Source organism: Tamandua tetradactyla, chromosome 12 (assembly GCF_023851605.1).
Source record: "Tamandua tetradactyla isolate mTamTet1 chromosome 12, mTamTet1.pri, whole genome shotgun sequence".
NCBI lineage: Eukaryota > Metazoa > Chordata > Mammalia > Pilosa > Myrmecophagidae > Tamandua > Tamandua tetradactyla.
In genome coordinates this window covers 55,680,018-55,751,168 of record NC_135338.1, presented here as the reverse complement: position 1 = coordinate 55,751,168, position 71,151 = coordinate 55,680,018, and the positions used below count along the sequence as shown (strand labels likewise).

At 44.4% G+C, this 71,151-nt stretch overlaps 2 protein-coding genes and 2 pseudogenes across 5 annotated transcripts; all 4 read right to left on the bottom strand.

Moving 5' to 3' along the window:
* Positions 1-4,216: 4,216 nt before the first annotated feature.
* Positions 4,217-6,864, bottom strand: LOC143651522 (bifunctional phosphoribosylaminoimidazole carboxylase/phosphoribosylaminoimidazole succinocarboxamide synthetase-like; annotated as a pseudogene).
* Positions 6,865-23,522: 16,658 nt separating this feature from the next.
* On the bottom strand, positions 23,523-24,157 carry LOC143651422 (josephin-1-like; annotated as a pseudogene).
* A 6,537-nt stretch (positions 24,158-30,694) lies between these two features.
* On the bottom strand, positions 30,695-44,003 carry SERPINA3 (serpin family A member 3). Of its 4 annotated transcripts, none has more exons than XM_077123453.1 (5): positions 43,872-44,003; positions 41,087-41,740; positions 35,480-35,753; positions 34,329-34,479; positions 30,695-33,201 (listed from the first exon to the last, which is right to left on the bottom strand). In XM_077123453.1, exons 2-5 carry the CDS (start codon positions 41,721-41,723, stop codon positions 32,998-33,000), a joined length of 1,266 nt encoding a protein of 421 aa, XP_076979568.1. In that variant the 5' UTR covers positions 41,724-41,740; positions 43,872-44,003; the 3' UTR covers positions 30,695-32,997. The 4 variants fall into 4 exon arrangements, with proteins under 4 accessions (XP_076979568.1, XP_076979569.1, XP_076979571.1 ...); XM_077123454.1 differs by having other exon boundaries at positions 43,876-43,974; XM_077123456.1 differs by having other exon boundaries at positions 43,822-43,948.
* Positions 44,004-56,665: 12,662 nt separating this feature from the next.
* SERPINA5 (serpin family A member 5) lies at positions 56,666-69,400 on the bottom strand. The gene is made up of 5 exons (XM_077123452.1): positions 69,268-69,400; positions 60,859-61,491; positions 58,829-59,099; positions 58,283-58,430; positions 56,666-57,729 (listed from the first exon to the last, which is right to left on the bottom strand). Exons 2-5 carry the CDS (start codon positions 61,472-61,474, stop codon positions 57,544-57,546), a joined length of 1,221 nt encoding a protein of 406 aa, XP_076979567.1. The 5' UTR covers positions 61,475-61,491; positions 69,268-69,400; the 3' UTR covers positions 56,666-57,543.
* Between the last annotated feature and the right edge of the window lie 1,751 nt (positions 69,401-71,151).

The following is a 71,151-nucleotide window of genomic DNA, read 5'->3' as shown; positions in this document are numbered from 1 at the left end:
AAAGCAAGTCTATAAAAACGTCCAATCTAAGGCATCAGGGAAAGATACTTTCAAGAAGGCTGATGAAGTTCAGGGTTTCTCTCTCAACTGGAAAGGCACATGGTGAACATGGCGGCATCTTCTTGCTTTCTCTCTAGGTTTCTTGTTTCATGAAGCTCTCCAGGGGGCATATTCCTTCTTCATCTCCAAAGGTCTTTGGTTGCATGGGCTCTGACTCTCATCATTCTTGTCACACTGTCGTGGCTCTGTTCTCGGAATCTCGTCATTCTGAAGCTTTCTCCAAAATGCTTCCTCTTTTAAAGAATTCTGGTAAACTAATCAAGACCCATGTAGAATGGGCGGGGTCACATCTCCATAGAGATAACCTAATCAAGTTTCCAACATACAGTACTGAATAGGTTTAAAAAAAAGTGGTTGCTCCTACAAGATCGATTAGGATTAAAACATGGCTTTTCTAGGGTACATAAATTCTTTCAAACCAGCACAGGAGTATTGCCATGTGGTAGACCACATATGCTCCCTGACCTGAGAAGAACCCCAAATGACCAAAATGGACTCGCCACTCTATAGGATAGCACCAGAAAAGATTACATTTCCCCCATGAAATCAAGGGACTTGGCATTCTTGGCTCCCAGAGGTAGGAGCAAGTCATGCCTGCTATGTGTGTGTAGCCCCACTTGGGTATTTGTTCAATAAGCATGTATCTAACACCTTCTATGAGTCAAAGTGGGCACTGAAGATACAACACGGAGAAAACACATGAAGGCTCTATTCCTCAGGGTTTACCTTTTACCAGCTGTGAAGTAGAATTCCACTGCATCAAATAGAACTTGGTCAGTACCGTCTTTTAGTAAGAATCAGTTCATTCTTGGGAAAGCGCACATGGGAGTAAGCAAGTGGACAGCTGATATTGTAGGTAAGGCTCTGCATTGTTTTGTGATTTTTCTTTTTTTTTAACTGGGCAGGGGCCAAGAATCAAACCCAGGTCTCCAGCATGGCAGACAAGAACCCTGCCACTGAGCCACTGTGGCCCTCCCTGCATTGGATTTTATGTAATACCAATGATCCTACTACAAATTATGAGCTATTTGCTTGATAGTGGTAGTGTACTGGTCTCCTAGGACTGTGGTAACAAATGACCACAAACTGGGAGAAATGAAATGACAGAAATTTATTCCCTCACAGCTCTGAAGGCAAGAAATCCAAAATCAAGGTGTTGGCAGGCCATGCTACCTCTGTAGGCTCTAGGGGAGGATCCATCCTTGGCTCTTTCAACTTCTGGTGGTGGCCTGCAGTCCTTGGCATTCCTTGGCTTGTAGCTGCACCACTCCAATCTCTGCTTCTGCCATCACGTGGCCTTCTCCCTGTGGGTCTGGGTGTCCTCTCCTCCTCTTTTAATGATACCTGTCATATTGGGTTTAGGGCCCAACCTAATCCAGTCTGACCTCATGTTAACTAATCCATCTGGGATGACCATATTTCCAAATATAGTTGTGTTCTGAGGTTCTGGGTAGACATGAATTTGGGGGGCAAACTATTCAACCCAGTATATCTCTCATTGTAGGTCTCTGGTATTCCCATTTTCTTTAGAGATGTTGGACCTCTGGGTTACCTCCAACTAGTTAGGATGACAAAAGTGCTTAGGCATGGCCTGCTGGAGTGGAGGCTGAGCTTCCTTGCCAGTTGCCCTTCTTTAGAAGATTGAACTTCCCGGGAGGATGAGGTCAAGGCTGGTGGTCACAGATTCTGATTGTCACCCACAATACCCCACAGTCTGACCCAGTAATTTTTTTCTTTCTAAAACAGAAAAGCAACTGCCTCCCCCACAACCTTTCCTGTTACATCCCCAGAAACTCTGCTCAAAGAACTCCAGCCCTCCCTAATGCCCACCCAGAGCTGGGAGAGCTCTTCTTTACTGGGATTTCTGGCATGGAGCGCACATCTTTTTTCCACAAGTGTCCTGCAGGATGGTTTCCTGCACCTTCTTCACTTCCACCATGAAGGTCCATGAGCCTCGTATACAGTGGGCACTCAGTAAATGATCGTAGAATGAATGGTAGAATGGCCATTCAGCTGGGCTGGCCCATCCCTGTTCTCTGACCTCCCCTTGCCTCCAAGCCTCAGTCTCTGGTCCAGTCAGAGGAGCCCTGTTCTTGATACTTCTGCAGCTTGATGTCTGCTTCCTGAGGTCACACATCTGGCGTACCACACCCACAGGGGACAGATGGGAGATCCCAGCTGCCTTCAGTCAAGCCTCGCCAAGGGCAAAAACACAAAAGAAGGCCCACTTTCTATGTATCCAAAAATTGAAGAGCTAGTAATCAGGCTGAAACAAACTGTTGAATAAAAGATGTTCTGTTCTTATACTTTGAAAATGATACCTTCAAAACAATGAAATTAAAAAATTATGTACACAGTTATGGTTTTTATATGACTAAAAGTCAGCAAAATATCAAAGATGACTGGATTTAATTATTATTTAACAATTTGAATGTTTGCTAATGGGCCAATAGTATTTTGATGAGAAGTAAAATACATAGATAATTTGCAAATCTTTTTATATTTTCCATAACATTTATTTTATTCTTGTTTTCATTTCAACAAAATTGTTGATTTTGTTATAATAATGATTTTCACATAAATTAGCCCTATTGCCTGAAAGATTTAAAGGATGAAAAAATAAAATATAATTGTACTCAAAGTGTGCACAATGGAATATATTTTCACTAAATTTTTAAAGTAAATACAAAAATTTAAAAATAATGTTAATTTATGTTTTCAAATGATAATCTTATTTCAGGAACATTCAAAATGGTCTATTAGAATTAAAAAGTGAGATGCAAATATTCATAAATGCTAACATTTTAAGTCAGAATTATTTGAAAAAACCCAAATTTTTAATTTTATTTTTTAGAATTAAATTTAAAATATTTCATAAAATTTATTTGTAATTAAAAAATTAAATTTTATTTAGATAATTTTGATTTAAATGCTATTTTATTCATTTTTCCATTTAATTGTCAATGCAAACAACTGGAATGATAATTTACACATGCTATATCTAGATTTAAACATACACACATGAAAGAGTAATCTGAATTAATACCGCCAAATGTTTTTCAACTATTGCAAAAAAATGTACAAACTACAGGTACCTCTGAAACCATGAATAGAAAAACAAGAAAAGTAGTGTGCAATAGTACTTGAGAACAATACTTCGTTTTGCAAGCCTTTACTGCATTTAAGATAATTGTAAGGAAGGATCTGACATATTTAAATTGGTCTTTCCTTTTATCTTGATCAAATTCTCCCCTTGCTCCTGGGCAGTGTCTGTCTTTGAATTCAGCAGGGCAAAATCTACAAACCTTCACATCTTTTGTCTTATCACATTCTCCCCACCCCTAACATTTTTTTAATTGAAGTGTGGTATACCCACAGAAGTATGCAGCTCGATACACTGCAACAGATTGAATACACCTGTGTCAAACAGTTTTGTAGAAATTGACAGCAGTTTTCCAAACTAGTTGTGCCAGTTTATCTTACAAGCTATCTGGGAAAGTTCTGGATGCTCCATATTCTTGTCAGCACTCGATATTTTCTTTTTTTGCCTAGCCATTCTGGTATTGTTTAGTAGTAGCTCACCATGGTTTTAATTCACATTTCTCAATACAACTATTGAAATAGAGCATCTTTCCACATTTCTTTCCATTTATATTAACTCTATGAAATGACTGTTCAAATATACACGTACAAAGATAAAGCAAAAGATAAAAAAACAAAAAAAGAGAAAAAACAAGAAAGCAAATACACACGTACATAATACATACACAATATATATGCATATAAGCATATATGTATGTGTATATGTAGATGTAGATATAGAAATATTTACCCAATCTTCTTTTGGGTTGTCTGCCTCTTTACTATCAGTCTGAAAGTCTTCTTCATATATCCTGAATGAGAGGTATTAGAGATATGTATTATGAGTATCTTCTCCCACTCTGAAATTTCCTTTTCAATTTCTTAATGGTGTATTTTGATTTATGGAAGTTGTTCATTTTAATTTGATATAAATTATTAAAGTATCTGTTTTATGTTAGTCCTTTGTTAGTCTTAAATTTTATTTGTTTTCTTTTTTTATTTAGAATCATCTTGCTTTTTTCTGCAACTAAATTTAGAAATTCGTAGTTTTTCCCTAAAAGATGCAACAATGCTCTTATAAACTGCAATCTCTGATTTTCTTGTCAGCATGCTTCAAGGAAATCCACGTGTTTAATATGTTTGCTTGCAGTTTAGCCCACAAATTGTTATTTAATCCAAATATCTGAGCAGCAAACTGAGCTGAACCTTCTGGAGAAAATATGGTCGAACAGCCAAGACCACTGGCTAGTCGAAGAGAAGACCACACACCAAGAGCCCCCTCGTCTAGTGTGAGGGGAGGACAGCTAATAACTGGAGATGCAGTGTTACCAGACATCAGTGGTCCTAAATTGTTGCTTCTGCCTGCTACTGCCACAAATACAGTAGGAATATTCCCTTCCTACTCAGCTTTAATCCTCAGAATTTTATCTGGTCCTTTATGGGCAGAGGTTACCCAAAGTTCGCATGGACTGCCAAAACTTCCACACAGCTTCTTGATTTTTTATTGTGACCAAGATCAGAAGTTGAGCCTATCAATACTACAACCCTGCACTGACTTTCTTATTTCAGAAGCAACTCTACTCTCTCTGCAACCCACTCAAAATTCTTCTTTACTGTCTGGAGTCCTTCAGGAGTTACTTCTTTGAGGTCACGATATGACTGTCTTTCTGTTGGCTTTGATCTCCCAATGGCCCGAGTCTCCAGGAAACATTATCAATAACATCAGCAAGAACAGTTCCTTTGGTGGTTATATCATCAAATCCAATCTTCATATGAATCAGTGTACTGTTCTGAGGCATGCAGGATTTTTCCAATATTTCAAAAATTGCCTGTAGCATGACTCATGATATCGACTTCAGTTTGACCTTTATCAAGTCCAGCAAAGCAAAATTTTGCAGCAATTGGCTGTTCTCAGACCACTGTGGATAATTTTTGGCAGCATCCTTGAAAAACATCTCCACTTTAGGTGGGTAAAATTTTATATACTTAAGGCCAAGTTTTCTCTTGAGAAAAGAACCAGTTATTCTTCTTCTATTCAATTGGAATCATTTCACATTAGGGTGCAATAAAAGCTGTCTCCCCACATTTTCTAGTGAAAGCCATTTTGATACCTGTTTCCTGTAATAGCTGAAAAATACAGCTGATAATTTTATTTGAGATTGCAACTTTTCCTTCCAGGTGATTCTTTCTAGGTGCATTTCCTGCCATAATGTGGTCCTTGGAGTGCAGGAGGACTTTTTCCACACTATCTAATAATTCATAGGCTTCTTTTGTTTTACCCTCATAGAGTTTTTTCACCAATGTTCAGTAAGTCAGCTGTCGCCACTATCCTGAGTGGGCTGTGGGCAGCAACCACACTCAGGACAGAGGCAGGGATTTAGAACACTAGAGCAGCAGTCAAACTCTCAGGGTATCTGTAGCCCGAGATGCAGCTCAACTTCCTGTTAATGTCTATTTTAAAGAAAGCTTTGCTTACTCCAAGATCCTGGAGATGTTTTGATCTTAAGCATTAGTGTCTTATCTTTCACATTTGGATCGTAATCTCTCTGGGGTTGATTTTTGCATGGGGTGTGAGGGAGGGGTCAAGGTACAATTGTTTCCATGTGGATTCCCAGCTGACCCAGCACCGCTTATTGAAGACTGTCCTTCCCCATGAGTTGAAATATGGCTTTTATCATAAATCTGATCACTGAATGTACCTGTGTTGGTATATTCCTGGGTATTTCCTGGATTACTCACTCAGATTGTCTATCTTTGTGCAAATATCACAGTCTTCATTGCTGTCTTTACAATAATAAGCTTTTTTAGTTTTGTTGTTCTTCTTAAAAGTGCCTTTGTGCCCACCCAGGCAAAAAAAAAAAAAAATTGCCTTTGCTATTTTGAGCCATTTACATTTCTGTACGAATTTTAGAATCAGCTTATCAATTTCTATTCTGGAAATCCCAGCAACAATAGGGGTTTTTGGTTGGGACACATTGAATCTATAGATCAATTTTTGAAGAACTGGCATGCTTACAACATTATATCTTTCTGTCCATAAACATTGTTGTGGTGGTTTGCTAAAGCTGACAAAATGCAATATACCAGAAATGAATTGGCTTTTATAATGGGAATTTTTGAAATGTTTTATAATGGGGATTTATTAACTACAAATTTATAGTTCTAAGGCCATGAAAATGTCCCAATTAAGGCATCAACAGAAATATTCCTTTTCTGAAGACAGGCTGCTAGCATCCAGGGCACCTCTGTCACAAGGCAAGACACATGGCTGATGTCTGCTGGCCCTTCTCTCCTGGATTTCATTGCTTCCTGCCTCTGGCTTCATGGCTTCTTCTCAGCTTCTCTGGAGCTTTTTCTGTGAGTTTTTCTTAATTTCATCTCTTAGTTTCTGTATGTATTTTATCCTCTTACAAAGGACTCTAGTAAAAGGATTAAGATCTACCTTGAACAGAGTGAGTCACATCTCAATCAAAATAACCTAATCAAAAGGCCCAGCCACAATCCACAATAGTTCTATACACACAGCAATGGATTAAAAGAACATGATCGTTTCTGGGGTGCATACTAGCTGCAAACTACCATAATTTTATACTCTTTAGATACTTAGGTCTTTTATTTTATTTTTAAAGTTTTCAGCATCCAGGTCATGCACATCTTTTGTAAAATGTGGTCAAACATTTTCAAGCTACAAACTTAGAATTTAAGCTGCTTCAAAGCTGCCATTTTCCCACTCTGTGGGCAGTCTCTTGTTTCCCTGGGGATTTCAATGCAGGTCGCACCCCAAGGATGTGTCTTAACTGAAGCTCCTGGCAACAGTGCCTTGTCCTAAGACCAGCCACAAGGATCCTGGAAATTTCACTCTGTCCAGCTGCTTTCTGGACCTGCCCTGGGTTTCTTTTTGCCCACTGTTAGTTTCAGTATTTTTTTTTAAATAGAACTAGTTGACAATATTTAAAAATGGAAACATTTTCATATAAAATATCTTTTTAGTTTTTCTATAAAAATTGAAAAGTTGGCCAGCCTGGTCACGTTCCTGCAAGGCAATCCAACTGATGCTGGCTTGAGTTTAAGCAGAAGCTATGGGGTGTTCCCAATACCAGTTCTCCCTTCTTTTAAAGGAAGAGAACTTCCACTTTTGAGCTGGGCACATGGCCACACAAGATAGAAACTTTTTCCTGCCTCTTTTGCAGCCAGGTGTATCATGTGACTAGGTTCTAGTCAATAGCAAACGTGCTGAAGAGATATACACAACTTGTGGATTATACTGTTACAGGGAATGAATTTGCCCTCCATTTCTCCTCCCCCCCATCCCTACTGGTTGGAAAGAAGAGGCACTGGTGAATCATCCTCAAGCATACCATCGAGGATACCACACTAGATTACAGAGACCCAATTTAGTAGAAAACTGGGTGCCCTATGACTGGGTGAAGCAGAACTACCATGCCAGCTTACACTTTTGTGTGAGGATGAAACTGAAACTTTTATTTCTTATAAGCTTCTGTCACAGGCAGTCCCCTTTAGATGAGGACCATACTCTCCAGCTTACCATAGTCCCCCTTCCTTGTCCCTCACCAACACCAATTTCATTTAACATCTGCTACTGAACCCGCCCACTGCCCCCTTGTCCCAATAGGCATTTGAGTTTGAGACCCTGTTGTAAACCCTCAAAAACAAAAAGCAAAATACCTGTTTTCCCATACTTTGGGGTTCCGTCTCAAGGACTCAGTGACTCCAGGGCTCCCCCTTCTGAGGGAAGTTGATTTTGTGCTTGATGGGCATCTTCTCATCAGAGAAGAGGGGGGAAAAAAACAACAGATGTTATCCCTGGCAATACGTGTGAAATACACAGGGAATTTTATGGGGTCTCATGTACAGCCCTGTGACCATACATGGGTTTGTTGCTCACATTGTGTTCCAGAACAGGCACTGGGTGAGTCAGGCATGGGATTTGGTCTTAGGTGTAGCTGGCCCCAAAGCCCACGTGGGTTCCCATCTTCTATGTAGTTGGAGACCCAGGAACCTGGAGCAGCTGACAGCCAAAGCCATAGTTGACAGTGGCTGACATGGAGGACAAACCACAGACATTTACAAGTACCCAGACCACAATAAGAATGGGCAACAAGTCTTTATTTGTTTACTCCAATATGCTCATAAATAGGTCGCCCCAAAGCAGGCTTTGTCTGCAGTCTCCTAAGCAAGCAGTCTTATCAAAATTCTGCTCAGCTCCACAAATGTATTGACAGGCTAGTACCACTCCTCTGCCCTCCTGATGTACCAGTTTAACCCTTCTTGCCATTTAGCAGTCATTTATCACCTGCTGCTCACAGTGTGGCTACCCAACCAGCTGCATCAGCATGACCTGGGAGCTTGTGAGACATACAATATCTAGACCATAGTCCAGACCTACTAAATTAGAATATGCTTTTTAACAAGATCCCTGGGGGGTCTAGGCTTTGAAATAAAACACAATTACTAGCTGAGTGACCTTGGGCGTGTCTCTTAAGCTCTCTGAGCCTGAACTATAAAAAGAGAGCTACATTAGGTTGAACTATATAAAGTCACCTTAGGTAAAAAAAAAAAAAGACCTAATATAATCAACCGTATATGGTTCAATGTAATACTTATCTTGTAGGGTTATTGGGGAAATTTAATTTAAAAATGAGAAAATATATAAAGCACCTGGTACAGAGAACGGCACATAGTAGGTGTTCACTCAATGGTAGTTATTGTCTCTCTGTAGTAGGCACAACCCTGCTCTTCCAAACGATCCTCACACCCATGGGTTCCCATGCAAACTAAGCAAAAGAACCAGAGTCTATCTAATATCTCATAAAATCTCATTCAGTAACAGCAGCTCCCTGGCATGTGGGCCAGTGACTATTTTCATGACTGCATCAAGGTTGTACGAAGATACCTCCATCATCAGTAGTTGAAGATATTTTTGCTTTGACTTCTAGAAGAAGAGGAATTCCAGATAGTCTGATGATGTCACCAACACCAAAGATCTTGGATACCAATTCAGGATAACTCTCCCCCAGTCAGGGTCTCCTGTTCTGTTCTCTTAGTCATCCACCCCATCCAAGGGAGCATTATCCCAATGGGTTTACAATCTTCCCCAGAAAAAGCATCTTCTTGTTTCTGTGTGAAAGGTCATTACCAGGAAAGGTCGACTGAACTTAATTCTTGAAGGAAGTGGTAGATCAAGATCTGGGTGAGGCTTGGCAATAAGCTGGATGCTTGTGGCAGCAGTGGCCTCCAAGCCCCCCTCCTTCACAGTCAGTACTGCCCTGTGAGTGAACTGCAAGGAAAAATCTGGAATTATCAATCTACCCTATAGGAGAAATCTACCAAATCTTTATTTTTGTACCAATTCCTATTCTCTCTCTCTCTTTCTTAAATTTATTTATTTATTAATTTAAAAAATTTAACAACAAACGAACAAAAACATTAACATGTGATCATTCTGTTCTACATATATAATCAGTAATTCACAATATTGTCACATGGTTGCATATTCATCATTTCTTAGAACATTTGCATCAATTCAGAAAAAGAAATAAAAAGACAACAGAAAAAGAAATAAAATGAAAACAGAAAAAAAAAGATTATACATACCATACCCCTTCCCCCTTGCTTTCATTGATCACTAGCATTTCAAACTAAATTCATTTTAACATTTGTTCCCCCTATTATTTATTTTTATTCCACATGTTCTACTCGTCTGTTGATGGGGTAGATAAAAGGAGCATCAGACACAAGGTTTTCACAATCACACAGTCACACTGTGAAAGCTACATCATTATACAACCATCATCAAGAAACATGGCTACTGGAACACAGTTTTACATTTTCAGGCAGTTCCCTCCAGCCTCTCCATTACATCTTGGATAATAAGGTGATATCTACTTAATGCATAAGAATAACCTCCAGCATAACCTCTTGACTCTGTTTGGAATCTCTCAGCCATAGACACTTTGTCTCATTTCACTCTTCTCCCTTTTGGTTGAGAAGGTTTGTTCAATCCCTTGATGCTGGGTCTCAGCTCATTCTAGAGTTTTTCTCAATCCCTTGATGCTGAGTCTCAGCTCATTCCAGGATTTCTGTCCTACGTTTCCAGGAAGGTCCACACCCTTGGGAGTCATGTCCCATGTAGATAGGGGGAGGGTGGTGAGTTTGTTTGTTGTGTTGGCTGGAGAGAGAGGCCACATCTGAGCAACAAAAGAGGTTCTCTTGGGGGTGACTCTTAGGCCTAATTTTAAGTATTTCAAGTTTATTTACTAATGTCAGTTCTTATCAGTGAGACCATACAATATTTGTCCTTTTGTTTTTGGCTAATCTCACTCAGTATAATGTCCTTAAGTTCCATCGATGTTGTTACATACTTCATAATGTTATTCTGTCTTACAGCTGCATAATATTCCATCGTATGTATATGCCACAGTTTGTTTATCTCCCTTTAGTATTTCTTGCAGAGTTGGCCTCTTGGTCACAAATTCTCTCAGTGATTTTTTTGTCTGAAAATGTTTTAATTTCTCCCTCATTTTTGAAGGACAATTTTGCTGGATATAGAATTCTTGGTTGGCAGTTTTTCTCTTTTAATAATTTAAATATATCATCCCATTGTCTTCTCGCCTCCATGGTTTCTGCTGAGAAATCTATGAATAGTCTTATTGGGCTTCACTTGTATGTGATGCATTGCTTTTCTCTTGCTGCTTTCAAGATCCTCTCTTTCTCTTTGACCTCTGACATTCTGATTAGTAAATGTCTTAGAGTATGTCTATTTGGATCTATTCTCTTTGGGGTACAGTGCACTTCTTGGATCTGTAATTTTAAGTCTTTCATAAGAGTTGGGAATTCTTCAGTGATAATTTCCTCCATTAGTTTTTCTCCTCCTTTTCCATTCTCTTCTCCTTTTGGGACACCTACAACATGTATATTCGTGCGCTTCATATTGTCATCCAATTCCCTGAGTCCCTACTCATATTTTTCCATTTTTTCCCGATATTTTCTTTTTCTTGTTGGATTTCAGATGTTCCATCCTCCAGTTTACTAATCCTATGTTCTGCCTCTTGAAATCTACCATTGTGGTTTCCATTGTTTTTTTCATCTCTTCTACCATGCCTTTCATTCCCATAAGTTCTGTGATTTGTTTTTTCAGACTTTCAGTTTCTTCTTTTTGTTCATTCTTTGCCTTCTTTATATCCTCCCTCAATTCATTGATTTGGTTTTTGATGAGGTTTTCCATGTCTGTTCGTATATTCTGAATTAATTGTTTCAGCTCCTGTATCTCATTTGAATTGTTGGTTTTTTCCTTTGACTGGGCCATATCTTCAATTTTCTTAGTGGGATTTGTTACTTTTTGCTGTTGTCTAGGCATTTAATTACCTTAATTAGTTTATTCTTGAGATTGCTTTCACTTCTTTTACCTAGGGTTTTCTTGCTGGATGAATTTGTTGTCTATCTGTTCTTTGACATTCAGTTCAGCTTTTTCTGGACCTATAGCTTAGGTTTTGTTTAACAGAGGAGAATTTTTCAGTTCTTATTTTCTTGTTTCTTGCCCTGCTTGTATGGTACCTTCCCCACCCACCACCCTTAGGAGGGTCTACTTAGGTATTATAGACCCCAGGCGGATTTTCCCAGACCAAACTGGCCTCCTATCAGGAGGAAAGAGTCACCTGTGTAAGTTTTCCCTGAGGGTGAGACCCAGCAGGTTGAAAGACTTTCCTGTGAAGTCTCTGGACTCTGTTTTTCTTATCCTGCCCAGTATGTGGCACTTGTCTGCCTGCAGGTCCCAGCAGCATAAGATGATGTGGTACCTTTAACTTTGGCAGACTCTCACTGCTGGGGACATGGTGGAGACAGAGGAGAGGTTGTAGGCTGGTTTTAATGGCTTCAAATTACCAAGGCCTGGTGTCTGAATTCCTTGAGGGAGGAATTCCACCTGAGTTGGGCTTCACCCCTCCCTTGGGGAAGGCACAGTCTCCAGACAAGCCCTCAAATGAGCTTGTTTCTGCCTATACCTGGGGAAGTTGCAGCCTGAGAAGTACTGCCACTGTATCCAAAACACAGCCACAAAATCCTCTGTTTGCTTTTTTTTTTTTCTTTTTCCATCAGCCCTGCCCCCTTGGCGCTGGGGCAAAAGTGAGCGATCCCTGCTTTGACCAGGTTCGCCTGAACTGGGGGCCTATTTTTAGTAGTCAGAATTCGCTAATTAATTCCACAATTGGTATTTGGTTGGGCTCAGCCCCTGCTGCTGGTAAAGTCCCTTTCCTTTACCCTCTGGGTATCAGCCTGTGGGGGAGGGGCGATGGCTGCCACGGCTTGGGGAATTCACAGTTCTGGGGGGGCTCACAGCCAGTGCAGTTGGTCCAGACTGAGGTATGCTGTGTGTCCGGTCAATGACATGGCCCCAGGAGCTGTTCTGTATTGTTTCTGGTTATTTAGTAGTTGTTCTGGAGGACGAACTAAAACGTGCACATTGCTAAGCCACTATCTTGGCCCGGCTATTCTCTCTTTTAATCCCACATTTATTTCATCCATCCACCTACCTAGTCACCTATCCTTCCATCTACCCGATTAGCAATCCACTCATCTATCTTCTCTTTAATGCACACATTAATCTACACATCTGCCCATACATTCATCAACCAATCCATCAACCTACCATCATCCATCCACCTACACTGTCAGCCATCTACCTATTCATATGTGCATCCATCCAATACTCACAAGTTCATATACCCACCCATCTATCCACCCACTCACTTCCTTAGCCATCTATCATCCATCCACTCATTGTCCATGTACTCACCCACTCATTCATCTTCCTATCCATGATTCCATCTGTTTACTACTCACCTCTCCATTCACTGATCCACCCATCTACCCATCTATTGAAGTTCTTATGACTGGTGGTAAAGTATTTTGACTATCACCCCAGCATCCTTCCATCTATCTCCCCATTTCTCCATCCACACATCTATGCATTCATCCAAACCCTCTTTCATCTGATCATTTATTTACTTATTTTTTCATTCACTTTATTTAGTTAGTCCATCTTCATTCATCCCATCATCCACTCATTCATGAATTTATTCAGTAAACATTTATTGAGCACCCATCATATGCAACCCACTGTGCCAGGCACTATGTGTACAGGGTTCCCTGTGTAGTTTAGCAAGGAAAGTGCACAAAGGGTAGCAGAAGATATAGGCTAGTCGGGTAGGTTAGAACTGGATCACAGAGAACTTAGAATGCCATGAAGAGGAGGTGGCCTTTCATCGTATAGTCAGCAGGAAGCTTTTGAAAAATATGCTGTAATGGAAACCAAGGGATAGATTGTTTTGAGAAAGAAAGAGTCAAGGGTGATGAGCAAGACATTGGGAGGTCAAATAGATAAGTGGTTTCCCTGGAAACAATCCTGCTTGTCCCCCTTGTCCAGACTGGGTTTGGTTAATTACTGATAGAAATCATCACTACCCCACCCATCCTACCTCTGATTTTCCGTGTTAGCTTGGGCAGCCCTGGACCTTCTTGAGCTGGAGTTCTACCATATAAAGTGAAGAAGTGACCAAAACTTAGCCTCTGGGAATGATTCACACGCAAATGTTTGTTCCAGATCAGTCATCTGTCTTAAAAGAACTAACAAGTCTCCATTCATCCATTTCCTAGAAATCATGGCTTTGTTGAAAAGTCCATGACCTCATTCCTTTATTATATTTAACATTCATTCATTTGGTCACTCAATAAATACGGGCTGAATGTCAACCATGTGTTGGATCTTGAGCTATAAGCTGGGGAAACAAGGTGGGTCAAACACAGCCACTCCCTCAGGGTCTTGTCTCTTGGGGGACAGACACACAGAGAGTCCTGTGGAACAGTACCAGCCATGAGGCCAGGCTGGTGACGAGTCTATCTCACTTTCAGTGCCTTGTCCAGCTCCTGCATTCTCTGGTTGGGGTCCTAAATGTTTTGATGGCTGAGGGTCAAGAGGCCCTGGCCTCTGCCCTGGAGGTTGTACATGAGATCAGCAAATGTTATACACCATACAATTTCCTCCAGACTTTGTATTCTTTTAAGCTTCCCCAGTTAGGAATGGCCTTCTCCAAAGTCTCAAAAACCATAGCGCTTTTGAGCTGAGAGTATATCATGGCCCAATCTGAGCATTGTACATATGGGAAAAGTGAGGCCCAGAGAGGTTTGTTCATTCATTCATTGACTTGCTCATTCAAAAAATATTCAGCAGACAGGTCATGAAGGATGGGCAGCCTGGGCCCACCTGGAAGGAGCTCACCAGTAATTGCAGGAGATGGACATACAAAGAGATGATTAGAGCTCAGAGAGGAAAGGGCAATGACAGAGACAGCCAGCAAAGGGTGAAATGGGAGCACAAAGGAGGGATGGAAAGGAGAGAGTCCCTGGAAGCCTTCCTGGAGGAAGTGGCCCCTAGCTGAGATTGGAGCATGGATCAAGAGAGAGCCAGGAAAGGGGTGTGAGGGTGTCAGCATAGGGAATTGCATGATGAAAGTCACAGAGTCAGGGCAAGCCAGCACCACTCCAGACTTCATCTACATGTGCAGCTCTTGGAGGCTAAATGATGTGTGTGTGTGTGTATGTGAACTGATGCGATACCTTGTGGTGAGTTCACAAAGCTGACAGCAGTGTTAGGACTCCAGCCCCATGCTTAGTCCCATGCCTAGTCCCACATTCATTCCCTGAGCCTTTGAAGGCACTGGGAGAGTCAGCAGGTCCGCATGACCTGTGACACAGAGGTTTGTCCCGGCAGGAAGGTTTCTGATGGTGCTGACTCCTGGGTTTAACACAGATCACACCATGGCTGCTCTTGGTTCAATACTCACCCTCAGCAAAACCAATAAAGATGAAAACAACCTGCTTCTCATTTAGGGTTGTGTGGAAATGCACCTGTGGAGTAAAAAGAGCAAAGACACATGGTTGGAGCTTGGAAATTGGGGACAATATCCTGGAAGTGAGATGGTCCATCTCTTACTTGCTGCCTGAACTTGGGACACTTCCCTTTACCTCCTCTGCTCTCTTGAAGGCCCAGAGTTGCCATGAAGACTGACTCTAGTAAGGTATACAGGAGTTCTTTAAAGCTAATAAAGGACTGAATAAATTGGGCCCATTCTCATTCTCTCCTGGTTTCACTCTTCCATACAGCGCATATCTGCAGACACCTCCTGCACTTGTCACAGGGCAGAGAAATGCCCAGGTCAGAGTTGTGTCTCCAAAGAGCTTGGGTTATGATTTCTTTTAAATGTCATATTGCTTGTTCATCTTGTCAACATTGTTTTTTAGAGAATAATAACTAATTCTTCAGAAAAGTTAATAGAACGTTCCACTTGAGTATAGCATGAACAGAAAAGATAATATTTATTCAACAGAAAGAATGTTTACAAAACCTCTGCAACTTAAACACCTTACCCTTTCAGAGCTGGCTTCATGACAGTGAAGGTACAAAGGTGACCTACCCATGTAGGACAGAGGCTAATTTTCTCCAGGCTTTGTTTATTATTATTTTAATTTTGCTCTGTTTAATTTTGCCTTGACATGAACCCCTGCACATTCACTTGTTATTGACATTCCAACTTTTTCAATGGTTTCTATTTGTTAACTCAGGGGAGGTTTTTAATTCGCTAAACTTGCTGAAATGCAATACACGAGAAATGGGCCTGCTTTTCACAATGGGGAGTTATTAAATTACAAGCTTACAGTTCTGAGACCATGAAAATGCCCAGATCAAGGCACCATCAAGATGACACCTGGACTCCTCTCTGTTACGTCAAGGCATATGATGGCATCCGCTGGTCTCTCCCTCCTTTTCTAAGTTTTATTGCTTCCAGCTTCTGGCTTCAGTGGTTTCCTCTCTATTTCTATGACTTTTGCTCTCAATTTCTGTGTCTTTCTCTCAGTTCCTCTCTATGAATTTCATCTTCTTATAAAGGACTCCTGTAAGAGGATTAAAAACCCACTTGGGGGGCACACATCAACTGAAATAGCCTAATCAAACGTTCCCACCCGCAAAAGATCTTCACCCACTGGAATGGACTAGCTTTAAGAACCTGATCTTCTGGACTACATAACAGTTTCCAGCCTTCACAGGATGTGTCTTAGTAACACACAATGGGTTGATTTGAACAATGGGAATTTATTGGCTCACAGTTTTGAGGTGAACACAAGTATAAACTCAAGACATCAGCCAGGCAATGCTTTCTCTCCAAAGACTGAGGAGTTCTGGAGCTGGCTGCTGGTGCTCCGTCATCTTTTTCTTTGACTGTCAGAGTCCATGTCTTCTCCTTTCTCCTCAGCATTTTGTTGACTTCGAGCAACAGAATTTTCATTCTGCTTTAAAGGACTCCAGTAATCCAGATTAAAGCCCATCCTAATTCAGGAGGCCACAACTTAACTAGAAATAACATCTTCAAAAGGTCCCATTTACAGTCAGTTAACACTCACAGGAATGAATTAAGAACATGTTCCCTGCCTGCCCTGAGGTACATAATTCAACCTGCCACAGGAGAGCACAGCAAAGATGTATTATGAGTTTCATTGTGCCCATCCCTTCCTTCCTTCCTTCATTCCTTCCTTCGTTTCTTTGTTCATTTGTTAGTTCTTTCCTCCCTCCCTAACCTCCATCCCTTCCTTCCTCTCTCCTTTCTTGTGAGTGCCTACTCCATGCTGAGGATAAGACACAATCCTGTCCTCAAGGATTTTTTTTTTTAACTCTTTATTTATGGGACATTTCAGAAACATACAACAAAATAGTGGTAGAATGAACTTCCATATGCCTGCCCATCATCAGCTTCAGTTGTTATCAGCACAAAGCCAATATCATTTTATTCCTATACTCCCAATTCTCTCCCCCCTTTGGATTATTTGAAGCAGAACTTGGATGTCATTTCATTGTATCCATTATAATTAAAAAAAAAATCACTATCACAATAACACATCCCACCTATAAAAATAATAATTCCTTAATAATTTCAAATAATGAGCCATTATTGAAGCAGCTGCTTCAACCCCTCAGAGTAGTTGGCATAGGTTTTGGAGCCTGCGTGTGTGTATGGGAAGGTCCAGGGGGCCCCATGTGCATGGAGAGAAGGTCCCAGGCACATAGTGACAGGAGGCCTGTAGAGAATGGCATCCATATCTACTCTGTCCTTTAGGCCGTTAGGAGACCAGAGGTCCTCAGATTAATCAACCCAATGGCCTCCTATATTTTTACAGTCACGCGCACACACACACACACACACACACACACACACCCCTTCTGTTTTCCACTTTTCAGATGAAGAAACTGGAATTGACTTCCGGAGAAGATGGCGGCTTAGTAAGACGCGCAGGTCTTAGTTCCTCCTCCAGAAAAGCAACTAAAGAAATAGAAACAATACGAAACAGCTCCCGGAGTCACGACAGAGACCAAAAAGACAGTGTACCCCATTCTGGAACGGTTGAACGGGCAGGGAGAATCCGCTGCAGTGAGATACCCGAGGGGCGCGTGTTTTCCCGGCCGGGGCAGCTGGCGACTGGGGTCCCCTCCACGCACGTGGCTCCCCGGTTTGACTGGGAACGTTGGATAGCGGGGCCCTCCCGTCACGCTTGGCGTCTAAGGCCAGCTGGGCAATTTGGACCGGCACTCCCGCAAGCCGCGGCGGCCTGCGACACCCCCCCCCACGCGCAGTTTCCCGGGCCGACTGCCCCGCAGACAGACGACCGCCACAAGCGCCACCTACTGGGCAGGAAAAGAAAAACAGAGCCCAGAGATTCCACAGAAAAACCTTTCAACCAGCTGGGTCCCACACCCAGGGAAATCTGATCAAATGCCCAGACACCAGCAGAAAATAATGGATGATGCTCGGAAAATTGAAGCTATGGCCCAGTCAAAGGAACAAACCAATAGTTCAAATGAGATACAGGAGCTGAGACAACTAATGCTGAATATACGAACAGAAATGGAAAAACTCTTCAAAAACCAAATCAATAGATTGAGGGAGGACATGAAGAAGACATGGGCTGAACAAAAAGAAGAAATAGAAAATCTGAAAAAACAAATCACAGAACTTATGGGAGTGAAGGACAAAGAAGAAAAAATGGAAAAAACAATGGATACCTACAATGGTAGATCTAAAGAGACAGAAGCTACAATTAGTGAACTGGAGGATGGGACATCTGAATTCCAAAAAGAAACAGAAACTATAGGGAAAAGAATGGAAAAACTTGAGCAGGGGATCAGGGAACTGAATGACAATATGAAGCGCACAAATATACGTGTTGTGGGTGTCCCAGAAGGAGAAGAGAAGGGAAAAGGAGGAGAAAAACTAATGGAAGAAATTATCACTGAAAATTTCCCAAATCTTATGAAAGACCTAAATATACAGATCCAAGAAGTGCAGTGCACCCCAAAGAGAATAGACCCAAATAGGCGTTCTCCAAGACATTTACTAGTTAGAATGTCAGAGGTCAAAGAGAAAGAGAGGATCTTGAAAGCAGCAAGAGAAAAACAATCTGTCACATACAAGGGAAACCCAATAAGACTATGTGTAGATTTCTCAGCAGAAACCATGGAAGCTAGAAGACAGTGGGATGATATATTTAAATTACTAAAAGAGAAAAACTGCCAACCAAGACTCCTATATCCAGCAAAATTGTCCTTCAAAAATGAAGGAGAAATTAAAACATTTATAGACAAAAAGTCACTGAGAGAATTTGTGACCAAGAGACCAGCTCTGCAAGAAATACTAAAGGGAGCACTAGAGTCAGATATGAAAAGACAGAAGAGAGAGGTATGGAGTAAAGTGTAGAAAGAAGGAAAATCAGATATGATATATATAATACAAAAGCCAAAATGGTAGAGGAAAATATTATCCAAACAGTAATAACACTAAAAGTTAATGGACTGAATTTCCTAATCAAAAGACATAGAATGGCAGAATGGATTACGACCCAGCAATACCACTGCTAGGTATCTACTCAAAGGACTTAAGGGCAAAGACACAGACGGACATTTGCACACCAGTGTTTATAGCAGCATTATCTACAATTGCAAAGAGATGGAAACAGCCAAAATGTCCATCAACAGACGAGTGGCTAAACAAACTGTGGCGTATACCTATGATGGAATATTATGCAGCTTTAAGACAGACTAAACTTATGAAGCATGTAATAACATGGATGGACCTAGAGAACATTATGCTGAGTGAGGCTAGCCCAAAACTAAAGGACAAATACTGTATGGTCCCACTGATGTGAACCGACATTCGAGAATCAGCTTGGAATATATCATTGGTAACAGAGACCAGCAGGAGTTAGAAACAGGGTAAGATAATGGGTAATTGGAGCTGAAGGGATACAGACTGTGCAACAGGACTAGATACAAAACTCAAAAATGGACAGCACAATAATACCTAAGTGTAATGTAACTAGGTTGGAACACTGAATGAAGCTGCACCTGAAATATGGTTTTTTGTTTGTTTGTTTGTGTGTTTGTATCTTTTGTTTTTGTTTTTTTCTTTTTCCTTTTTATATATATATATTTTATTAGTATTATTATCTTAATTCTCTTCTCTATATTAACATTCTATATCTTTTTCTGCTGTTTTGCTAGTTCTTTTCCTAAATCGATGCAAATGTACTAAGAAATGATGATCATACATCTATGTAATGATACTAAGAATTACTGAGTGCATGTGTAGAATGGAATGATTTCTAAATGTTGTGTTAATTTCTTTTCTTTTTTTTGATTAATAAAAAAAATTAAAAAAAAAAAAAAAGAAACTGGAATTGAGGGGGAGCAGCACTGAGTAACTCAGCCCACCATCAGCCTGGGCATAGGGTCCCCAGCTCTCTGGGTCTTAGATGAGAGCCTCATCATTTGGCAAGGAGCTCTAGGAACCTTGCAGTTGACAGCTTCTCCCAGAAAGAGGATGTTCTGGGCATTTCTGATGCTGACCACCAGGAAAGGCCTGACAAACCACACCATAGTAAATTGTCCTATGGGGAAGGAGGTCAATTTCAATGACTGTTGCAGTGCCCCCACCCCTCAGAAACCTAAAGTGTGGCCTGTGAACTAGATCTGGGACAGCACAGCTTTAACCCTGAGAACCAGAGGTAGAGGAGAGGCCTGATAAACTCACCAACACCTCCCAGGTGCTCAGAGCATCTCAGATGTGATACCATTTTACAGGTAAGGTGGGACAAAGGAACAAATAGGTCTGCACCCACAGACCTATTTTAATCCACAGGAATGGATTAAAAGAACAAGGCCTTTTCTGGGGGCACATAACAACTCCAAACTACCACCCATGTCTCTCACTTCTCTGCCTTCTCTCTCCTGGGCAACTCTTGGTATGGTCTGTGCTTCAGCCAATTTCTTCCCAGCATAGGCAAAGACACAATTCTTATGGAACCCCATACTCTGCCTACCCTAAGCCTTCACCACAACTGCTGAGGGCTCCTGGAAAAGTTTACTCAATTCTACGGGTGGGTGCTACTTAACTCACGGGGTCTAGCCTCAACTGAGCCTTAATCAAACATCTGGAGAATATCTTTCTCATCTGCATTTTCTGTTTCCCCAGAGTTTAAGTCCTTTCTGCCTTCAGACACGACTCAGCCACTTATTCTGCCTGGGATCGCTTTGTGAGTTTACCACCCACGTCCTCTGAGGAGGCTAGTTGTAGCTGTCTAGGTCCTTTGTTTACCAACCCCACTTCTTCCCAACCAAATCCAAATCCAAATTTGTGCTCTAGCCATATTGAAAATCCAGATGCTGGAAAACGATACAATCTCTCACACATTTTAAACTTCCCCTGCCCCCTGCCTGTATATCCTAACATGAACTTGCACTCACATACTTGGATAATTCCTGTCTTTTTACCCTTAGGATAGAAATAAATTCTTTCAAGAAGTCTTTGTGACCCATCATATTACCAAAGAATGTGTTACACTTATTTTGATAGCAAGTTTACTGATTTGTACCCATTACTGTGCTTGACATTCCTTAGGGGCTGGGACACCACCTCTTTTGTCCACCATTGTATCCTCGATAAGACTGCAGTGCTTAGCACATAGTAGGTAACCAACAAAAGTTTAGGGAATGAATAAATGAATTGCTATAATTTGTATTACGGAATGCAATTAATGACACCGTTGGGCTGAGATCTTCTGCCTGCTATTTGTTTTCTATTTGTCATCTGGTCTTTGTCTTTTTAAATCTTTTCCTGCCCTCTTTTTGGATTATCTCAGTATTCTTTATGTTTCCTTTTTTTTAAAATTTGTGTATGGAGTTTTCCATTTTTCAATATTTGTTTAAACAAAATACAACTTTTGTAAACAAACCCGGCACAAGACCAACAAAAAGAAGAAACAGAAGCCAGGGAAACAGCCTAGGCTTGCCTCTCACTAGGCCTCAGGGTTGGGCCTGCTCCTTTCCTTAAAGGTGGGGCTTTTAGCCCTTGAGCGCTGGGGCGGGTCTCTGTTCCAAAGCACCAATTGGATACGAACAGAGAAACCAGCCCCCAAGATTTAAATGTCTTTGCATATCCCATTGGCTCCTGGACTCCACGTGCACGGGAGCTCTTTTGAAGCGCCGTTCGCACAGGCCAAACAGATGTGGATTGGGGTTTCCTCTTCCCGAGAAATGGCTTACTATTGTTAACAATGCCAGTGGACCCAAGGTCCTGCTTGTGACAGTCAGCAAGTTTGGCGGCATCTTCTGGCTGGTGGTGGTTGGAATGTCATCGTGCAGGGGTAAGGAGCTCCCTGTGGTGCCAAGCAGTTCTGGTGTAGAAAATAGTGCAGAAGAGATTGCGGCCAGTTGTTGGGAGGGTATAATGCGGTAGCCACTTGGTGGCCTCGTAACTCAGAATAAAAAAAAAACAAACAAAAAACAGTCTTGTTGGGTTGAAGATACGTGTGCAAAAAGTGCTGGCATAAACATGTAAACTCCAGTCACAGTGGGAAGAAAGTCTCAGCTTCATGCCATTTAAGTTCTCAGGCTTGCCTTACATACCCTGGCCCGGCTTTGCTGCTCGAGAGAAGTCTGGCCAATGGGGCAGCTCTCTGACCTGCTAAGACCATTTATCTGTAAGGGTTATCCAGGTCATCCCTGCCACCCACCAGCCTTGAGACAGCCACAGCCACTTGGGTGACGTAGTGTGGTATGATACCTACTTTCCCTCTTTTTTTCCCCCCAAAGTTACAGGATGAAAGCAGCCAGCTACTCAATGGAGGTAAGGATTGGGTCAATCCTCAGTTAATTTGCAAAGGAAATTTCAGATAGATGATACACCCAGATCTTATAACACAGAGCATATAACCACCACCCAACTTGAGGGCTGTGCTTGTTGTCACTATATGACTCAGAACCTCCAAGCTGGGACTTCTACTGATTCCAGCTGGTTCTCGTCAGAGAACCTTACCTTCACAGTACTTTCTTCACCCAACTCATTCTCAACCTAATGGAATTTGATCTTGAAGGCAGACATTTATTTCTGATTTTGCCAGTGAACCAACTGGGAAAAATGCCTTTGGCCTTGTCTTTTATCTCCGAGCCTTCTAAATCAATGTAGTGAAGTGGTAGGAACCAAACAGAATAAGAGCTGCTGAAAACGAGCCACCCCATGCCTGCTCCAGTTTGGCTTTAGCCATGTCCTCGTAGGTGTCCATCTCACCATATTGCAGCACTCAACCACTTGGCTTAGAATATTACAGTGCTTTTCGCTATAAAACTCCAAGGACAGCCCTTAAAAATGAAGGGGAGGGGGGGCGGGCAATAGTGGCTCAGTGGCAGAGTTCTCACCTGCCATGCCGGAGACCCGGGTTTGTTAGCCCGTGCCTGCCCATATAAAAAAAAAGAATGAATGGGGTGGGTGGCAATGAGGGTTAGAGATATGCTGTACTGCCATTTGGAGATGGTTTCCTGAGAGCCCTGTATACTCTGGGTCCTTCGAGTCAGTCACATGGGCTTTGTGTGTTCTGTTTTCAGACCCACTGATTTGACAGGAAAGGGGAAGTGGAGGCAGCATCTCCAGGTGAGTCTGGAGCAGCAGTGACTGATTAACTCCAGCTGAACCTGTGTCAAGTCCTCACAGGAAAGGGGAAATTATGCTAAGACTCACCTTTCTTTCTCTTCTCAAAGGGTCTTCTATTGCTTGTCCCAAGCACATAGAGCTCATACCTTTCTCTGCCCGTCCCCAGATGCTGGTTATTGTAATAATTCCCACGTCTGTCCTATTGCACTGTCAAGTCTTTGGAGGGAACCTAACAAGATGTTTGGGGCATTGGAAAGGGCAAACTCACTGTAAAGGCCACAGCACATCTAAGAGGATTGAAGGGGTGGGGTGAGAGGGAAATTGAGTAGAACTCCATCATCCATCATCCCTCCAACTCTGGTGAGCCTCCACCTCTTCTGGTACCACCAGCAAAAGTTCACAGTTCTTTCCTTGCAAATGATGTTTTAGAAATTTCCTGAGCTTGCTCTCACCTCCAGGCCACTCAGGCACCTTCAGTTTGGAATTGAGGTTATCATAGGCACCTCCCACCGCTAGAACACTGATCCAGGGCTGCGTTTTGAGAGGCAACTTCAGTGAGAGCGATGACACTGGTATTCCTGCGCTTGTCCCACCGAACAGCTTCATACCCTTTGGTTTGAAGTACTGCCGTGACGGCATTCGCATTGTAGTTCTCGTTTCCCAACACGCTCCTCTTGTGGCATGTCACCCTGGTATTTAGAGACAATCGAAATTCAACCTTTGTTCCAGTTCTTATGTAACTTTTGGCAAATTATTGAACCTCTCAGAGCCCTGTCTTTCATCTCTGGAAAATTTCTTGCGGCGTTTCTTGAGTGAAAGTGTTGCTGTTCTGGAAGATGTTATAGAGGGCATGGATGGCACAAAGCTCCCTGTGCTGTTTCTCATGGTAGATTTGGTGGTGTTTGAGGCAGCTCCAATGATTCAGATTTCGACTTGTCTCCTTTCCATGGTACACAACTCCTGTTTTTCATTTTAGGTTCCAGAGAGGGCTAAAAACACCCCACCTTCTCCTCCTGGAAAGAATGTAATCTTAGTCTTTTCCAGGGTTCTGAGGGCCACCTTATTCTCTGGTGTCCATGATTTATGCTTTGTCACTGGGAGAAAGTTTGTAATCAAAAGGTAAAAAAGATCCACCTCTTTTTTCTTCTCAGTAGAAAAAAAATAACTTTTGGATTAGTTTATTTCGCTACCACTGTCAAAGTGCAGAATTAAAAAAAACATTAAAAACTAAGACCTTGTTTCCCTTTCCCCACCCTCCCCTCTCACCCTCTCTAAAAAGCCACGATTTTCTTGCTGTGTTTTCCTCTCTGCAAATGCCAAGCAAACCTAACGCAAGAGGAACAAACTGAACCATTCATATCACTTCTTTTCTTCCCTTTCTCTCCAACCACATGCCACTGACTCAGAAGACAAGGCCCAGGTGGTGGATGAAATGCAAAATCTGAGCATCTAGCAAGGGCTGACCAGTGTGGGATAGCAGGGTGTGCTGTGACCTCTGGGGTTGCTCTCCATCCCCTTGAGTGCAGTGGGACCCCACAGGGTGTGGACCCAGGTGGGCATGGATCCTTTGGCAGCATGGATTCTCATCCCTTTGCTGCAGCACTGGAGCTGCAGCTGCCACCTGGGCTGGGGGCGGGGTGGTTCTAGTACATGCACCTGAACCCTATGCCCTATGTTTCCTTTTAATCTCAACTATTGACTTATTAGGTGTTCTAGTTTACAAACAGCCAGAATGCAGTAAACCAGAAATGGAATTGCTTTTAAAAAGGAGAATTTATTGAGTTGTAAGTTTACAGTTCTAAGCCTGTGAAAATGTTCAAATTAAGGCACCAACAAGAGGTTACCTTCACTCAAGAAAGGCCAATGAAGTTCAGAGTTTCTCTCTCAGCTGGGAGAGTACATGGTGATGTCTGCTAGCTTTCTCTCCCAACTTCTTGTTTCATGAAGCTCTCCCAGGGGGCATTTTCCTTCTTCACCTCCAGAGGTCTCTGGCTGGGCAGACTGTGTTGGTTCTGGTTCTTCTGAATCTTTTTCCAGAATGGTTCCTTCTTAAAGGGCTCCAGCAAGCAATCCTTGAATGGGTGGACACACATCTCCATGGCAACAATCAAAAAGCTCCCACTCAGCAATATTGAATGAGGATTAAAAAACTTGGCTTTACAAGTGTACAACAGAATCAAATCAGCACATTAGGCATGCTTCGTTGTTTGATATTTTTGCAGTGATTGCTTTAAGATGAACAATATACATCTTTAACTTATTTGGTTCAAATAACTCTTCCTTTTTTTAGATTTTTAAATTTTTATTGTATAATATAATATGTATATACAAAGCAAAGAAAGAAAAGCAATAGTTTTCAAAGTACTCTTAAACAAGTAGTTACCGGACAGATCCCAGGGTTTGTCATGGGCTACCATATGGTTCAAATAACTTTATATATCAGTAAGTAAAGCACAAGAATCTTACAACAGTATACTTCCTTTTTCTTTCCTTTCTGCCCTTTGTGCTATTCTTGTCATTCTTTAACTTTTATATATGTTATAAATTTCACAATTAAAACATTGTAATCATTTCTGGTTTAAACAGTCAACTCTCCATCAAGGAGATTAAAAATGAGAAAAAGTACTGCTTTTGGCAGTCTTCATTCCTTGGTTTTGATACATTTCCATCTATGTCATTATTCTTCTGCCCAAAGAACTTGCTTTGAAATTTTTTTTTGTAGTACAAGTCTGATGGTCGTGAATTATCTCATCTTTTTTTGCCTGAAATATCTTTAGTTTGCCTTAAATTTTGAAAGATATTTTGACAATTTTATTCTTTTAATAGTTTAAGTATGTTGATCCATTTTCTTTTGGCTTGCATAGTTTCACATTATAAGTCTGTAATCATTCTTATCATTATTCCTCTGGGCATAATGTGTCTTTCCCCCCAACAGCTTCCCCCCTCCCCCACTGGTCTTCAGAAATTTAATTATGATGAGCCTTGGTGTGGTTTTCTTTATGTTTATTCTGTTTAGAGTTTTTTAAGCTTTCTGGATCTTTGTGTTTAAAATTTTGATCACATTTACAAAAATGTCAACTATTTTATTCAACTTTTTTTTCTGTACCCATCTCTTGTCACTTTCTGGAGCTCCACTTATTTGTAAGTTAAGCTTCCTGATATTTTCCAACAGACTCCTGATTTCTCCCCACCTTGGACTTTTTGCTCTTTGCATTTTATTTTTAATAATTTCAATTTATTTGCAAATTATTCTTACAACTGATAATTTGCATTTCATTTTGGTAATTTCTCTTACTGATCTTTCTTCTCTTCTGGGGTGGTCTGGGACACACTCATCACTCCCCTGTGCCCTAGATTCCAGCCCCTCTCCACTTTGAATTGACTACAGTCAGTTTCTGAAAACAAAACAAAACATAAGTGGTCCTGCTGATGCACATAGGGGCCAGCGGCCTAGTACAGAAACTTCTTAACTGTATCCCTTTTACTTAGGACTTGTGGTTGGGTTGCTCCAGTGCCCCAGCTTCAAGCCAGGGTGGAACTCCTTCAAAGAACTTGCACAGTATGTGTAGTGGCTAGAAATTCCCCTCACAGGAGTATAAAGAGAGCCATACTGTAGGGGCTTAGGATCCCTCTCCTCCTGCACAAAGTGGGGTGTGCAGAGTTGTGTCACCCACCATTCCATGGCAAAAGCTCTCCTGGAGAACTGGCCATGATTGTCAAATCCCTGCTGTTTTTGTTGGGCATTGTTCTGTGTGCAATAAAGTCAAATTTTTTAAACATGACAAATTGTGTACTAGTCCTATCTGGTGTTGAAAGTCTGTTGAGTACTTACTGAACCTCTCTAGGAGCAATTGAGTGTTAGGAACTGGGACTCCTCATTGCTGCATGGGTAATAGCTATACTCTGGGGGCTGGATGTCTTGAAACATACCTCAGTTAACACCTCACCACATCATAGTCTCCTGTTTTAAATCTAATATTAATTCTAATCATTGAATTTAATATTTCAGATATTGAACTTTTCAACCCTAGACATTGAATTTGTATCTTAAAAATTTATTTTCTAATTATCTACATTTGAGCACAGAATTTATTTATAGGTCACAGGGAAGGGTGGCAGGCTGCACTTGAAACAATACTTACTCCATGTTTTTTTTCTACACCTTCTTGAGCATATGGATCATATATGTTATAGTTACTTTAATGCCTTTATTCACTCATTTTATCATCTCTGTCATTTCTGGATTTTCTCTTGATTGATTTTTTTAATTGGGAGAGGGTCATATTTATCTCTTCTTGCATGCCTCCCAAATTTATGAATTTTACATTGACTGCTCTGTATTTTATCTCTAAATAGTGTAGGATTTTTTCTAGCTTGTTTTTATGATTTGTTAAAACAGATTAAGAGCAACGTTTGGTGTCAGGCTAATTTAGCCCTACTTTTAATTCTGATGGCTGGACTCAAATGTTTTGGTCTTTCCACTCTGACTGCTGGCAAAATGAGTCATATTCAACCCTACTACTTTTTGGTGCTTCTTTTTTTCTGACTTTGGGTACGTTCTTTTCATGCATGTGCAGATCAGTATTCATTCAATCTGCTCTGTGTCAGTCTCTTCCTTTCTGGTATTCTGCCTCACAAATTTTAATCACCTTGACATCTCCATAGTCTGATCTCTGTCTTTCCAATTCGAGGAGACTGCTTGGCTCTCTTTGGTTTTCCTCTTCTTGAGCTAAAGCATGGAAACAACCTGCAGGTAGTATGCAAGGAAAGAGTAAAGATCACATTGTTTGATTCTCTTCTTTCATGAAGCATGGTCCTGATGTGCACCACACACATTCACACACGTATGTGCATACATATGTATGAAACTCATCAATTGTATTATTAAACTCCATGGATTCTTTGATTTGGTTATAAGTCAGAAATTGAATTTATTTGATCCTGAAAGTTGTGTATCAGTGACTCCCACTATAACTGTCTTTTTTTTTTCATCAATTTTTTCTTGCAGTTCTACATTTTTGTTTTCATGTCAGCTCTATGTTATTTGGCATAAGCAGTTGTATGATTATTATATCTTTTGCAAAATTTGTGTACCTGTGCTCATGCCTGAAAACTCCCTCCAGGCTTGGAAGCCCCAGCTGTTCTGATTAGTCGAGTATGGCAACATCAGAGTAGGGGAACTATTTACATGTTATCCCACAGCTCCCAAGATGCAGGTTCTGAGAGAGACAGCCAGGTGAATGCTGTAAGTTAAATAGAATCATTTATGCCATGCTTTATTGTTTGAGTCAGTCTCAAAATTGACTCAGGTCAAAAGGAGAGGATATATAGACTGTCCTTTGAGGGGGTAGGAGGAAAGCCACATTGTATGAAGAGCGTATGGGATGAGAGCTATAGCTATGGTCATTACTGGAAAATACATCTACCACAGTCTTTCCCCTGTTGTATCAGTCCATATCCTTTCCTTATGCAAAATACATTAATTTTCTCCATGAGAATGCAAAATTTCTTCCGACCAGCGAATCAGCTCAAAGCACAGAATGTGCTCTAACAAGTCTAGGTGGAGATAAGTATAACTTGGGTATAGTTCCCTAAGATCGTTTCTTTCAATCTAAAGACCTGGGTTTTAAAAACATTATCTATCCCCCCACCCACCCAGTGTACAATAGGTATATGATAGGGTATCAGATAAATGCCATAGATACACCCATTCAAAAATAGGGTGATACAGTATGCACACAGCAGTCATGTTTCTACAGCAATTTCAAAATTCAGCTGGACACACATTGCCAGTTCCTTGACTATGGTTCAGTGCTAAGACTAGGAGATGATCTCCCATGAGTCTTGGCTCTACCTTCTGAACACCTGCTTTTGCCTTCTGAATTATTCTTTCTTTTCTTTAACATGTAGCCCATGTTTGCCACTGAGGATTTTTCATAGCCCGTGTCCTGCCTTTAGATGTTTGGGTGTCCAAAGGCCTCTTAATTTTGGACTGTCTCTGTGGTTTTCATTTCAAGGTGATAACAATTTATTTTAAAACTTTGTAGTTTTCCTATAAATCAATTCATAACCCACTCCATTGCTCAAAAGTCACACCCACAAGTGACGTTGAGAGAAAATCCCTTTTCACTTCAGCCACCCCTTGTGGCAGCTGTGTGAAAATTCCCTTAAGATTTTAGCAACCTTATCTTTTAACACAGAGAGTCCATGGGTAATACCCTTAAGGCCCTGAGAAAGCCTTTTGTCTGTTTGAAAGGGTCTGTACGGTATCACCTTTCATGTTCCTATGGAATTAACAGTTCTTTAGATTTGATTGTTGACAGGAAACCATTTCTTACATTGAGAATTATTAGTAGTAGTATTTTGCCATCTAGAGAGGCTGGGAATGAAAATCAGTATTAGTTTTGAATCTGGCATGCTCTGATGCCATTATATTTTACAGATTCTTCTTTGGCTTATCTCTCTCCTCTTTTATTTTATTATAGGCAGCTAGAAAAAGCCAGGACGCACCTTCACTATTCAGCCCAGAAATCTCCTTACTGGGTCATCCAGTTCACTAAATACATGTTCTATGTTCTAAGTGAACAGAGGCACAATGTTGCAATACTTTCCATCATTTTGTAACGAGGGCTTCCTTTGTTGAGTTTCCAATAGCATATGTATCACTTTGCTTTGACCCCGGCACTGACAGTTTCCTCAAGACTCTTTAGGCTTCTGCTAACACTTTCCATGAAGCCCTTTAGACTTTCACTGACACTCTCCTCAAGGACCTTCTGGCTTCCGATTACTATCTTGTAACAAAGCCAATAGCACATGTTTTAAGTTGCGGTTATAGCAGCAACCCCACTTCTAGGTACTAAAATCTGTTCCAGTTTTCTATTGCCATGTAACAAACCACCTCAAAGGCAGTGTTATAAAAGAACCACAAGCATTTTATTGTTATTATCTCATAATTCTGATGTTTGACTCTGAATAGGCTCAACAAAGCTGTTTTAACTCAGAGTTTCTCCTGTGGTTACCGTCAGACAGGGGCGAGCTGAAGTCAGCTGAAACGCTTCATCAGGGTCATGTCTGATGCTGGCTGTCAGCAACAATTTCAGCTGGAGTTCTGGGCTGGAACATTGGGCTTTTCCATGTGGATCAGACTTCCTCACGTGTTATGGCTGGACTCAGATGCTACGTTGCAACATTCTCATTGTACCCCATTTATCAAGGCAATCGTGAAGGTACCAGATGAGGTGCAAGGAGAGGGGACAGAAACCCCACCTCTTGATGAGAGGCTGTCAAGGCCACATTTTAAGGACAGCATGTGGGATGGGGAATATTGTATGCATTTCTGTCACATGCTCTTTATTATTAGAGAAGTTGTACGTTTACAGAAAGATCACGCATAAAATACAGAGTTCCCATCTACCCTCCTATTATGAGCACCTTGCTTTAGTGTGATACATTTGTTACAATTGGCGAAAGAATGCTTTTATATTTATACTATTAATTGTAGTCCATGGTTCACATAGGGTTTACTGTTTTATTTTTTATTTTTATTCTAATAACATTGTTTTAATTTTTATTTTATTTATTTATTTATTTTGGCTGCTTGAGCAAATAGCATGCAATGGGTTACTTAAACAATGGGAATTTATTTGCTCGTGGCTTTGAAGTTAGAAGAAGGTCCAAACTGAAGCATCATCAAGGCAATGCTTTCTTCCTGAAGACTGGCATTCTGGGGCTGGCTGCCTGTGATCCTGGGTCCTGGGCTCCTCTGTCAAATGATAATGCACATGATGGCCTCTCCTGGCTCTGTTCTCATCTGGATTCCAGTGAATTTCAGTTTCTTGTTTCCTGTGGCTTTCTCTTTTCCTGTCTGAATGTCATTCTGCTTATAAGGATTCCAGTACCAGGATTAAGACACATCCTGATTGAGGTGGGAGGTACCTTAACTGAAGTAGTCTCAGCAGGAGGTCCTACCTACAATAGATGCACACCTACAGGATGGATTAAGTTTATGAACATGTTTTTCTGGGGTACATACAGCCCCAAACCATCACACATATATACAACCTAAAATTTTCCCTTTTAACCACATTCAAATATGTAATCAATGCTGTTAATTCCATCCACAAAGTTGTGCTACCATCACCACCACACATTACCAAAACTTTTCCATCATTCCAAATAGGGTCTCTATGCAATATAAGCATCAGCATTAACGCCCCATTCCCTTCTGCCTAGGCCCCTAGTAGCATATATTCTTGTTTCTGATTCTATGTCACATGTTCTTTATAACATAATTTAGATTCATTACATATTTCCTTGTCATCTACTCCTTTTTCTTTTCTTTATATATCCCATATTTTTATGAATTTATTTTCACCACATATTTATTTGGATGATCTAATATATTTATTTACCTTATATTACCTTTTTCTCAATGATCAACTTTGACAGTCTGCATTGGAGGCTGAGTAGACCTGTTCCTGGGGCTGGGAAACAGCAAGAAGACCAGGGAATAAAGAGCTTCCCCAAGAGCCTCAGAGAAGTGGTGCTTACACCAGTAGATTGGATAAAGCCCACCAACATTATCCAAGGTCATCTCTTTTACTTAAGTCAACAGACTATACATGCTATTCCCTGCAAAACATCCCCTGGGCCTTGCTTCATCATCTGTCTTGCCCATCAAATCATAAGCTCTACAAGGGCCACCACGGTGAACATCTTTAGGGACAGACTCTCTTTGTGGTTGTATTCCTCTGGCATCTGATGGGTTGGGATAGCATCTTGCTGGCAACAATTACTAACTGTGTGGTCCTGGGAAAACTACTGAACCTCTCTGTGCCTCGTTTTCTTACTAATAAAATGGAACTAATAGTAGTATCTCTCTCTTAGAGTCAACATGAGGATTAAATGGGTTATTTCAGGCACAGCTTCCAGCAAATTTTCAGGCAGAAAGACCACAATTTAAAAGAGCTGTTATTGACATCATAACTTCTCATTAGTTGAATTAATGATCATACGGATCTTTTATTTCAGTTGTGTATTTATTGCTGCAATTTTATGTTTGCTACCAGCCCTTCTTTTTGGTTGCCAAGAGGGTAACCCATCAAGATGAGGTCTCAGAATTGGTAAGGCAGTTGAGAGGCTCAAGCTGGGAAACTTTTGGGATACAGATGGAGGAGATCCCAATGGCAGGTGCAGCTCAGCTGCAGAAGGAAGGGGCCAAGGGCTGTGCCAAATATGATTCTGGGTAAGGAATCACTGCAAGGGTCAGACTGGTGACAGCAGATCCCAGACCCTGAAGGAGTGAACTGAAACTGGGGACCAGGGAGCATAGGAGGTAGGAATTGGCCTTAGGGCAGCTGATCCCTCCCATTCCTGGGCCTTAGCTCCCAGTGAGTTTGGCTGCAGGCACAAGGTCTGGAAGATCTGGTGTTGCTGATAGGGAGCAGGAGGAGCCCCATCTGCAGGGGAGGTCAGAGGAGGGGCTTTGAGGCCCAGGCAGCTACAGGGCTGGGAATCAGGGGGGTGGGAGAAGAAACGGACAAGAAAAGCCACAAGTCCCAGAAGGATGGTTTCTTGCTGTTGGGAGGCCCCGGAGCCTCTGGATTGGGCAGTCCACTGGCTCCCTGCAATGGCAGGCCATATGCGCAGGGTCATTTCTGTCACTTTCCCAAGGATGAGCAGACAGGCAAGGAGAAGGAGAGGCATGGCTGAGTCTCTTGGTGCTCAGAGGCCAGACTGATTCTTGAGACCCCAGAAAGTGTAGGTTTCTGTTCTGGACTTCTTAGTGGGGCCCTGCTATGCAGCTGGCACTCTAGGCTTGGTTGGGGTTGACAACTTTGCCCATAAAGAGGGTGTCACTGGTGATCGTGTCGGTGATGATTATCAGGAAAGGCTTGTTAAAGTACACGGTGATCAGTGGACCAATCCTTCCGGACAAGGGAATGATTTTGATTCCTGTGGCAGCAGCTGCTTCTGTGCCCTCCTCAGCCACATCCAGCAGTGCCTTGTGGACCACCTGTGGGGACACCAGAGCATTACCCACGTGGGCAGGGGGGTGGGAGGCTACCGGCCAGCCTGAGAGCAACTGAGGGGGGCTAACACTTTTGTGCATCTGCTGCTGGCCCTCCACCGTGCTGATTTCTTTGTTAAATGTTCTTCTATTTCCCAAGAGCCCTGACGGCTAATTTGCAGAATCTCATTGTGTAGATGCCGCAAACCAAGGTTCAAAGGCTATGAGTGACTTGGCCAGAGCCATCCAAGGTAAAGAGTGGGGGCACCACAATCTCGACCTGAGTCCAGAGTCTGTGCTGACCCCCAAATATTTACTATTTTGGGAAGGCAAGGAGAAGAGCAGGGGCCATGCCAGGCCTTTGGGAAGCAACTTTCCTGTAGCTTGTCCTCATCTAAACAGCTAAGGTGGCTGCCTCCTTAGACAGGCCTGGCCTTACTTTCTGCATCTCTCCTTCTCCAGCTTAAACACTCTTGGGCCTTTCAAATACACTTCACAGGATGTGACTTTGAGCTTCTTGGCCAGCAGATTCCTTCCCATGCCCTTTGGAAGGGGGATACAGAACTGAGTGCAACACTCTGGGTGTGAGGACACAGGACGGGGGAGTATGGCAGGGGTTGGAAGGGTGATCTCCAGCCCCCCATTTTTCTGGTTACACTGCTTGTAGAGATGCGGCAAAGATCTTCTCTCTCACTCTGAATGTATTGTCATCACCGTCTTCATACAGCCATTATAATGGTACCTACCATCTGCCCTGCCAGGCCCTGTGTCCTAGGCAAAAACTGTCATCCTCATCTTACAGGTGAAGAAACCGAGGGGTAGAGAATCGAATCATTTGTCCCCACAGGCACTGAATGGGGGTGCAGCGTGTGGTGGGGCCCACTGTTGCATGATTCCAAGCCCAGGCTCTTCCCTGCAGTGGACCCCGTGACATACTTCGTGCCACGTTATACTGCAGGGGAGGTGCTCTGTTATAACACAGCTCTACTGGGCTGTGGGGAGCCCCACGCAGGGGGACTGGATAATGAGAAATGCGGTTATGTACAAAAAATTCAATATTATCTAAACATCTACCCGGAAATCACTACTCAAGTTCAGACAGGAGGAGGAACTGCCCACATTTAAAGACTCACCTGGGAAACCATTAGGTTCTTGGACCCAGTGATCCCTGACAGGTCAGCGTCACTGGTGAAGACTTCCCTCATGCCCAGCTGGGGAAGTATGCCTTCCAAGTTATAGTCACTGGAGATGGAAAACTTTGGCACATAGAGATCATCTATCCAACTAGAAAATAAGAAAAAACAAGCAACCAAAAAAACCTGAGCATCATACTTTTTGCTGAGAGGAAGTAATCCTTGCCTTAGTTTCTTGACCTCATGTACACAGTCTTCTTAATCCATTATCTAATTACATCTGGAAGTACCTGTCATAAGTTGAATTGTGTCCCCTCAAAAAGACATGTTGAGGTCCTGACCCCTGGCACCTGTGAATATGGCTGTGTTTGGAAATAAGGTCTTTGCAGCTGTCGTCACATCAACGAGGTCACCCTGGATTAGGCTGGGCCTAAGTCTAGGGACTGGTGTCCTTTTAAGGACAGGAGGCTTTGGAAACACAGAGACACACACAGGGAAGAAAGCCTTGTGAAGACAGAGGCAGAGATTGGAATAATGCACCTAATTCTCTCCTGCAGTCACTCTGCCCCAGCCTCACTAGGCTCCTTGCTGTTCCTCAAACATGCCAGGCTTGTTTCTGCAGTGGAGGCTCTACGCTGGCTGTTCCCTCAGCTGGAATGTTCTTCTCCATACTCCCTAATGACCAACCTATTTAAAGTCACAAATTACCTCTCAGTCTAGTTTTCTCAATTCCTTTACCTTGCTCTACTTTTGTCCCTCCATTTGTCACCTTCTAACACACCAAATAATTTACTGATTAGATCTATCTATTGTCTCCCTCACCCTAGGTAAAAAATAAGCTCCTCGAAGGCAGAGAATTTTATGTTTTATTCACTGGCACATCCCCAAGGTCTAAAATAGCACCTGGCATACAGTCAGTGCCCCCAGGCCCCCAGGCAGTAAAGGCATGGTAAAACCACAACTCCACCTTTCCCCACCAGGGCTCTCCCACCACTCCACCCTCTGCCTTAGGCATTAGTAAGACTCCAGGACATCTTATAAGCCCTGAGGAAGAGGGACCCATGGTCTGGGGCTGAGGAATCAAGCAGGAGTGGAGTGGCCTGGAAAGGAAGGAGGCCCAGTCACCAACTCAGAGACCCGGGGACAATCACCTGGTCTTCAGTGAGTCTCTCCACCTTCTCAGGGTCTCCGGGGACAACATGGCTTCCACTGACTTCATTTTGCCCTCATCAGGGAGAATGAAGAGGGCACTGGTGTTGCTGGTGTATTTCAGCTCCACCAAGGTACAGGAGAGCACCTTATCCCGGAAATAGGGCATGGTCACTTCCTCGAGGCTCATCATGGATACCTCCACCGATTTTCTTGTATTCACATGGAATTTTGTCTTGAAAGTGTCTCGGGGGTCAAAGGGGTTTTTCCACTTGGCTAAAGATGGAAAGCAAGGAGGAAACTGTGTGAGCATGTGGGCTGCCCTGCCTCTACCCCATCTCTGCCCTGCTTTCCTGCCCAGTGAAAACACTCAGGACATCAACAAAGCACCCATGTGTTCCTCTTGGGGATGGGCTGCCTGGGTTTAGAAAAATGCCTTGGGAATTGGATGAGGCGATGGGGTTGGGGTGGCCCTGCAGGCCTGGATTGGGAGGAGGCTTATGAAACAAATGCCTGGGTAATTGCTCTAAATAGAGACTCCAAATAGGGAGTTTGTGAGTAGAGAGTGCAAAAGAGAGATGGAGGCTGGAAAAAGAGGTGGTGGTGGGGGGGGGGGGGGTGGAAGAGGCATGACAATACTGTAGGAGGCTGGAGGCTACAGAAGAAAATTGGAAATTCTCAATTCCTTAAAAAGCACGGACTTTTGAGAACAACAACATCTAAGTCAACTATTTTTCATCACTGGCATTCAGGGATATGAACATGTAACCCCCTTCTGCCACCCCAAACCTTCTGATCCTCTCCCAAATGGCTTGTGGGAGGGGTTTGAGTGGAAATAGGAGAAAAGAGGCTAAGTTCCAAGTCCCGTTTGGCAAGGAGCAGACAGAACAGAATGCTCATCAACGCAAACAGGATGGCCGGGTAGAGGGCACTTTAAGGAACAACTGAACTCAGAGCCAAAAGTGACCATAAGAATAAAAGTCCATGGCATTGTGACATCTTTGGAGGTGGGGGACATTGGACTTCCCCAAAGTGGACTTCTCACCTTCCCTGCTAGGAGGTACTGGCTAACTTTAATAACTCAAGAGGGCAAGGAGGGTCCTCAACTTACATCTGGCTCATCCACTTCTATGGACCCTGGATAGTCCTAGATATTAGTTCAAGCCTGCCCTGGATCCCAACTCTGCAGGTCCCATCACCCCCACTCCCAGTCCAGAGATACATGGAATTGTCACATCTCCTTGGATTCAGGACCCAGTGCCTCCACATCTGTCTTTGCACCTTTGAGCCCAGCCTAACCAGCCTCATGGTTTATGTCAACAACCAGTGGAGTGAACTCTGCCACTTAGCTAACTCTTCAGGTGCCCCTGCACTTAGTTCTTGACCCTCTCCCAGCCCATCCCAGTACTGGATTCTAGGCTACACCCCTTTTCTCTGCCCCTCTTCTGCCCTTTCCTCTTGATGAATAACTTGATTCCATTGCCTATCCTGTCTCTAAGGACCTGTGTTCCTCATCTTTGTCTCCTTCTGCTCTGGCCTAGCTTAAATCCAGCCTCCAAGGATCAACCTAGCCTCCACCACATAATAGCTGGGGCCAGGCACCCAGCCCCAATTTCTAGGGTCCTGAGATTGTTCCCTTATCTCTGAGCTTGGAGTGGTCATACATAATGGCAGTGGACGGAGCCCCTGTCCCAGCACCCCACTTGCAGCATCACCTGCAGCAGCCTCCCAACCTCCTTGGCCTTATAGATAGAACCTTGTCTGAGGGTTCTATCAGAGGCAATGTGACTCCAGAGTCTGCCCACAGGTTCTTAATTTCACAAAGGCAAAATTCCTTGAAATTGCTTTTGGCTCCTACAGCTACAGTAAGCATTACACACAGCCCAACTTGTAGCCAGATTATCATAAATCTTCATATTAAAGGCTTATTTATCTCAGCTCCTATTACCCTGTATATGTCCACCTTTTACAAGAAAAATTACAAGGCATGCCAAAAGAAAGAACAACACAGTCCAAAGAAAAATATAATCATCAGGACCAAACTCAGAGATGACACAGATGATGACATTATCAGATAGGAATTCAAAATAACTGTAATTAATATAAGGATCCTAATGGAATAAGTAGTCAAGGCAAAAACAGATGGGAAGTGTGGGCAAAAAGAAATTTTATAAGAAAGACTCAAAAGGAAATGCTAAAAATAAAAAAAACACAGTGACAGAAATGAAGAATGGCTTTGATGGGTTCATCAGCAGACCTGATGCAGTCCAGAAAAGAATCATCAGTAACCTTGAAGATAGGTCAATAGAAACTTCTCAATTTTATAAGAAAGACTCAAAAGGAAATGCTAGAAATAAAAAAACACAGTGACAGAAATGAAGAATGGCTTTGATGGGTTCATCAGCAGACCTGACACAGTCCAGAAAAGAATCAGTAACCTTGAAGGTAAGTCAACAGAAACTTCTCAAACTGAAAGGCAATGGTACAAAGAATGATTTTTTAAAGAAGAAGAAGACCATGCCGGAGACTCAGGTTCGATTCCCAGTGCCTGTCCATGAAAAAATAAATAAATAAATAAAAAATAAAAAAAGAAGAAGAAGAATGAAACTCCCAAGAACTGTTGGATAATTTCAGGAAGTATAACATACATGTAATCTTATGAGAAGAAAGAGACCAGAGCAAAAGAAATAGCTGAAGTAAATGGCCAATTTGAAGTAAAATTAATAACAGATACCGAACTATAAATTCAGGAATCTCAGATAACACCAAACTGGATAAATTGTTTGTTTGTTTTTTTAAAAAAATCACACCTAGATATATCATAGTCAACTGTAGAAAACCAAAGACAAAGAGAAAACATTGAAAGAAATTTGAGTAAAAATAACCATACTCGTAGAGGATCATGGATAAGAATTATAGCTGATTTATCCTCAGAAACTATGCAAGCAAGAAGAAAGTGGAGTGAAATAAAGTATTGAAAATTCCATGAAACTTATTCTTTGAGCTTTGTCATGTGGGCCCATGAACGACATGTGTTTAGTTGGGCATAATTGTTTCTTCCTCTAGATCAGGGGTCATAAAATTATAGCCTGCAAGCCAAATACAACCTTGGCTTGTTTTGGATGGCCCTCAAGCTAAGAATAGTGTTTACACTTTTTTCAAGGTTGCAATAAAAAATAAATAAAAATAAATTGAAAAGAATCTGCAACAGAGACCTTATGCAAACCACAAAGCCTAAATTATCATCTGACCCTTTACAGAAATCTCTCGCTTATGGACTCCATGGTCTTCCATCTCCACTGCTGTGTTTGGGGAGTGCCAGTAGTGGCTCATGGAAGTCATAACAGAATTACTTTCTGGGTTAAAAGGAGGAAGAAAAAGAAATTTTGGAAGGAGCTTAAGTCAAGAAAGAATCTCTACCATGTACTAGCTGTCCCCTGGGAAAAGTCACTTGGCTCATGTTCCCTAAATAAAAAATGGGAACTTCACCATCTACCTTGCAAGGCCACCATGAGGATTAGACAAGGTCATGTGAACAGCTGGTGATAGTAGGTGTGCTTCCTGGGTCTATTGGGTGGTACTACGCTCCCCAGTGACCTTCTTGACTTGCCCCATCTGTAGACTTTGTGAGATGCAAAGCTGTCAGCCTCTCCTCCCTCTTTCCACACACAGACCTTCTCTGCTTCTCTGTTTCCAACATCGAGTTGCTGTAGGCAAATCTTGTAAAAAAGCATCTCTGGTCAGGCTCCATTTCAGTGCATGAGATGCTTTAGCTAAATAGGTGTCCCTACTTATCCAATGCAGCAGCTCTTCAGGTGGCTTCTGTGGCCACCAGGTGGGAACAGGGCCACACATTACCCAGGAGGATGAGACTCCTTTAGGATCTTTTTGCTGATTCACTTTTTAATCTGGGTCCCTGCCCAGAAGATAGTCACCTCAGGGAATCCCAGGGCTCTCTTGTATGCCAGAGTGGGAAGAAGGATGGATTTGAGAGAGAAAATCACCATCCATCTTATAATCACTTCTGACTCTATAACTTTTCATAATCTTACATCTGCATCCTACCTGCCTTAACATCTCCAACATCCCCACCTAAGACATCAGGTTCTATCATCTCCATTTAGGCAGCTTCCTCGTGGACCTCCCTGACTCTGGGCTTGCTCCTCCCCTCCTAACCCCATGTGGCAGATCATTTTCCCAGGGCCCTCTAGTTGAGTTCACAAGTCTCACAAGGCTAAATTGTTCTTTATGGATCTGGACTCAGCTTGATTCAACACCTCCAGCTTCTGCCTCTCTCTCTCTAGGACTCTGCTCTGCAGCCACAGTGAATTTCTTGCTTAGCCACACCTTGGGCCACTCCCTCTGTTGCAATGCCCTTCTCTTATTAGTCTATCTGGATCCAAGAGAGAGAGAGAAAAAATGCTCTGGGAGAAGTCTTCCTTTCTCCACTCAGTCTTGTTTCCCCATTGTTGGCAACTGTAATGGCCCTGCCAGAGCCTCATAAGGGCCTATGAGCTACTGCTTAGAGCCTGAGAGGGGGAGAAAGCCCTGACAAGTTGGTCCATCCCAGGGTAGGAGAATTTGGAGGAAAGAGTTCCAGGATAGGGTGTGGCAGGATGGGAGGAGGAGAGCACATGAAAGACTCAAGGCAGATCAGAGAGAAATCCTGCTCCAGGTCTTCATTTTACAGATGAAAAACCTGACCTAAGAGGGAAGCAGCTTGCCCTGGGACACAGCCAGTCACCCCTCGTGCAGAGCTTTCAGTGACACCACAAGGCTCATGTCTCTTTGTGCATCTTACCACCCTCTGGCTTCAAATAGAGTTCTTTGTGTCCATATCTTTTCTTCCCCATCTGGACTGCTGGCTCTAGATGCTTAGACTCTTCACCTTCAGATTTACAGGATTGGCCATGCAGTAGCAGAGCCCAGACAGGCTCTATGGTTTGCATGGGGTGCATCCCTATTGATGGGTTCAGATGCTGGTTCAAGGAGAAGCTGGGGAAGAGTTCTGTCTTGGGCATGGCTATTCCCTGAGGCCCTTCCTGGATCTTCCAAGCCATTTCTGCCCTCAAGGTTCTAAGTGAAGAGAGGCACAGAACCTTGGGGTAGCTGGGTTCCTGGGAGACAGCCACCTATCCCCTCCTGGGCCTACTCCATTTCTGGAGAACCCCTGGCCGGGACAGAACCCCTTCTGCAGGTGCAGCTCAGGAACGGCCCTGCAGGGTGCCCAAGCTGAGGGCTTCCTGGAGATTTCCAACAAGTTCTCTTCTAAGAAGAAGAAGGTCCAGTTCCAATCCCCAAAGAGTGATTTGAAAGGAGAGCTCCTTCCTTCTGTTTGTCAGGCAAATTTAGATCAGAACGTAAAGCACCGCTCTGATACAAACAAAGGGTAAGGGACTCCACTGCAGTTATTTCCTAACCTGGAACAAACTATTTGGAAATCCTACCAGAGGAAAGCATGCAGGGCACAGTCTGTTACCCAAGCCCCAGTAAGCCACGGGAGAGAATGGTAGCCCATTTTATAGAGGTTTGTATAAAAGCACAATTTGCTGAGCCAGCCCAGAAATAGGCCCAAAGGCTCAAAACGTAACCCCAGGTCCAGCGCTCACCTTTAAAGAAGATGTAATTCACCAGAACCATCATTGTTTGTGGGTCAAGGCCCTTGACCAAATCCACAATTTTTCCCTGGGTTTCCTTCTTCACATGGTCGTTGATGAGCTTCTCTGCGGCGGCAGAGTCCTGAAAGTTGGTGGCGAAGGCCTCAGAGGCGTACAGAGCCTGGGCGTCTTCCATGAACTTCTCCAGCAGCTTGAGCTCCCCATTGACAAAGAGAGCATTGCCCATACTCAGCTGCAGCTGGGGTTGGGGCTGGTTGAGGGCCTGCATGAGGCGCCGGAAGCCCTGGTGGATTTCTGCCTCGGTGGTCTCAGTGAGGTTGAACTTTAGGCCTTCGAGAATCTCCGTCAGGGTGGTGCCATGGGCTCCCAGGGACAGGAAGGCCAAGGCCACAGAAAGGCTCACCGGGGAGAAGACGATGTTCTTTTCAGGAGTCATCAAAGCCAACTGCTTGTAGAGGCTGCAGGCGAAGTCAGCATTGTTGGAGGCCATTCTGAGGTCATCCACATGTGTTCTGTTGCTTTGGTCTTCCTGGGTGAGATTCTCCCCACCAAGTGTGCTGGCCGGGTGGCACAGGACAGACGGACAGAACCCAGCCACCAAGAGCCCCAGGGCCAGGAGGAGAGACATCCTCTCCACACTCTACTCTGAAAAGCAAAGATTCTGTTTGTTAGACAAGTTTAGATCAAAATAAAAAGCAGCGCTCTGATACAAACAGAAGGTGACCTGAGCACCACTGCAATTCTCTTTGCATCACCTTGTATATGGCCTGGGTTCCTGTCCCTGCTCTGCAGCCCCTTACTAACTTCGGGACCTTCCATGGGTAGTGATCGCCTGGGCATCCCACCTACATCATTACGTTCTGTGCTCCCTCTTACCCTTTGAGGCAGGTTCGGTTGTTATTGCCGTTGTTCCCAGTGAAGAAACTGGGAACAGAGAGGTCAAGGGACTTGCCTGAGGCCACACAGCAAACACTGGAGAATTGAGGGGGAATCCAATGGCTGTGTGAGATGCTCTCCAATCAGAAGACTGCCTATTACTTCTCCTACTAGGTGAGCAAAAAGAGGGGCTTTTCTTACTCTTATGTCCCCTGTCCCAGCTCTGTAGTAAAACCCAGGGGAAAAACCCCAAGCCCTCAATGCCCTCCTGTCTCTCAGTTATAAGTCGTGTGACCCTGGGTAGGCCCTACTGCTTGGCTGCGCCCCGTGAGGATAGGCTGGGAGTGCACAGAAAGCAGGTGGTGGGTGCCCAGGACATGGATGGCCCCATCAGGGCTGGCTGTGTAAACGCCAAATGAGGGCAGAATTTTCTTTCCATCCCCTGTCAGGTTACCACGTGGTCGCTGCTCCCAGCCTTAGTCTGGAAAGGCCCCTTGGTGGAGGGAAATCAGAATGGACTTCAGCATCTAAGATGCTGGGACTGGCATTTCAGTTTGGCCACCTGCGACCGCTGTGTGACTGTGAGCAAGTGGCAAAACCTCTCTCTTAGCCTCAGTTTCCATCTCTGTGAAAGCTGCTAAGGTGAGATGAGCAGTGGAGGTGCCTGACGGGTAAGAGGTGTTGCAAAGATGTCACCGCCTGCTGTGCTCCCTCTCCCTGAAACTACGAGCTCAGATCCCCAGGAGAGGCAATGGAGTTAGGGCTCAGGAGGCCTGAGAGAGGGCGAGTTCCAGGCCCCTGGACTGCAACAAACAGGATTATTAACCTTCAGCCTCTTTGCACTCAGTTCCAGAATTCAGAGCAGAGGGGGAGGGGCAGGAAAGGAAGAGAGGGGAAGGGATGGGAGGGGTGGAAAGGGGTGAAGAGAAAGAGAGGGGAGAGGCAAGGAGAGACAGGAGGAGGGGGGGGAATAGAAGGGAAGAGAGAAGTGAGGATGGAGAGGATGGGAGAATGAGAAGAGGAGGGAAGGGGAGGAGAATAGAAGAGAGCATGGGAGGGAAGGGGGCAAGGTGAGGAGGGAAGAGGGAAGGGAATGAAGGAGACAACATTAATCAAAGGGCAATGAAATCCCTTTGGTCAAGCCCAGGGACAAAAGTAGTTTGGTTGCCTCAACTGTTTACCCTTAGGAATGGAGGTCTGATGTAACTGCTTATTTGGAAGAGAGTTAAACTTTTTTTTCCCCTCAAATAAATCATTTCTGGAAAAAACAATGATCTATTTGGGCAAGTTGCAGGGCTGGCTTGTTGGTGAGCTGTCTTTCTGTCACTGGACAGAGCAGCAGCCTGTCTGTGTGTTCCGCCTAGGGACAGCAGGGGCCAGGATGGGACGTGGAGCCTCCAAGTTCCCCATGGAGACCCTGAAACCCCATCGTGCCCACAGTCCATGCCCAGTGGGACTCACTGCAGCCACGTTCTGAGAAGAGCACCGTGGGCCAGGTGACAGGCCTTCAGAGATCACCCCTCCCGCCCCTGCCGCCAGAAAGTTCCTCTCCTGATGGGGGGGGGAGTCAGATACAAGAAAGGAGGGGTGGGGAGGTGGAGGATGGGGATACACAGGTGGGGTGAATCGAGACCACCTTCTCCACGAACCTCAGAACCCAAAAGGGTTGGAAGCAGAAATGACGACGGCAGTCCTCCCAGCAACTCCGCCACGTTGTAGTTGTGAAAACTCAGACCCAGGGAGAGGAATTGTCCACAGACCACCAGGGATTCAGTGGCAGGGCTAGGCTCAGGACGGCCTCCTGTCACCTCCCTCCTCCCGGCTCCCACTGTGCCACAGGCCAGACCCACCCCAGAAAGATGGGTTCCTTTGCCTCTAGATGAAGAGCTTCATTGGTTACCTGCCTCCTGAGCTGGGTGCAGTTGGTGGATCCAAAGCAGCCTGCCGGCAGTGCTGGAACTTCATGAATGCTCACAGTTATTTATCCTTCCAAAGAAACTCCACCCCTTGCTTAGGAAACATTGGCCAGAACAACCGAGGATTTTGTTCCCGTACTGGAAATAGCCAAACTACCATTTCTGGTAATGTGAATTTATTAGGCATATTCAAACTCTCTCATTTCTGGGAATAACTGTTAACTTTTTGTTCTTTTTTAAAAAATAACTTGCCCTTGTTACTTTTCTCTTTTGTTTACAAGGAACACATGCAAGTGCAGAAAATATAAAAAAAGGACATTGTGAAAAATTCCCCACAGTTTTATCTCTCAGGGAAGGCCTCAGCTAACTAAAACTTTTGTGCATTTCTTTTTTTTTAAAATATCTTTATTGAAGAATCTTCACACATATGCATTCCATACATGGTGTACACTCATTGGTTCACAATATTTTGTGATGAATACTTGTGTATTCATTGCCATGATCACTTTTAGAACATTTGCATCACTCAGAAAAAGAAAAAGAAAAAAGAAAAAAATTCATACATACCATACACCTCTCATTGACCACAAGTATTTCCATCTATCCAACTTATTTTACTCCTTCTTCCCCTATGATCTATTTATTTTTTTTTATCCGTATTTTTTTACTCATCTGTCCATACCATGGATAAAAGGAGCATCAGACACAAGGTTTTAACAATCACGTAGTCACGGTTGTAAAAGTTTTATCTTTATACAATCATCTTCAAGACTTAAGGCTATTGGAACACAGTTCAATAGCCTTACAGTGCCTGGAACTTCTCTCCAGGCACTCCAATGCACTACAAACTAAAAAAGGATATCTATGTAATGCATAAGAATAAGAATATAAGAATAAACTTGGTTTGAAATCTCTCAGCCACTGAAAGTTTATTTTGTCTCATTCCTCTCTTCTCCCTTTGGGTCAAGAAGGCCTTCTCAACCCCTTGATGCCCAGGACTTCTGTCTCACAGTGCCACAATGCCTGGGGTCATGTGTCATGTAGGACAAAGGACAGTGAATTCACCTGCGAGTTGGTTTAGAGAGAGAGGCCACTTCTGAGCAACAAAAGAGGGTGTCTCTGGGGGTGACTCTTAGGTCTAATTTTAAGTATGCTTAGCCTACCCTTTGCAGGATAAGTTTCATAGAGGCTAACCCCAAGTTTGAGGGCTCAGCCTATTGATTTGGCTGTCCCCACTGCTTGTGAGACTTAGAAATTCTCCAATTGGGGGAGTTGAATATTTCTTCTTTTCTCCCCAGTCCCCCAAGGAGGCTTTGCAAATGCTTGTTTATTCTCTCCCAAATTACTCTGGGATATATTAGAGCATCACACTAACCTGAACCAATCAATAAAATCTCATGCCCTATTCAAGATTCCATGTACTTGTGGTGTTCAATTAAACTAACCATACAAGTTAAATTAGGAAATGCACTACCCACAATATAAATTTTGTACCAAGTAAACATCTCTCCCTTTTGTCTCACACAGAAGTTGAAGTTTGAAAATATGGATGATATAATCCTTTTCCCTGTATTCTGATGTACCTTAGCCCTATCCAGATCAGCGTCATTCATATCTCTACTCGAAGTCTGATCACTTTTTCAACAGTTCCTGCATGGGGTACTGCTGACTTTCATAGCTTCAGAGTTCTAATTCTGAGTCTCAGGTGTCACATAAATATCCCAAGTTTCTGGGAACGACCAGGTTATGTACAAACAGCCCAGTATCTCAGAATTTAGAGTTAACAGTTGCACCTCCTGAACACACGTACTGCTGTAAGAGCTTACAATCTAGGACCCTTTACAATAACTGATAACCCATGTTCTTGATTTCAGTTCACTGAGTTTTTATATTACAGTTAGTCCATATGATTGAGGCATGGTATTTGTCTTGTTGTTCCTGACATTTCATTCAACATACAGTCCTTAAGTTTCATTTGTTTGGTTGCATGCCTCACAACTTCACTCCTTGTGGCGGCCACTGTAGCCCATTGTATGTGTACACCATAGTTCCTCCCCCCATTCCTCTCTCACTGTACCCTCAGGCCACCTCCATCTATTGTGGGTCAGGAACGCTGCCACCATGAACACCAGTGTGCAAAGGTCTATGTGTCCCACATTCAATGAGCAATGGGGTTGCAGGATCCTATGGCAACTCCACCCCTAGCCTCCTGTGGAACCACCACACTGCCTTCCAAGGGGCTACACCACTCAGTTTCTTTCATGACAGTGAATAGGTACATCTCTTTCTCTGCATTTTCTCTAGCACTTGTTTCTCTGTTCATTTTTGAACAGTTTTATCCATACATCATACAATCCAACCTAAGGGTGTAGACATGCCTTCACCACCATAATCTATAGGAAGACATTTCCTTTTCTTCCACAATGAATTCATATCCCTTCCCTATGCCCACCCTCACCTGTTGGCATTTAGTTTTGGAATAATGCCTTTGCTTTATTCACTGAAAGCATATTACAACGTTATTGTTGACTATAGACCTAGCTTGCATCTACTGTACTTTTTCTCATATACCATCTGTTCTAGTTTGCTAGCTGCCGAAATGCAATATACCAGAAACAGAATGGCTTTTAAAATGGGGAATTTAATGAGTTGCTAGTTTACACTTCTAAAGCCAAGAAAATGTCCCAATTAAAACAAGTCTATAGAAATGACCAATCAAAGGGATTGGTATCCAGGGAAAGATACCTTGGTTCAAGAAGGCCGATGAAGTTCTGGGTTTCTCTCTCAAGTGGGAAGGCACTTGGCAAACACAGTCAGGGCTTCTCTCTCAGCTGGAAGGGCACATGGCGAATACAGCACATCTGCTAGCTTTCTCTCCTGGCTTCTGGTTTCATGAAGCTCCCTGGGAGGCATTTTCCTTCTTCATCTCCAAAGGTCACTGGCTGGTGGACTCTCTGCTTCGTGGTGCTGCAGCAGTCTCTGCTCTCTCTGAATCTCTCATTCTCCAAAATGTTTCGTCTTTTATAGGACTTCAGAAACTAATCAAGACCCACTCAAATGGGTGGAGACATGTCATCCCCTAATCCAGTCTAACAACCATTCTTGACTAAATCACATCAACCAGGGAGATGATCTCATTACAGTTTCAAACATACAGTATTGAATAGAGATTATTCTACCTTTATGAAATGGGATTTATATTAAAACATGGCTTTTCTTAGGGGGCATGCTTCCTTTCAAACCAGCACACCATCTATTTCCAACACCCTGCAATATTGACATTCATTTGTTCTCCCTCGTTCAAAAGTGTTTTTTTTATTTATACATTTAATCACCATCATTGTCCACTCTAGACATTCCTAAATTTTACCATCTCAATGTTTACCCTTTGCTTTTCCTTCTGGTTTCATATGTGCCTCCAGCTCTTCTCCTTCTATTATAATCACATTAGCTCCATTCAGCATACTTATATGATTGTGCCACAATCAAATATTTTGGGCTATTCATTCCTGAATTTTCACAATCAGTCCTGTTGCACACTCTGAACTCCTTCAGCACCAATTGCCTAATCTCTACCCTATTTCTATCTCCTGATAACCTGTATTCTTCATTTCAATTCTCCAAGTTCACACATTAATGTTAGCTCATATTAGTGAAACCATATAGTATTTGTCATTTTGTTTCTGACTAATTTCACTCAGCATAATGTCCTTGTTCTAGTTTGCTAGCAGCCAGAATGCAATATACCAGCAATGGAATGACTTTTTAAAAAAAGGGAATTTAATAAGTTGCTGGTTTACAGTTCTAAGACCAAGAAAATGTCCCAATTAAAGTAAGTCTATAAAAATGCCCAAATGAAGGCACCAATAAGAGAGCACCTTCACTCAAGAAAGGCCAATAAAGTTCAGGGTTTCTCACTGGACTGGAAAGACACATGGCAAACATGGGGACATCTTCTAGCTTCCTCTCCAGACCTCTTGCTTCATGAGGCTTCCCCAGGAGCATTCTCCTTAATCTCCAAAGGTCACTGGCTGGTGGACTCTGCAGTTCTCATGTCTCTGCTGCTGTCATCATTGTCTAAAATGCTTCCTCTTTTAAAGGATTCCAGTCAACTAATCAAGACCCACCTGGAATGTGTGGAGTCACAGCTCCATGGAAGCCATGTAATCAAAAGTTACCACCCACAATGGGATGGGTTAGATCTCCACGGAAACAATCAAAAAGCTCCCAGCCAGCAGTTCTGAATGAGGATTAAAGGACATGGTTTTTCTGGGGTCCACCATAGATTCAAATAGGCACAGTCCTCAAGGTCCATCCATGTTGTTACACGCTTCATGACTTTATTCTGTCTTAAGCTGCATAATATTCCATCATATGTATATACCACAGCTTGTTTAGCCACTTGTCCATTGATGGACATTTGAGCTGTTTCCATCTCTTGGCAATCATATATAATGCAGCGATAAACATTGGTGTGCAAATGTCTGTTTGTGTCCTTGCTCTCATGTCCTCTGAATATATACCTAGTAATGGGATTGCTGGATATGGCAATTCTATACTTAGCTTCTGTTCTAGTTTGCTAGCTGCCAGAATGCAACACACCAGAGACGGATTGGCTTTTAATAAAAAAAAGGGGGGGATTTATTTTATTGGTTCTTCAGAGGAAAGGCAGCTAACTTTCCACTGAGGTTCTTTCTTACGTGGAAGGCACAGGATGGTCTCTGCTGGTCTTCTCTCCAGGCCCCTGGGTTCCAACAACTTTCCCCGGGGTGACTTCTTTCTGCATCTCCAAGGGCCTGGGCTGAGCTGCTAGTGCTGAGATGAGGAATGCCGAGCTGCTTAAACTGTGCTACATTGCGTTCTCTCATTTAAGCACAAGCCAATTAAGTCAAACGTCACTCATTGCAGCAGACATGCCTCCTAACCAACTGCAGATGTAATTAGCAACAGATGAGATTCACCTACCATTGGCTCATGTCCACAGCAACAGAACTAGGTGCCTTCACCTGGCCAAGTTGACAACTGACTCTAACTACCACAGCTTCCTTGGTTTCCTGAGGAATCACCAAAGTGCCTTCCAGAGTGGTTGTACCATTTTACATTCCCACCAACAGTGGATAAGTGTGCCTCTTTCTTCACATCCTCTCCAGCATTTGTTTTCTGTTTTTTTGATAATGGACCATTTCTTACTAGCCATTGGAAACTGCATGATCTCTGGAGTCTGCTTATTTCTTCAGGCAGCAGTCCCTTGAGCCTGTTCTCCCCTCTGTGTCTGGGGACCTCACCATATCTCTGAACTCCACAAAAGAAAGAATAAAAGGATATCTACTAGGAGCATAATGCTGTCTGCAGAGATGCCCCTGCCCCTGGGGCACCCTTGCTGTACCACAGTGCGGTCTGGGAGGGACCAACCTTACCTGGGAGCTTGGTAGAAATGCAAATTCTTGAGACCCTTCCCAGACCTACTAATTTCAAATCTACATTTGAACAAGATCTCCGGGATTTGCATTCATGCTAAAGGCTTAGAAGCACTGCTTTATGGGCTGAGCAGGATAGCAAAGGATTTCTGTGTGGGGCATTTGCCAGCTCCTGGCCATCCCCTTAGAGAGCGTTACTGTGACATCATCAGATACACATGAGTCAAAAAAAAAAGCAAACTAATACTTTTCCTCTTTTAGTTCTGCTTCAAGTCATGGCTTCCAGCTAATACACTGTATGCAGACGTTTGGAATTTGGATGAATTTCTTTGCTCCGCTCCCACCCTCTTACTTGCCATGTCAGGGGAGGCTCCTCCCTTTGGAATCTTTTCTTCCTTCTCTCTGTCCCCCATGGCCTCTGGTTCCATTAACCTTTGCTTCCTTTTCCACCCACCTGCCTGAAGCCTGCGCTTCTCCTAGTTCCATATCTGTGTCAGGGTGCACCCACTGAGCCTGGATGGGCACAGCCTGTACCTCAGGTGGAACACTTGCTAGATCATCAGGTCTGTGACAGTTCCAGGACAGACTGCCTCTTTGTCTAGCTCCATTCCTGATTATGTTGACACAGTCTCTGCCCCTTCCTTCACCTGACAGAGGCCAGCAATGGCACCAACCTTTGGGTCCTATGCAGATGTGGCCACAGTACCTGCCTTAAAGGTTTCCTTAAAGGTATGAAAGAAAATGAAGGACAGCAAGTGCTTTCCAAGACCCAGCACTGGTGGGTGTGCAATTGAGGAGACAATTACTCTTAGTGTCCCAGACTGAACTCTCATTGAAACTAGAAGCTTGTGTTTGGCTAGCCTGATCATTGTGATGCAATTATTGTCTTTGTGATGCTACTTATGGTTTTTCAATGCTGATTTGGCACAGCCGTGCTCAGAAACCTTAGGCAAATGGTTGTATTCACACTGGGGCTGGGCTTAGAAATGAAGAAGAATGTACTTCTGGGGCTTGACTGCGGGCAGTGGCAGGGGTCCTAGCAAGAGGGTGCCCTCCCCTCAGCCTCTATGGGGAAGATGGGGCTGGGAGGGACAAATGGTGGGTATCAGTGCATACAGTCACCCCTCCAGAAAGCTAACCCTGGAGGTGGAAGAGGTAGTCAGAGAAAGGGACTTATCTGGTCAGGTTCCATTTGCTCCTGGCTCTGCTACAACCTCCTAGCTTGCCTCTCTGAACCTCTTTTGTCAAATGTAGCTCCTCAAATAATTTTTGGGGGTAGGAGATGAGATGCTGACAGCTTTCCAAATCCCAGAGAAGGTCCAGCCTTCTTTGTTATATACAAGCTGGTGGACTCTGCTCTCAGATCAGAAGTGATGGAGTCAACAGCTTGTGTTTGTCCAACACCCACGCTGGTCTCTGGCTATGTTCATGCTGAACTCATTTTGCGGTTGTGCATATCCCAAGTGGAATTTGCAAATTGCCTTCAATACAACCCACTCCCTGGCCATGTACTGTTAGTTAGAGGCAGAAATAATTGGCAGGGACAGGGAGCATTCCTTACTCTGTTTTAGATGCTACTTAATCATCCATTCCTTCTCCATGTGTCTTGTTTCCTTTGGGGAGGGAATGGTTCCTGCAGTTTGCCATCAACAGCTTCTATCTCAAACTGCCTTAGGTATTACTTGCTGGCATAATCTATGAATTTCTTATAATTGAAGACCCTTGGCATCACATCAGCCTGGCCCCTGCCTTGTACTTTCTGAGCCTCCAATTCTTTCCTCATGGTAATACTTTCCTCACACATCCATTTATGTATTTTCTCCTTCAGTCTACCTATTTGCTTTCAGAATTTATTTTGAGGGCAGTGGGTTTTTCGGGGTTTTCGACAGATAATATCATATCATCTGCAAACAGTGAGAGTTTTACTTCTTCCTTTCCAATTTTGATGCCTTGCATTTCTTTTTTTTTCTTTTTTTTTTTTTTTTGTCTAATTACTCTGGCTAGAACTTCCAATACAATGTTGAATAACAATAGTGATAGTGGACATCCTTGTCTGCCCCCCACTTCTTGCTGTCCCCCTCAATGCACACTGAGCCTCACATCCTCTGCAACTCAGCTCTCCTAGTCCGATGAAGGGCCTCTTACACTGCCCAGCAAGGCGGCCTCAGCCTGCTGCACTTTCCCTCATGTGGTTCCCTTCTCATTTTTTACCCAGGTGCTGTGGTTTTTTCTATGTTTCCAAGACCCCTGGTCACTGGAATTTTGATCCAGAAATTTGAGGCCAGAAGCTCTTTGGCATCACTCCTCGGCTATTCCACAGGCCCCTGAAAACCTTCAGGCCCTAATAAAAATCCCACGATGCTTCTCCACAAATCTGCACCACCCTGCCCCAGCTTCCCCACCTCACTAACTGGTACCTCTTCTTCCCAGGCTACTCAAGCCAGGAAACTGGGAGTCATCACCCCCCCCGCCCCCACCCCAGCTTGGGGGAAGAGAGCTCCTTCCCTCCTGTTCCTGGAACCCAGCCCCTACTTTCCGTCTCAGCTGCTGTCATTCTAGTCCTAGCCACCATCATGGCTCCCTGTGGCAACAACTTCTTAAGGGCCTCCATGCTTCCAAGCCTGCCCCATGTTCAGCCATCGCCTACATTTTCTACCAGGAAAAAAAAAAAAAAAGAATATAAGTCCATTCATATCCCTCACTTGTTTGGCTTCCCAGTGTCCAGAAAATCTTTCTCAAAAGTCTGGGATGGTGCAGCTGGGATGTAGAGCTCTCCCTAGAAACCTCACAGGATCCCTGACACGTGCCAGAAGGCTGAGAGAGGGGCTCCAACCCCTTGAGGAAGAATATTCTTAAATATTTTATTCTTTTGGTTGCCATTGTAAATGGAATTTTTTTCTTGATTTAATAAATCAGCTAATAAATGAGTACAGCAAAATGGCAGGTTACAAGATCAACACTCAAAAGTCTGAAGCTGGGTCAGGGTGGTGCAGACTTGTGGAGAAGCATTGTGGGAATGTTATTAGAGTGTGAAGGGCTTCAGGGGCCTGTGAGATAGCCAAGGAGGGATGCCAAGGAGGCAGAAGAGCCTCATATTACCACCCAGCCTGACTGTCCAAGGTCAATATGTTGGTGCCAGTTCCAATTTCCTTTGACATCATGTTTGAGTCACCCTCTCCTCTGTGGACAAAGGGACCAAAGAGAACGTTCTGTCTCAGTTTTCAATTTGATTCAATCATGAATGAATCAATCTTTGGTTACATTCTGGTTGTAGGTAATGTGGCAGTAAGCTTTCCTTGATTTTTTTGGTGAAACTGACCCTCTTCTGACTCACCCCAACCTCTTCAAGCTCCCATCACAGAACACAGCCTTCAACCTGCTGTTCTGGAGATTTTTCCACATGCCTTGTCTCAACTGCAAAGGCTATTGACTTTTGCCATCTGGGATGGCTGCTTCTCACTCATGCCCCTTTCCTACAGATAGGGTTGCCAATAAACACAACCACCTCAAAATTCATGGGCTTACACTACACAATTCCTTCTGGTTTATCTGAACTTCCCATCTCCTGGGAGCCCTGCATGTTGTTTGGTGGCCTCTCCTTTGTGTAGCTCAATACTGGTGCAGGCTGGTCCAGTTACCAAACAATAAAGTCATCTTGAGGGAGTCTTCCTGAGCCAGTCATTTACTTGTGCAGTCCATCCATCTATCCAACATTTGTCAGGAGCACACTTTGTGCAAAGGCCTGCACTGGGGTACAGAGGTAGCTCAAGTCCTCACGAGCTTCCAGGTTTGTGAGAAACACATACACGTGGAGAGATGTTAACCACATGTGTGGTCAGTGATAGTGGGAAGCACAGATGGGCCTGGGGGGCCCAAGAAGTTTCTTGGACGAGGGGAAGCGCTGAGTAGGGTTCTGAAGATGTGCTCTCAGAAGTATCAGGTTTTGCAATGTTAGTTACCTGCCTTTTTTCCCCGCAATGATTAGATAGAAAAATGCTTAAAGAACAAAGAGCTACTCAGCCTGTCCAGCCCAGTACAAGAGTCAGCTTCAAGCATCCAAGCTGGGTGGGAAGAAGCTGAGGGGAGGGAAGAGGCATGGAATCCTGGTTCTGGGAAACTGGGGCTGGCATAGTGAGCTGCTTTGGATATCTCTGCCCTTTCATGCGTAAAGAGCAGAGGAAAATAAATCTGCGAATCCAAGGGGAAGCTGTTTAAAGAGGTAGCGTTCAAGATCCCAGCCCCAAACATTCTGATTCCTTAGGTATAGGCCTGGAATATGCATTTTAATCAGCTCCCCAGGCAATGTTGATTATAGATTTGCATACGCTATGGTAGGAAGGTCAAAGCTTCTTCCTTCACCTGGCTGCCTGGATATTTCCAGGGCCCATGTCTGCTCCATGAATAGCTGTTGAATGAATGAACTAAATAATCCCCCAGTAGAATGTTGGCTGATTATGTTTATTCATTGGTGTGTGAAGCATTTCCCTTAGAGACAAAAGTCTTTCTTCCTAGTCTAGAGATGGAGAAGGAATCTTAAGTGCTAGCATTGCTTTTTGGGTTTCTAGTGGCTGCGGAATTCACAAGGAGGGATCCTGGGCATTCATGGGGCCAGAGAGGGGAGGGAAAGTGGGCTTCCTAAGAACAAAAATAAATTTGGCAAGAGCTATAGGAACTCAGGGGATCTAAGAAAGAGGGGCCTTAGGGGACAGTGATGTATGCATGGGGCACCTATAGACCTGTTAGCGAATTTCATCCAGTCACCACTTGGCACAAGACATGTAGGAGGGTCAATCTGAAAAGGGGAGGGTAGGGACATTGGAGAAGATATGGATAGATGTGAGGGGCACCTGCAAGGGTGAATGAAGGTGTCTACTCATCTACAGATGAGAGAGTAAGGACAGGCAGGAGTCTGGGGACAATTTGAGTGAGGCTTTGGTGACCAAATGAATCTGAAATCTGGGTGAGAGAGAAAGAGAAAACATTAGACTCACGTTCAGGTCCCCATCAGTGAACTGCAAGTTGAACCTCCTTCCTACACCCTGTGCTGGGTCCAGACTGAAGTCTCTGTGTTTTCCTGCACACACTATGGCTACTTGACCTCATGCTTTTTTCATACTGTTCCCTCTGCCTGAAAGTCCCTTACCTAGAGTGGTAGTTTCGAGTGATGTACCCCAGAAAACATGTTCTTAAACTTAATCCATTCCTGGGGTGTTACCCATTGTAAGTGGGACCTTTTGATGAGTGTACTTCAGCTAAGGTGTGGCACAGCTGAGTCAGGATGGGTCTTCATCCTATCACTGGAGTCCTTTATAAGCAGAATGAAATTCAGATACATAAGAGAGAAAGCCAAGGAAGCAGCCAGAAGCTGAGCACCAATAGAACCCAGAAGAGAAAGGAGAGTCCAGGAGAGGCCGCCATGTGCACCGCCATGTGACACAGGAGCCCAGGACCAAGGACCTACACCATCCAGCCCCAGAAGACCAGTCTTTGAGAAGAAAGCATTGCCTTGATAATATAAGGCCTGGCCCGGTAGCCTCTGGCTGGAAGCCCCCCACCCAAACTAAAACCCGTGAACATCCGGGCATACAGCTGTTCAAACTCAGCCAATCAGGACCTGCCCTGACAAACAAGCGACCCCCACTGCACACGGCCCATAGTGATGACCCCTGGCCAAGGCCCGTAGCTGTGCCCCCGGCCTTAAAGCGCGTGAAACTCCTAACCTACCACAGGAGGCCCCGTAGGCATCATCAGCACCCCCACTAGCTAGGCTATATCTAACCCCGCCGCTCCTAGGAGGGGCGCGACTTTCCCGGCACACACCCTGAGCACCCGGACCCGGGAACCTTGCTCCGGGACAATAAAATTTTTAAACTCGGACTCAGTTTCTCTGATTTCTCAGTCGGCCATGGTCTAAAACCTGACAGATGATATCTTGATTTAAACTTTTTCCTAGCCTCAATAAAAATAATAAATTCCCATTGTGTAAGCCAACCTGTTACATGCCATTTGCTTGAGCTATCTAGAAAACTGTAACACCTAGTCTCCACATCTTCCTTGCAACCCTTTGAAATCCAACTCATTCTTCAAAACTAGCCCAAGTGCCTCATTTCCCATGAAACCTTTTCTGATGGGCCATAACTTAACTCTCTCCTTCTCTCTCCCTTTGTCTGAGCTGCTATAACGTTTTGGTCATTCCAGGATTGTGAGACAGTTCAGTTAAATAACCCGTGCTTTGATGCTTAACGTATAGTAGAGGCTCAATAATAAGGGACTGAAGTGGAACCTGTCCCAGATCTGGCACTCAGTAACTGCTTGATGGCCATTTGTTGTGAATTTAGACAGCACTGACCCTTGTCCTATACATGTCACACACACACACTTGGCCCCTCAACCTTGGACTGGCTGGGTAAAGAGTGACAGAAATATTTACAAAGACAGTCAAGGAATTATGCAAGGAAAAGGCACACATGAGCAGGTTTGACCCCCATGCTTTAGAAGAGGAGGCCCAATTCTGAAGAGCTATTCTGAGTTTGAGGCACAAAAACAGACAAACTGTCTGGGTCTGGTTGCAGCCTTCTGCCCTGCCATCAGCTCACACCTGTGCTATATGGGTTCCTGGAGCCTGGGCTCCTCACTGTCACCAGCAGTGGTTCTCTGGGGAAGCCCTTTTGTTATCTCTAAAGTGGGGACAACAACATACCGTGCAGGATGGTTGAGGGATAAGTGAGATCACAAAGCCACTTGTGTACACGGTAGGTGCTCAGTACTTTGGGGGTTGGTCAAAGCTAGGTGTTTCTGACCCTGTAAGATCTAAGGTACACCCATTTGGGATATGGTCCAGACTTGGATCACAGTGATGGATGCAGGCTCATGGGAAGCATGCTAGGAACATTCAGGATGGGGTGGGCAGGTACTCTGGGCTCCTGCTTAGCTGAGGCAATTTCAGGTTATTTATTCATTCACAGATTCTTTAAAGTGTCTGACCCCTTCATTTGACAGATGAAGACGATGTTGGGCTTAGTACAGAGAGTGAACTTACCTTGGATCACAGTGGGGGCTGGTGGCAGAGATGGTCTCTGACCCAGGCCTTCTGACTCCCCATATACTTCCTCTATGGTAGGGCACAGGGCTAAGGGCGGGGATCTGGAAACTTTCTCCCTGGGGTCAAATCCTGGCTCCACCACTTAGGAGCTGTGTCACCTGGCTTTGCTACCTAACGTCTCCACACTTCACCTTTACCATCTGTCAAATAGAATAACAATAGTGCCTGCCTCATGGAGATATTGCCATAGGTCAAATCTCCCAGAGCCTGGTAGTGAATACCACCATTCACAGAGCTGTCTACATAAGGACAATGACACTTGCATTTGCCAGATGCTTTATTGTTATTGCTGACATTAAAATTCAAAAAGTTAGTCTTCAGTTGACACTCTTCCATTTGCAACCGTCTAGTCTTCCCGGTCCCATCCCCATCCAAACCCATGGGATTATAACTTAATCTCCAGGATTTTTGCTCTGCTGTCCATTTGCTTTTCTAACGAGTGAGTGGCACTCAAGGATATTGAAATCCACTGTGATTGGCGGGGAAAACTTCAGCTTTCCTGTATGATTTCAAGGGTTCATTTAGTTTTGGTGCCTTAAAAATCCTTGAAGGGTCCCTTACCCTATTCCTTTAAAGTACAGATGGAGAAATCGAGGTCCAGAGAGGGACAGTGTCACCTCAATATCACACAGCTGCTTAGGGCTGGGATGGAAGACAGTCTCCTAACTCCCATTCCAGTCTTCTTTCCAATCCATAATGAACCTACAGCTGGAGGTTCTGACTGACAGGAAACCTGGCTTGGAAATTTGACTCCCGGGAGCCCTCATCTACTGGAATAACCCTCTTATTGAGCTCTGTGGCATGGGGCTAGGCATCAGGAACCTGAGTATTTGGCCTCTCTTTGATGCTGTGTGACTTCGGGCAAGTTGCCCAGCCTCTCTGGGCCTCAATGTTATTTTCCACTGATGGAAGTATGAGGACAAGACCAAACACCCTTCAAGGTTTTCTGAGGTACCCGTCCATGTATTGTTATTGTGTAAAAGGAAGCAATCATCAGTATATCAATGACATTATTGTTTAGGGTGCCTCATTAGCTTACTAGCTACCAACAGACAGGTAGGACATAATGGGCAACACCCCCCACCCCCCCACATTCCCATCATGGAGGCCTGTGGCCTTTCAGGAGAAACCCCCACCTTAGGGGTGGATTACTTTGCCAAAGAAGAGGACCCTATTATTTAAAACAATGGCTATCAGAAAGGGTTGGTTGAAAATTATCCTAGGAGCGCTCCGCTGGGCTGACCGGAATATGATGACTGTCCCGGTGGCAGCGGCTGCTGTGGTTCCTGACTCATCCACCTCCACCACGGCTTTGTGCAACATCTGCAGGGGAGACAGGAGGCATTCTTGAGCCAGCTGGGGCTGGGAGATGTCATTGTGGGAAAAGCCAAAGCTTCTGTCCTGTGGGCATCACCCCTGAGGCATCCCAAGAAACTGGGTCATAAAGTGGGTGGAAGCTAAGTGACCGAGCAGCCACTGAGTTTGGAGGAGACCGCACACATGCATTTCATTGAAGTCTCATGTAACTCTGGGAGCGAGGATATGACAATCCAGTTTTTATAGACAAGAGAAAGGGGGTTCAGAGAAGTCAAGTAACTTAATAGAGGCCACACAGCAACTCAGTGAAGAAATTAGCACTGGATCCTTAGTTTTGTTTACTCTTATAGGACTCTTTTCCCTTAAAGAGCAGTGCTGGAGATGGTTTCCCATTGCATGTGGGATCAGACACAAAGTGAAATCTTTATTTTTTTGTTGAGGGAAAAGAGAAGGAGGAGGAAAAGGAGATGGAGAGAAGAAGAAGAAAAGAAAGAGAGAGACAGAGAGAGAAACAGAAAGGAGCCTTTGAAAGCAGATGCTCAGGAGCTTATGAACTCACCTCAGAAACCTGGATGTTCGAGTGGTTGGTGATGCCAGTCAGATCACCAGAGGAGGAGAAGATGTCACGGATGCCCAGCTTCGGGAGGACTTTCTCCAGCTGATAGGAGCCTGTGATGGAGAACTTGGGAAAGTAAAGCTGTAGCTGTCTGAAAAAAAGAACAGGATCTCTCTTAGATTCTTGTCTAAGAGACATCAACTCACCAAGCTCCTAATCCTGCTGTGTTCCCTCTGCTTCGTCATGCTCCTTCCGGCACCTTGTTCACTGCCCTTCCTCAAGAGTAGAGCTCAGCCTGCTCTAGACTTTGACTTGTGCAGTCCCCAGAGGTCACTGTCAAGTATAGTGCCACCCCATGAAACCCAATTTCCAGCTCCTGTTTCTCCAGCTGGACCAACCCCCAGGGGCTGGGACTTCATATAATGCCTCTGACAGCTCCCAGGTTGGGGGGCCAGACCTGTCATTGCTGTGTGGCCTGAGGATGGCCTATGTCTCCCTGGGGAAGGAGGATCTAGGGTTAGGCTTGCCCAGGAGTAGTCTGAAAAGTACCTCTTTCTGAACATCTTGAGCCACTTCTTCAGTGTTTTCTCATTCAGTCCATTCTCCACCTGCTCCATCTTGCCCTCACTGGGGAGAATGAGCAAAGCTGTGGCATTCCCTTGGTAGGGAACCCCCACCACCCTGCAGGAGAGGTTCCAGTCATGGAGGTAGTAGTGCATGTCCTCGCGGTTCATCATGGGCACCTGCACCACTGTCTGTGGGTTCACGTAGAAGTTCTGCTCATGGGTGCCTTCAGGGTTGAAGCTTGTTTTCCACTTAGCTAAAGATTAAAATGAGAAAGGAAAAGTTGAAGGAAACTTTTCCACAAGAATTAGAAAGTCTCAGCTGTAAATTAAAAGAGTGGAGACAGTCAAGAGAGTGAACCGAGGTTGACTTAAGCACATTCTCCTCAGTAGCAGCGAGGACTGAACCCCCTTGACAAAAGGCGAGTCCCTTTCTAACTTTGAGGGCAACTTTTAACTTTTCATGGGGTATCTCCTTCCATGTGTGCAAAACAAGGAAGCTAGTTTTTATGCATTTGGAGCCCCTTTACCTTAACGTTCTTTGATCCTTGGATCAAATATCAAAGTGAAGGGGGCAAAAAAAAAAAAAAGAATGGCTATCTGAAAACACTGTATGATATCTGGGTGAGTCACAGTTTTCCACTCTTCTCAATATTGAATTTTGATTCAAGTTTGGGAGAGAAATTCCTGTTGGGAAGCCTTAGATTATGCTTCTTTCTTTGGCTGCTTCTTGTGGGTATTTTTGATCTAAAAGTTGCTAGTGATCATTTCCATCTCCTTAATAGATGTCAAAGGTAGATGTCCCTGTACCCCATTTAGCTTATTGCACAATTATTCTCTCTACCCTGGTGTGCTGGTTTGAAACTGTCATATACCCCAGAAAAGCCATGTTGTTTAATCCTCATTCAGTATCATTGTGTGGGATCTTTTTTATTGTTTCCATGGAGATACGACCTATTCAATTGTGGGCAGTAATGTTTATTTAGTGGTTTCCATGGAGATGCACCCCACCTATTCAAGGTGGAGTTCCTTACTGGAGCCCTTTAAGAGGGAACCATTTTGGAAACACTGTGAGAACCAACAGAGCCAGAAACCTTTGGGAATGCAAAAAAAAAAATGCCCCAGGGAAGCCATTTGAAGAAGCCAGTAGAGAAAGCTGGCAGACATCCACATATGCTTTCCCAGCTGAGAGAGAAACCCTGACCTTCATCAGCCCTTTCTTTGGAGTTAAGGTGTCTTTCTCTGGATGCCTTAGTTTGGACATTTCTATGGTCTTAGAACTGTAAATTTGCAATTTAATAAATTCCCTTTTAAAAAACCATTCCATTTCTGGTATACTGCATTCCAGCAGCTTTAACAAACTAAAATTTTTGGTGTAATGAGGAAAGCCCTGGGCTAGAAGACAAGAAGTCACAGAACCCAAGGTTGGTACTCACCATTCTTTTTTTTTTTTTAAATTTTTTTATTAATTAAAAAAATTAAGAATAAACAAGCAAAAACATTAATGTATCATTCCGTTCTACATATATAATCAGGTACACACCATTCTTGACAGCAGGAAAGTTCCTTAAGGGGTGTGGGGGGAGTTTAACAATTTAATTATTTCCGATCTATCTACCATCCCCTCCTTCCCTCTTCTCTCTCCTCCTTTTCCCTCCCCTTTTCATTCTCATCCAGTCCCCAGCTGACATGTTCAGCCTCTAGAAGGAGAAGCAGATATGTGAGCTGATATGCATGGGGATGTTTATAAGAAACATCAGGGAGTAAAGGATGTTGAGGTCAGCTCTTGAGGAGGAGAGAGGAGAGTTTCTAGAGGAACAGGTGCTGAGCCAGGGCTTCCTTGGCCGAGGAAACAGTCTCAAGGAGGGCCCAGGGGCAAGGATCTGGGAAGTGGGGAAAGGGTCTGGGAAAAGCCCTAGAACCTTTCTAAGGTCCTTGATCTTGCCCTGACTAGTTGTGGGATTGGTTTCTTTGGCATGGTGATATAAAGTTCATGTTCCAGCCCAAAGGTCTTACCTTTGAAGAAAATGTAATTCACCATAACTGCAACTGCTGTGGGATCCAGTTCCTTGACCAAGTTCACAATCTTGCCTTGAGTTTGCTTTGTCACATAATCGTTGATCTGCTTCAGTGCCCCTGCAGAGTCCCGAAAGTTGGTGGGGAAGGTGTCTGCTAGATACAGTGTATTCATGGCACTCAGGAAGGCCTCCTGAAGGTCCAGCGTCTGGCTCATGAACAGGGCATTGCCGAGGCTCAGCTGGAGGTCATCCCTGGACTGGCTGACCTCCTGCAGGAGCTGCAGGAAGTGCCTGTGGAACTCTTCCTCTGGGGTTTCCTTCACGTTGAGGCCCAGAGCCTCCAGGATCTGAGTCTTCGTGTTAGACCTGGCCCCCAGAGAGACCATGGCCAGCGCGACGGAGATGCTCAGTGGGGAGAAGAAGATGTTCTGGCCAGGGGCAGCAGATGCCAAGACCCTGTAGAGGTCAAAGGTAAAGTCCCTGCTCCCAGTGTCTGCTGTGGTATCCACAGGTGGTTCCTTGACTTTCTTCTTCAACTCATGGTGGTGGTAGTGGCTGAGGGTGGCAACTGAGGGGCTGAGGAGCATTACGCCCAGGAGGAGAAGAAAATGCATTGTGGCTGTGCCTTGTCCTGAAATGAAGAGGAGAAACGGTCTCAGAATGAGTGTGGACCCAGAGCCTGGTTTCAGAGCCATGGGCTGAGAAAAAGAGAGAAGTGGGATTAGGGGATGTGCAAAAATGACCTTCCCAAGAGATGCCACCACTCACCGTGTACGTTTGGGTCACCCAGCCTCAAAGAAAAATGATACTTCCCATGAGGATGAGGGTGAGGGTTTAAGGAAGCCAAGTGGTGGGAAGGACAGCAACTTGGGGACTGGAACATCTAAGCAGAGGAAAGGGGAGGCACAAGAGGGGCTGGCCACCAAGGCAACAATGCTCTTGTCTCATCCAAGTATGTGGGTGTGCAGAAGAGGTGTGTGTGAGAAATGGGGGTGGCAGAGGGTTGTCCTTGTCCTGCTTTGTCAGCATTTCTGAGCTTACCAGGCAACTAGTAGTCTGCTTCCATATTTGGCTTCTAACATCTTTGGTCCCAGGTCTAGCATTTGGCAAGGCCTCTTGGCCCTTCTCTCAACTCAGACCAGCTACTCTAGGTAACTGGATTTCTCCTTGTTTATTCACCCAACAACTATGTACTTGGCAGCCACTAGGTGTCAGTTTCCTGGGATTGAGGAGTGAGCACAGCGGATGTCAATCAACCCATTTCCTCTTCTCCCTGGGGCTGGTTCAGTATGCTGCAGGGCCACTCTTGACCCTCGTCAGAGGCACCTCCCCCTCTTGGAGGAAGTTCTGCCCTTGTAATGTGAGTGTCCCACTTTCCTTCTCTTCTTTTTTGTATCCTCCAAGGAGGAGGCCCTCTTAGGTGGGGTCGTTTGTCACTCCAGCCTCATCACTCTTGCCCACCAATGAGAAGCCTTTCCCATTCCTCCCCCTGGCTGCAGCCCAAAGCCTTCTTCCCACCCTCTGTCGTAGTTAAGGGCAGATCCTGGAGCCCAGCAGCCTGGGTTAGAAAGCATCCAAAGTAAGTGTAAAGGAGTGCAACAGTGTTCTGGTGTTTTCCATGCCTAAAAACACCTAGTGGAGCACCTGATCCTGGGCAGGTACTCAGCGGAGATAGGGTGCATTTCTTACTTCCAGGAACCACAGGGCAACGTAGTGGTGGTGGAAATCTCAGCCCGGCTATTTCCCTGCAGCATGGTTTGGGCAAGTCTGCTGCCCCGCCTGCAGATTGGAGGTAATGTCAGTACCTACAGCATTGTACCTACATCATGGGGTGGTTGGGGGACTTTAACAGAAAATGTTTTGGAGCAGCACCTGGCACAGAGCAGTGGTGCAGAAGTGGGAGCTGTCAGTGTGGCAGCGCTCTAGCGTCTTGGGCCTTGCCACATGCTTGCCTCCTGCTGTGTTCAGGTTATACTGATAGGAACAGCAGTGATGACAATGATGGCTGCTCTTCCTTCTTCTCCGGCACCTACCTCAAGAGTTGTGAAGTGAGGCTCAGAGGAGTTAAAACGTGGCAAGTGCTTAGAGCAGTCAGCGTTTGGGGGCTTACTGCACGGCCAGACTCTGCACCAAGTGCTTTCATGGAATTCTCCCATTCGGTGCGCTCAGGCCTGGGGGTGGGTTTCATACTAACCTGTCACCGAGGAGGGAACTAAGGGGTACTGGTGTCATGGTGTGTTTGACTGGCCAGCCATATTACTTGGAGTTCTGGTGTCCCCTGGCCAGAGGAGGGAGCTCTTCGACCAGTCCTGACCTGGAGCTTCTCCCCATCAACGTGGAGATCATAAGTAAGTGTACAGATTGGGGGCAAAAAGGGAACAATGGGTGGCTTGGAAGAGGTGGGCACTGTGCTAAGACTTTTTTTCAAATCTACCTACCATCAACCGAGGTTATTATTGCTGTACAACTGAGAACATTGGAGCTCAGAATGGCACAGTAGCTGCCTAAGTCTGCAGAGCTAGAAGTGGTCAAGGTCAGATTTGAACCCAGGGCTGCAGTCTCAAGGCAGTGTATGTTCCCTGTACCCTGGAGCCCTGCTGGTGGGCATTTCTGCCTCCCCTTACCCTTTGCCAAAGTCTCCCCTCGGCCTTCCCTAGAAAGCCCTGCTCTGCCACCCTTTTCTGGGTCATGTGTCAAACACTAACCACAGTGTCGCTGAGAAGGTATTTTGCAGTTTGCAGTCAGTTGACTTTGAGTAAAGGAAATAGCCCTTGATGGGTGGGCCTTACCCATCAGCTGGAGATCTTAAGAGCAAAAACTAAGGCTTCCCAGAGAATGAGAAATTTTGTCTTGTATCTTCAGCATCAAATCCTGCCTGAGTTTCTAGCCTACCGGCCTGCCCTGCAGATTTCACACTTAAAAGCCCATGATTTTTTTTTTAATTAAAAAAAATTAACAAACAAAACATTTAGAAATCATTCCATTCTACATATATAATCAGTAATTCTTAATATCATCACATAGTTGCGTAGTCATCATTTCTTAGTACATTTGCATCGATTTAGAAAAAGAAATAAAAAGACAACAGAAAAAGAAATAAAATGATAATAGAGAAAAAAACTATACGTACCATACCCCTTACCCCTCGGAAAGCCCACTATTTTGTGCACCAATTCCTTACATATGTGTTTATAAAATCTTCTATTGTTTCTGTCTGGAGAACTGACTGATACACCCACCTAATCTCCCAGGAAATGATCCGGCAAGCCCATACTGCTTCAGGAGTTAATGCCAAAGGAACTGGTGCTAGAACTTTCACTGGAGGAGGGAACCACTGCAGCTGGTGGCAAACCCACAAAGCCTCATATATCCCCACCTGTGGTGGGCAGCACCTGGCTGGAGAATGGGGACAATGATGGCTGCTCTCCCCTGTGGCGAGTGTCCCAGAAAGAGGGTCCCAGTATACTGGTAGAGCAGTGACTACTTTGTTGTCTCCTTGGCAATTCCCTTTCTTCTGCTTTACTGGCCCTGTGATCTTTTGGACAAAACTCTCACTCTTCCCACCCCATGACGCCCCTGTCTTCCATCTGCACAGCTGTACGAGCTGCTTTCTACCCACACTTTCCTGGGAACCCCGCTGGGCACCTCCCCAACATGGGCACCATGTCATCAGGTCCCCCAACCCAAGGGCAAGCAGGGCCAGCCAGCAGCACGGTGCAAGTGGCCCAAACCCAACTCCACAACATCCTGAGAACTGTCCTAGAAGCGGCCAGCTGAGTGGCTTGCTGGCGGGGTTGTGAGGAGACGGGCTTGAGCTTGGGAGTCAGGCAGACCTGGCTGCAGCCTCATCTGTTGGCATGAAGTAGACTTTTCATAGAGCGTTCTCCTTCTAGGACCTCCCTGTTTACAGACCTGAGTACGGCAGCTGCAGCCACAGCATGGCAGCAGGGACAGAATGTCATTAATGCTTCCTCCAATCTCACCCCCACCCTGAGGAGGCAGGGGCTCTTTACCAGCTGCACTCTACAGATGCACAATCCAAGTGCCTTTGCTAATAGTGGTAAAGCCTGGCCTCAGCCCAGGGCTGACCCAGACTGCCTTTTAACCCCTGCATTTGGCTTCCTGACCCCCACGGTCCTTATTTCTATGTCAAGGCCTCAGCAGCCACCATGGGCAACCCTTAATCTGCAGATAATTAAGAAGCAAGTTTAGGGCTTCCATCCTGACACTCCCTTTCTGTTCCCACGGTGGAGAGAGGTCTTTGGAGGGCACATGTGGGTGGGTTAATCTCTGTGTCCTCCAAACTAGAATATTTTATGGTCCCTCTGCAAAGGACCGTGATATAGTCCCTTCTGCAAAGGGTTTATCAGGATGCTTCCAAAGAAACAATTCAGCTTAACTGAATAAACACTTGATGAGGGCCCAGCTCCTGATAATTCACCCCCACCCCTGCCAACCACATGCAATGGAGGGTGTGCTGATGGGTGTTTCCTTCTGGGATCTGAGCCCAGAGGCCCTGGGCTCAGGAGTGGGAGAGTTGGTCTCACCTCCCATCCTGCTGTCCTCCCATCCTCTTGTGCTTGTGGCTGGTCTGGTAGCCTTAGAAAAGGCCCTTCCCCTCCCCAGCCTCAGCTTCTTCGTCAGCAGCTCAGGGCCTGTTGTCCCAACCTCCCCACCACCCATTAACACCAGAGGTCTGATGAGTGAGGGCCACGGCTTCCAGTGCCCACTGGGTCTCCCTCAGGAGCAGATCTCCTTGGAGAGGACCCCAGCAGCATTCAGGCTCCCCTTTGACTGCAAGTTGGGAACCAGGAAACCTTGTTATATCTGGACCTATCTCCAGTTTTCATTAACGCTACTAGCTATTGAGGACTTACTAGATACTGTAAATATTGCCACATTTAGTCTTCCTCAGACGTATTTCCACTGACCTCATTTCATAGATGAATAAACAGGATGAGTGGAATGGAAAAGCTTGTCCCAGATTTTGATGGAACCAGGGCTAAAGTCCAGATTCCTCTACCCCCAAAGCTCATGCTGCCTTTGGCCTCCATTTTGGGGTTCTTGGGTGTGGCATCTCCTTCTGTCTCTCCACCAGCCCCAGGTGTGCACCCCTCAGGCCTTTCAAAAGTCACCCACCTGCATCAACTCATTTACTTGCCTCCCATTACACAGAGGAGGAGACAGAGGTTCAGAGAGATCACTTGGCGAGGGAATGGAGGTCCCGGGGTGTTTGATGCAATTTTCTAGTTTCAGTTTAGGCTCTCCAGGGTCTCTGCTGGAAACACGCAGCTTCAACAGAACTCTTACTGAAACCCACACTCTTCTGACCAGAGGTGGGTCTGCCCCAGGTCCTGGGAGCCTAGGACTCAGGAATCTGGTCCCTACAGGGCTCCCGCAGAGCCTCTGGCCTGGCTATCCACTCCTAGGCCCCTGCAGTCTAGTCCATCAGAAATACCCAGATGTCAGAGGGAAGAGAAGGTCTGAGCAACCCAAGCTTATTTATGAGTCTCAGGCCAAGGTGACTTGATGTGTGGCAGGAGATGGGGTGGAGGGTGGGGTAGGGGGGAAGGGGTGGGCATGTTTTCCCGCTGATTCCCCATCATCCATGCACTCAGATCTGTAGGCTTTTATTACAAAGGTCTGACAACAAAGTCCCACTTTGGACTCAATGGTGGGACGTGTGTAGCTGAGGACGGCCTGTCCAATATCTGCCGATTACAATATGGGGTGTAGGACTTGCAGCCCAGGCAGAGAGGGAATGACAAAGTTTTACTTTCCACTGGATTCTAGAGACCCAGAAACAGAGCTTTGTGGAAAAAGTGACCTTGGGAAACTTTCTTACCCTCTTTCTCCATTTCCAGCCCATCAACAAGGCTTGTCAATTTCCATCTCTAAAATATGTCTTAAATCTGCTTGGCTCTTTCCATGTTCCCTGTCATCATCCTAAAGAAATTCTCTTCATCTTTTACCTGAACCACCACAGTAGCTTGCCCTCTTGCCCCAGCAAGCAATTCTGCAAACAGCATTTCAAGGGATCTCCTTTGAACATGAACCTGCTCAGAGCACAGGTTACTTACGAACACCATTGCTACCCCAAGGTTTTCACATAAAAGGAAATTTGCCTTGTGTTAAAATATGCTAGCCCCTATGTGACCTGGTTCTACCTGGCTCTTGCCAGCCTCACCTCCACCTGCTTCCCCCTACTCACTCTGCCTAGGCCCACTTTATCTTTTCTCAATTCCTTAAGCATTCTCTATCCTGCCCCTGGGCCTTTACACATCCCATTCTCTCTACAGGAAATCTCTGACCATGGCCAGATTCACAATAGAGGCTTCAGGTCTCTGCTTAAATACTTCTCTGTGATGCCCTGTCAAAGCTAGTTTGACTCCCTTCCCTCCACTGTTATTCTCCACCCCAGCCCTTCAGTGTTTCTCCCATAGTTCCATCACTTAGAACTATGCAGTTACATATGCACTGCTTGGCTTCCTTTTTTTATTGTGAAAAATAACATATAAACAAAAAAGGTATAAATTTCAAAGCACACCACAACAATTAGTTATAGAACAGATTTCAAAGTTTGGTATGGGTTACAATTCCACAATTTTAAGTTTTTCCTTCTGGCTGCTCCAAGACACTGGAGACTAAAAGAAACATCAATATAATGATTCAGCAGTCATACTCTTTTGTTAAATCCTATCTTCTCTGTTATAATTCCACCCTCTCCTTTGATCTTTCTCCCAACCTTTAGGAGTATTGGGGTTATGCCTATTCTAACTTTTTTTTGATAATATGGGATAGGGGGATGGAACTAGTTGATGTTCTGGAGAGGCTGGCCCCTCTGGGTTTCAGGACTTATCTGGCCTAGGAAACATCTGGAAGTTGTTTTCTGGAAAGTAATCATAGTGCATGGAAACTTTGTAGACTCTCAGATGTTCTACAAAGGTGCTCTTTAAGATTGGCAGGAATGGTATTGATTGGGATTTGACAAACCATGATAAATAGCAATATTTAGCTGAAGCTTGAGTAAGAATAGCCTCCAGAATAGCATCTCGACTCTTTTTGAACATTCTCACCCACTGATACCTTATTTTGTTATACTTCTCCTCGCCCTTTTGGTCAGGAAGGCATTGTTGATCCCGCAGTGCCAGGGCCAGGCTCATCCCTGGGGGTCTGCTTGGCTTCATTTTCTCTGGGCCCTTCCCTGACTAGAATATGTGGTCACTGCAGGGAGGGCCCTTGTCTGTGCTGCTCTGAGCCCTGAGCCTTCCTCAGTCTAGGAAACGTGCTCTGTATAGCCTTGTGGAATGAATGAACAAATGCGTGGGTGAGTGAGTGAATGAAACCCAGTCCCTGACTCTGTAACTCCTTGGTGTGAGACCACTCATTGGGCACTACGGAGGGCAGCAGAACCAGGCTAGGCTCCCGTAGGGCGTCTCCCTGGCCCAGGGGTTCAATTTCCAGGGATTTCGAGTAATCCCTCCCTGAAGCCAACTCTGAATTCCTGTACTGCACATGAGGATGCTGGTCCCCTAGTGGGGGTCAGGGGGAGAGAAGGGGTCTCCTTTTATTGTGTCATTGCTTGCCAAGGGCTCTAGAGTAAAAAAAAAAAAAAAGTGAAAACTCCAATGATTTATGTCTAAGTTTTGTTTATTTAGCAAACGTCCTGACAGCATCCTGAGCCCCTGAGGAGCCACTGCAACCCTGCTGAGGGGCAGCCTCCAGGACAGAGCTGCGTGGTCTTATCTCAGGGCAGCAGATTAAGTTTCACAATTATCCCTGACTTCTAAGGGTTGAGAACCCCAGGCACAAAAACCAATGGAAGTTGTCATTATTGAGCACCTCCAGTCTGCCAGATATTTTGTCCCCACGACCTTATCTCAAGGTTTCTCAACCTCAGCACTGTTGACATTTTGAGCCAGATCATTCTCTGTAGTGGGCGCTGTCCTGTGCGCTGGAGGGTCCTTTGAGCAGCCTCTCCCAGCCCCCACCTGCTGGATGCCGGCAGTAAGCCCCCCAACCCCCAGTTGTGACAACCAAAAATTGTTTCCAGACATGCCAAATGTTCCCTGAGGGTAACACCAGTCCAGGTGAGGACGACTTGCCTTATTTAGTCTTCAGGTCACACCATGCACAGGGGATAATTATTTCCATCTTACTGCTGAGAAAACTGAGCCTCACCCAGTTTTAGTATCGTGTCCAAGATCACACAGCTAGTGGGTGTCCACCTCTGCTGCCTGGAAGTTGGGCTCGATCCCCACCATAACAGAGGGCTCTTCCCACTCTGGCTTTCTTCACCCTTGGATACTTCCAAATCCCATAATTCTAGGGTCCTTTCCTTACCCTTCCATGCATGTTTTTCAAGCCCATAAAACCTCTTTTCTGCACTCCACGTGTCTGTACTTACGGTGTCCCGTGGCAAGGCGTGGCAGGCAATCGAGGCAGCGGTCCGGCAGGCTGGGTCAAGAGCAGAGGGCTGGCAGGCTAGAGCTAGTATTTGTGGCTGATGGCGGCAGGCTCTGCTCCACCCCTCCCCTGGCCCCGCCTTGGCCTGCCCTGGTGAGCCCTTTCAGGCCTCCAGCCAAGAGGAAAGAGCTGGACAAGGCCGCCCAGGCCAGTGGCTCACAGCTCTGCAATCCCCACACTGGACACTGTTTGCCTGCAATGGCAAGGGCCCTCCCGGGACACATGGCTTAAAAAGCTACCAATTGCTGGCATTCCAGAGTCAAAGAAAGGGACACCATCCGGCAAACTCTCACTTTCACTAGGTTCCATTCTTTCGCTCCCTGTAGCTGATTTGTTGTAGATCCAGTGGAGTGGGGGCTTGAGCCCAAGCTGGCTGCAGGTTTCCTGTGCTTCCTGGACTCCCAGACCATAACAGTCAGATTTTGGTCTAAATTAAATGGATTGAGAGAGCCTCAGAATGGCTGAATTGAAGTGATCATTGCATCATTTCCTTGTTCCACAATGGAATTGAGACTCAGAAGATGAAGGGACTTTTGAAAGTCATATACCAAGGGTGGGGCTGGGTGATGATTAATGCCAGGGTCGGTGACTCTGACACTGCTCTTTACTTAGAAAAGGACTGAATCTGGGATTTCTTTGGGTTCGGTTGGACTGTCATTTTTCATCTTGCACTTGAGGATTCCTAAATCGGCCTTATACTTCGGGGAGTATTTCCAAGACATTAGTGCAGGATATTGGCGCAAATCTTTCTTATATTTCCAGAGGTCCCATGCCTAGAACTTCCTACCGCCTTTGTGCACTGTCTGGGGCCATGATCCAGGAAACCTGTGTGGGTGCTGCTGGGATGTGAAAATGGCAAGGGGAAAAAGCAGTATTACCCAGAGGAAGCAATCTTGATGTCCAGCAAACCAGGTCACTCCACAATCACTGTTCCTTTCCTTCTACGTAATTTTTGGGTCTGTTCCTTTTCTTCTACATAATTTTTGGGTCTGGTTTAGGGAATCTTTGAATTTTCCCAGGAATGATAAGAATCATATTTATTGAGACCCTAAGATGGAATACACATTAAGCTAAATGCTTTATATACATTATCTCTTTTAGTCCATGCAACAAGCCTACAAGGAGGCACTGAGCTCAGCTTCAATTTAGAGACAAACACAGTCATTCTTAAACAGTGGGTCCTTATTTTGCACTCAGTGTCCTCTCAAAGTACTGGGAGGTAGATACAATTATCATCCTCATTGAATTAATTGAAACAGAGAGAGGTTAGGGAATATGCCTAAAGTCACACATTAGTGTCACACATCAATGTCTAGGTTTTTCACTTTCCAACAAAGGACTCTTTTAACAAACAGTCCTTTATCTTATTAAATAGAGGTTCCTAATCAATGTTTGCATTAGTCAGAGTCCTACAGGAAACAGAACTGACAAGAAGTTATTATAGATATATATTATGTAAATATTATAAGATTTATTATAGGAGTCGCCTCAAGTGACTGTTGGGATTGACAAGTCCAAATTCCATAGGGCAGGCAATTGGAAACTCCAACGAAGGTTTTAAAAAATTCTCCAGAAGAATCTGGTAGTTGAAGTTGACATAGAAATTCTTCATTCTGACTGCAGAAATCATCAGTTCTCTCTTGAGACTTCAGCTGCTTGGTTGAGATTTCTCACGTTCCTGAAGGCAATCACCTTTGTTGATTGTACAAGTAATGAGCCATAAATGCAATCAACTGACCCATGATTTAAGTCCATGAAATGTCATCACAGTAATAATCTGGCTGCTGCTCACTTGACCAAACAACTAGACACCATAACTAGCCAT

Excerpts from the sequence above, each read along its gene's own strand:
- SERPINA3 (XM_077123453.1), bottom strand. The coding sequence starts at position 41,723 with ATGTCTCTCCTCCTGGCCCTGGGGCTCTTGGTGGCTGGGTTCTGTCCG. Across the intron at positions 34,480-35,479 it reads AGAGACTCACTGAAGACCAG|TTGGATAGATGATCTCTATG; the intron begins GTGATTGTCCCC and ends CTTATTTTCTAG. Across the intron at positions 33,202-34,328 it reads AGAACCTAATGGTTTCCCAG|GTGGTCCACAAGGCACTGCT; the intron begins GTGAGTCTTTAA and ends GTGTCCCCACAG.
- SERPINA5 (XM_077123452.1), bottom strand. The coding sequence starts at position 61,474 with ATGCATTTTCTTCTCCTCCTGGGCGTAATGCTCCTCAGCCCCTCAGTT. Across the intron at positions 59,100-60,858 it reads GAATTACATTTTCTTCAAAG|CTAAGTGGAAAACAAGCTTC; the intron begins GTAAGACCTTTG and ends TTTAATCTTTAG. Across the intron at positions 57,730-58,282 it reads CGAACATCCAGGTTTCTGAG|ATGTTGCACAAAGCCGTGGT; the intron begins GTGAGTTCATAA and ends TCTCCCCTGCAG.